This window comes from Malus sylvestris, chromosome 1 (genome assembly GCF_916048215.2).
Source record: "Malus sylvestris chromosome 1, drMalSylv7.2, whole genome shotgun sequence".
Taxonomy (NCBI): domain Eukaryota; kingdom Viridiplantae; phylum Streptophyta; class Magnoliopsida; order Rosales; family Rosaceae; genus Malus; species Malus sylvestris.
Genome location: NC_062260.1, coordinates 17,015,942 through 17,086,192, shown reverse-complemented (window position 1 = coordinate 17,086,192; position 70,251 = coordinate 17,015,942). Strand labels below are relative to the sequence as shown.

Here is a 70,251-nt window from a genome sequence, read left to right as displayed (position 1 = left end):
ACATTTTTAACATTACATGAATATATTTAGAAATAAAAAATATTTAATTATTGAAATAATTAATGATTTAATAATACCAAGAACCTTGATCAAAAATTAAAAATGAATAGGATTTTAATCAATTGAGTAGTAAAAGGAAGGATGAGAACCTAATTTTTCCTTCTTAAATATACCAATTTGTTATATGTAAAATGTACCCTTTTTTTCCATAAAATCTATTCAATTTTTTTCTAATCCATTTTTAAACTTATATGGGTACATTCTTTTTTCTTTGATTTTAAAATGTATCCATGTCAAGTTTAATCGAAGAAATTTACTAATGTTATTAAGCCTAATATCTTTATTTTTTTGTTGATTTTTAAAGAATGTACCCATGTTTTGATACAATAAATTTTTTGGTTAATTTTGATGAATGTACCCATGTACACACACACACACACACAATAGTATATTTATATTTTTAATATTTTTAATCCCACAAATTATGTTTTTTTTTTAATTTAAAATCTCATTTATATAAACAACTAAAATTTCTAATTTATAATTTTAAAAATATAGTAATGTACAAAGAAATAAATTATCACATTAATTTCAGGGACCTCGATCAAAAATAAAAAACCAACAAGGTTTCAATCAAAGAATATTCATAAATAAGGACCGCATTCAAAGTCTCCTTTTTTTTTTTTCAGGATTGAATTGTTTTTGTTATACTATATGTATTGCAATTGTAGCTGGTATGTTGCGAGTCAGTTCAGCTGGTTCCTTTATCATGAATTTTTTTTTTTAGTTGGGTGCCTCCTTGGGGGTATGTCTGATATGGACGTGGATTAAACTGCCTATTCCCTCAGACGGAGGCCGTTTTTCTGCCCTCCTACTTTCCGTGTTTTTCTGTTTTGTATGGTCATGGTTAAACCACGTCAACATTTTATATTTTTTTTTATAAAGATAATAAGATAATAAAAAAATAATAATATAAAATATTAACGTGACTTAACCGTAATTACACAAAAAGAAGGATATTGGAGGGCACGTGGAAGGGCAGAGAATCTGTCTCTTCCCCACCCCCCCCCCCCACCAACCAGAAAGCATGATCAACCCTATTCCTTTTGCCACGTGGACACTGTCTCACAACACCCAATTAAAAGAGCTTTTTGAAACTATTTGGACATAATCATGTAAGTATATGGTAATAATTTCTCTTAGGAATCAATAAAAGTTGTAGGGTGATTTATTCACACTTTTTTTTTTTTAACTTCTCACATTTTTTTTTTTATCTCTCACACACTTTCTGTTATTTTCTATAATTTGATCATCTAATTAATTCGATCTAAAGACAAAAAATTAGAAAGCGTGTGTAAAAAGTGAAAATGAATGTTTCACCCAATCTTTATAGTTAGACACTAACAAGACTATCCATTACACGAAAAGTTTGTTTGTGCTATTCTAATCAACAAGATATATAGTAATAGGCAAACATAAATTTAGCTTTAATGATTCTCATTCATAATCTAATAACATAAATTCGAAGTTGTTCGATAAATTTTACAATGGTATTGTTAAATGAAAGTTCTGTAGCATTAGACAAATAAAAAGTTATGATTAGGCATCGATCATAAACTATTTGCACAAGCTTTTCCATTTGTTCAGCTCTTACCTTATGATTGATAATCATATAACTCTTAGAACGATATATGCTACTTTTTTTTTAATGTGAATCTCTCTTTTTCATTGACAAAAGAAAACTAAACTCTTACGATTATAAGTAAAAATTGATAATTATTGTTGAAGCATGGGCGGTGGTTGGGATATAATGAAAGGCAAAGCTAAGCAAGGGTTATATGATATATGTTAGGCAACCTAATCTCCCTATTTTTTTTTTTTTTTTTTTTTTTGGAGAGTTGCTACCCGCAACCTAACTCATGATTGTCTGATGCTGTTTTGGAACTGATGGATAGACGGGGCTAGTCCAACAAACTTCTACTTTGCCATCATAAAGAAAGAAACAAAAAGGAAGTTTTTAATAGAAAGCATGTTTGATGGGGAGCACATATTTCCTATACCAACCAACACTGCCTTGAGCTTGGGGCATACATATTCTTATGAGAAATTTATTTTAAAAAGAGATAAGCTTGGCTTGATTCCTTCTCAAATTGCTTCATGTTCGACTCACAAAACTTCATTTTAATGGTTGGAATTGCTTATATTATAAAGCACTTTGTAGAGATCATCTCTATAAGAAAATTAATCAAAACTAAGATCATTTAATCAGTTAACTGTAACAAATAGATAGACAGTTCATAATGATTTTCCCGAAGTCGTCCATCTGTTTTTGTACAGTTTGATGACTAAATGATCTCATATTTTATTGGTTTTTAGTATAGGTGACCTTTAGAATGTGAATTATAACCGTTCCGCTCATAAATCCTGAGTTTCGTGAATCAATCACGAAATGAATTGAGGAGAAACATTGAGGAGGCAAGTTAATTCCAAAAACAAATTAAACAGTAATGTCAAAATTCACCTCAACATTGCTATCACACGAAGACATTGTGAATATATTGATCAACACAAAATAAAATAAAAAGGTACAATAAGTTAGGGTACATGGAAACATAAAATGAAATGGAAGAGGTAGAAAGGATGACCTCTACTCAAACCAACAAGGCAACAACGAAACTTAGATCTATAAGGTGAGAAATTCATTAAAGCAACTCTTAAAAGAAGTGAATGTTCAGTAGCCCTAAAAGATCATTGTAGATGCAAATTTCGTACGTAGTTGAATTGATGAAATTTCACCTACAAACAAGAAACACTATTAGCCTAATTGACGAACACCTAGAAAAGAAGGGAGGGTATCCGCCAAAGGGCCTCTAATGCCTGAGTCATAAAAGTGGTTCGAGAGAAATAAGAACTTGAGAGAGTTATGAGTAGTAAGTGGCAATTATCGTTTTTTCTTATTTAACTTGGCTATATATAACATAAACCCTAACAGGTGACAGGGTTGAGAGGTTGCAGGCCATACTAGGCAGATCTTAACGTTCTGCTGGTGATGGTGTAGACCATTCTTCGCAATTTTTCTAGTAAGTAGTCATGAAGGTTCATGCTGGTAAGAGCGAAGGTGTGCCAAACACTCAAAGATGAGACTCTGAATAGTCGATTTATTGCCACCATTTAGCCAAGTATGTCCCGATAACAAGAGATATCATGGGCCCGAAACACTCTTGATGCATTGATGACCCAAAAGTCCAATACTCATAAGACAAACGGGTGCCACGGTCTGCACACCCGGACCCAAAGTCAGTAGAAACCCCAAGAACAAAAGCTACAAATTAAAAAAAATAAAAAAATAAAAAAATGAAAGGGGATGAAAATAAAATTATTCTTATAAAAAAAACTCATAATTCTTTACAAGGCTAAAAAAATAAATTAATAAACTGCTAGCTTTGTATCTAATCTGATCTCATTCCGCCCACCTTTCTGATTGTTTAGTTCGTAAACCTGCATAAGCAATGAGGGGTGAGCTTCAGCAGGTCAGTATAGACATATCATTTACCACAATAAATTGACAATACTAAATTAAGTGTCATCTAATCATATATTTCAATCATGATCAATTAGAAACAATATGGTTCAATGATGATACATGAATATTCCCTCATTCCCACCTCTGTTCTCATTAATACATACTCTAAAACACATAGGCTTTACCGTGCTTTGGCCTCGAGTGTCTTGTTATATGAATTACCACCCATAACATATTCGTGCACCTATCATTGTTATCTCAAAAGACAATGTACATCTCTTGGTCGTCAAGCCATCCCTCACATAAAGATCGCCTTTACAGCCGATCAATTATGCTTACTAGAAAGCCTGGTCTCTGGGTTGGATCCAGTATTTCCAGTACACCAAACTATTCCAATTTCATCATGACACAAACCCATGTAACTCACACGACTTATGCCTCTCATTATTGCAATGCATGATATGAATTTCACCTGATATATGCATGCCATAATCAATAACCAATAAACATCCAACTGAAGCAATAATTAATACAATAACATCCAACCACGTTTATCAATCAATGAGACCAACAATTATATAGCACTTCGCGAAATTTAATAAAATTAATATTCCTAATGGTCTGCCCGAATTCCCTTAAACATTGCTCTGAATTACAAACACAAGAATCCCCTTTGAGCAACTCCTATTCACAAGAGTAAGATATCACTAAATGCATGACGTCAATTCTAATCCTAATTGAATTAGAATCACTAATTTAACACCACTCAATAAATAAGTCATTTGGTTTGATCTAAAATAACCTGGTCATTTTCCCTTGTAAGAAACCTCTTGAATATAAATAGCTTTAATTAGTAGACAAGTGAAGATATCCTTTTACAGTTGTATATAAGCTTTGTATAATATTTGATACCAACATGCTGCTTTCTTTGGGGTAAGGATGCTCTCTGGATCAATTTACTCCCGATCCTCCAGACCCTTGGGCTTTCTACTCGTCAACGCCGATTTTGTAACCTTCGTCCTCATGGCCAGCAGGCCTGTCTTCCTCTCGCTGCCACCGGCGATGACAGTGGCAGGGATCAGATCCGCCACCAGCAGGCCCGTCGTTATCCGTTTGTTCGGAGTGGAGCGGTGGTGGTGGTTTTCCTTTGAGTCGACTCGGATGCTTCGATGAATTCCCACTGTGTGAGACCTAAGAATTCTTCCCTTTTTTCAATTTTCAAGATTCTGACTGCATTATTTGTATCAAACGACCAAGATAACTTGGTCCACAGAACCCAGAGGAGACAGATTCGAAGAGGATCCTTACTCCTCTTTGAGATAGTTAAAACAATATATAAATATAATAGCTATACAAAATATATAATAAGGTGAACTGACAATTTAGTACATGAATTATCACCTCAGTGAAAATTAGGTCGTTAAACTATTTTTTTCAGAAAAATCAGTTATTAAATTATAAAAATTTGCCAATTACATCCCTAATATTATATTCGAAGCTACTATATTCAATTTTTCATCAATTTAAGTCATATTATTTGCAGGCAAGACACATTGGAGGGTAAATTGGTAGTTTTTCATAATGAAATAGTGTATAAAGTTAACTTTGGAGGGTAAATTGATAGTTTGTCATAAGAAATAGTGTAAGTTAAACTTCGGATGGTAAATTGGACGTTAGATTCGCAACCATATGAAGTGTTAAGGGCTTATAGGCAAGAAAATAACGGTATAACACTCTAAAGTATGTCAAGTGACTTAAATTGACGAAAAAATTGATAAAAGAGCTTTGAATATAATATTAGGAATGAAATTAGCAATTTTTAATGAATTTAGGAACTTATTTTACCAAAAAAATAATTCATAGACCTAATTTTCATTGAGGTGATAATTCATGGACTAAATCGACACTTCACCCTATACAATATATATAGTTTGAAAAACAGCTTGGCTTAGATCAAGCATATACATATATAAATAGGATGATCATTAAAAATTAATTCCATATTTTTATCAAATCAACATAATTTGGATACTATAAAATAGTTTGAGAAAATATCAAACTCTCATGTACTAGTTATCAAACCGTTTAAAATATAAGGTATGAGATTGCGGTTCAACTCATAGTTGAAATAGTTTTGTGTTATTTACTTTTAATAATATGTAATATAAGACCAAATAAAAAGTAAAAATACTACCGTATAAATCATTTCACCTAATTGGATCCCAATGATCAATTAATTAGAGTAGGAAATTAAATAAAAATAATTGACAAATTATCAATTGAAAAGATTAAGGGAACTTTAACGAAAAGCTCCCGATACTGTTCATTTTAACGAAAAACCATATTTTTACACTAAAATGTCAATCCTAGTACTATTCATTTTATCCTTTATTTTGTCATTTTCGTTAAAACTCAAAGTTTTCAAGCATTTTTCATTAGTTTTCCTAACATTAAATGGATAATAATACAAAGCTAAATGAAATTAATCGCGCCACTTAACATATAAGTATTTTTTTAAATAAAGGTCTTTCACACCGTCCGTCATGGAGGGCAGACAAATGTCACATTCTTTGAGCTGGTTTGTGGTCTGCTCATGATGCTAAGGGCAAAATTGTCATAGCGAGCATACAATCCACGTGTCATTATTCTATTTGATAAAGTTAGTTTATGTTTCCCACAAGCATAAGCAAAAATTGTAGTAACACGCGGAGGGCAAAAATTTCACCAATGAACCTTAACATGTTGAATTCCGAAGTTTGCTAAACAATCAATCATCTTATTATCTTTGCGATAGATATGAGACATTTGAATTTACATAAAAGATAGAATGGTGTAAGAGTTAGACCAATCAACGGATAAACATCAAACCACTTGACACGATCTATTAAAAAGTAAAATGCACTGTCAAAGCAATCACACAATCAAAAGAATGTAAACCCATCTCCAAAGCCATATTTACAACATGAATGATGCCTTAAGCCATGCCTTGGAGGCAGGGCCCAAATATGGTCCATGCTACCTACTACCAAAGATCCACATTTGATTATCTGACTGCATAGGGACTTTCTCTTTAATGATCCAACCAACCGAACCAAGTATAAACTTTTTGTTTATATATAGCCGTCTTTAAGATTTCAGAAGCTTTATACAAAATTTGAAAAATGATTCCTCCTTGAGATAGTTTTTTTTAGTTTTTATTTATTTTTATAAATAATGTATTGATATTAGAAAACAATCATTTAAATCAAAACAACTTTTAACACTCATTGAATGCTAGTCTACACATGTCATTAATTATAAGTAAAAAGAGTTACAAACATAACCTTCACTAAAATAATCAAAAGCAGTTCATTCTTAATTAAACAACCAAACATGAAAAACAAAAAAAGAACCAAAAACTCTAACTTTGAAGTTTCACTTGAACATATAATATTATTATATATATCGTTTTTTGGGTGTTATTACCAGCATGCAAAATATATCATTGTACTCCAAATTTCTATACTTAGAAAGGAAAAAAATTTACTCTTATAAGAGGTGCGCAAAGAGATTTTAAAGTACTAACAATTTTTTTTTTTTAATATAGAACTTATTACGTAATATTAGATGACAAAAATTTTGGGGGCCCTTCAAATTTGGGACTCTATGCGACCGCACCTTTCGCTTTCCTTCAATGCCCCCTCTGTATCACGCAAAGTAGAGATAACAACTTACGTAAAATAAGTTCACAATTATTATAATTTTTTAGTCCAATAATATAATGTTATGTAAAGATATTATTACATATAAAATTATATTATTGAATAGCAACGTCACGATCTATGTGAAGCTATTCTATATAAGTTCTTTCATCCAAAGATGCGATTAAGGAGCCGACGTCCACATTGGATTGTCTTTTCACATTACATTAGGAACGGGAAGAGATCCCATTCGGATCTCTCCTACCAAATTCTAAGGATCCGAAGATCCGGATTTTTCAAATTTGATCCAACGGTTACAATTATTATAACTTTTAGAATGACCCTCTGTTTGTAGCCGTTGAATCAAATTTCAAGGGTCCAAACCTCCGGATTCCTAGGATTTGGTTGGATAGATCCGGAGATGATCTCTTCCCATTAGGAACAAACCCAAAACCTACTCTACAATTTTCGCTGGTAAAGTCATATACCATAAGTCGTTGCAATAATGTTTGACATTTTTGCCTTGGGACATATTTGCTTCTGGACTCTTAGTTTTAGTGGTGTGATTTGAGTGGTAGCTCAATACGGGTTTAAAATTATTTGTGTTTTGTGCAAATTATTTCCAGATCAAGAAATTAGTCGTTGGATAATATGTACCCATCTAACACTCTTGCAATTAATTATTCTTGGTAATGAAACTGTATCACTTATGTTTAAAAAAAATAAAAAATAAAAAACTTGATATTTGTTAAGCTCTTATAACATTTGGGTTCAATAATCACATCATAGTAACTATAATCACAACGCCAATCGTAAATACTTATGTAGCTCAAGTGATAAAGTACTTACCTCGTCCAAGAGAACTTCCCCCCTTTACTTTTACACATTTTCGTTAGCTACCCAAAACAAAACAAATAAAATAAACATAAACACCAATGGCTTACAAACCCAAAAGAATAACGAGACCTCTGCATTTGCTTCTTGCAATTGGAATTTAACAAGAGCAAGCAGACAATTTCTTCATCTCACTAATTTCCAATTCCGAACCAGAAATAACATCAATTTTTTCCCCTTTAAGATCAACCCCATTGGATTTTATCTCATTGCCACATTCCAATGCCTTCTTAGACACCACACCATATATTTCCTCAAGAACCCTAAAGAATGCAGAGTCCACATTGTCACCACTGAAGGCTGATGTCTCTGAGAAGAACAGCCCCTGCTCCTCAGCAAATTCAACTGCATCTTCTGTCGGCACAGCCCTCTGGTCCCCCAGATCGGCCTTGTTCCCGATCAGCATGATCACGATCGAACTGTCAGAATGGGCCCGCAGCTCCTCAACCCATCTAGCTACATGATCGAAGGTCTGCCTCTTGGTGATATCGTACACCAGCATTGCCCCTAACGCACCTCTGTAGTATGCACTTGTAACCGCCCTATACCTACAAGGAAAAACAACAAATGCATCTTCAATTTTTCACAATTCTTGTCCAAATTTAATTTTACAAAAAAAAAAAAAAAAAAAAACCACGGATTTTATCCCACAGAACTTATATTTCTGTTGGGAATATTATTTTTTTCTGAAATTAAATCTATCAGTAAAATTTTGAATGTATTGTTGCAGTTCATTAATGGTGCAGCTGATACATAAATACAGCATCAGCATAAAAGGATTCTTTAATATTTATGCAGATCCCTTTGCTGACGTCTGTCATGCAGGGCAAAAACAGAGAGAAGAAGAACCTGTATTTCTGTAAACACTGGGTAATATTATTTGTCTATTTTTAGCATGTTTCTAAATTAACCTGGTCTCCTTCTTCATTTGAGTACCTCTGCATACACTAATTTTATTCGTCAAATTACGTGACAGTGTTTAATTATTTTTTAAAGTTGAATTTACTTTGTCCTATCGATTGTTAAAAGTAAAGTAATCACACATACCCTAAACCATGATTACTACGAATATGTAATTCAAGCTTCAAATACTTTATACCTTATGCATCTATTTAGTCGCATTGGAAGGAATTGAATCATAGGCCTATCTAAAACCTAACTAAATACTCCATCGGTCATCCTCCCTCACTACTTGAACTAAAAGATTTCGACTTTTTTGTGATAAAACCATTCACATGCTGTTATAGCAGGAAGTAAGTGGTTAAGTTAAGAACAATATCGATCGGTACTGGATCAATTAGTAGTGGACTGTTAAACCCTCTCTGAAATCTTTACAAATGGTTCTTAAGCCTCCATTACCATTTGAGTTCAAGGCATACATAAACACGAAAATTCATTCCTAGAGTTTGAAAAATAAAAGAAAACAAAAAGTAGGAGAGAATGATATAAACTAACCAACCTTTCTTGGCCAGCAGTATCCCAGATCTGAGCCTTGATGAGTTTTCCTTGAATGGTGAGAGTCCTGGTCTGGAACTCAACCCCAATTGTGGACTTGGAGTCAAAGCAGAACTCGTTCTTTGTAAACCTCGACAGAATCTGAGTCTTCCCAACTGCCGAGTCTCCAATCACCACCACCTTGAACACATAATCTATCTTTTCATGTCCATTCATAACACTCATCTCCCTCCTCACCCTCTCTCTCTCCGCACTCTCCGCCGCCGTCGCCTCCGCATCCACCCCATTCATTTCTTGGTTCATTTTCTTCTGAAAAATCGATCGGAGTTGAGAACTTGGCCTTTGGTTTAGTTTAGTTTAGGAAGTCAGTGGGAGTAAGTGAAAACAACAGAAAAAGGAAAGATCGAGAAAATAATGGTGCAGTCCTTGTCGGTCTTTTAAAAGCAGCAATAGTGGACGTACCCAGCTCCATTATTAAATCATATGGTATAATGGTCTGTGACATGCATAATTTGGGCTAATACTGTTACTCATTAGCGGTACAAGTTTGCTTTAGTAGGTTTTTAATTGGGATTTGTTTCCTATCAATTATACTGATCCAGTAAAGCAGCATATAAACTCTCTTCTTTGGACAAAACGACATTTTAAACGACTCTAACCTGTAGAATTTATACTTTTGAATTTGTTTATTCCATAATGTTGATGTTAATTTCTTACAAAAATAATAAAAAATAAGACTAACTAGTAACTTCACCTCGTCGGCTTAACCTTTCGGGAGTAATAATAACAGCTTGACAGGGTTTCATAATTATAAAAGTTGATTTCATCATGAAAACACAAAGCAACCAACTCATTTGAGGCCATGATGCAGTCTGTGTACTTACAAATCTTAGACATGTTAACGACTATTAATCTGTTTATTTATCTATTTTATTTTCAGGTTTTAACTACCCAAGTGGATTCAGATTTGGACATTGCTCGAGCAGAAATCGAGCGACTATATTTCTACATCTTCAATTACAAAAATAAAATTCGATGTATAGTGTTACTATATATTCACTACGAAGTATGAACCATTAGTTTGAAACATTATACTTATATGAACATGATCACACACACACACATATTATATATATATTGCGAAAATATAACGTATCAGACATCTAATAATATAACTTTTTTTTAAGGATATGTACTAATTGAATTATAGACAGAGACATTGACCAAATTAATATCCCATGGGGAGGTTGGGCAGTTAAGCCAACTCTACGTCTACAAAATAACTTGAGTTTAATGCACCATTCATAAATAAATGGGACACTTTGGATGCGGTCCCTAATTATCAATATTCTTTGACTAAAACCTTTGTGTTTTTTAGTTTTTTATTAAAGTCTCTGAGATTAATGTAATAACGTATTTCTATTTAAACTAAAAATAAAATTTGTAGTTATTTATATTAATGAGATTCTAAATAAAAACTCATAATTTATGGGATTAAAATATTAAAGATAAATTATACTCTCCAATATAGTATGTGTATACATGGGTACGTTCATAAAAAACTAACCAAAACATTATTGTACCAAAACATTGGTACATTTTTCAAAAAAAAAAAAAAAAAAAAAGATATTAGGCTTAATAATTATTAAGCATTTCTTCTATTAAACTTGACATGGATACATTCTTAAATCAACGAAATAGAATGTACACATATAAGTTAAAAAAATGGATTAGAGATGTTGATGCACAAAATCAATGAGGACTTTGGTACAACAGAAAGTTTTAAGTTTGCGACCTTCGCTAGATTGCTCCGGTCACTAGTATGGATAAGTATGTAAATGGATAGAGACAGGGAAGCAAACACAAGATGTACGTGGTTCAACCAGATTGGCTACGTCCACGGAATAGAGGAGTTCTCATTAATTGTGAAGGGTTTACACAAGTACATAGGTTCAAGCTCTCCTTTTGTGAATACTAGTGAATGATTTAGTACAAATGACATTCGGAAATATTATGAGAGAATGATCTCTATTTATAGAAGAGAGTTTCTAGTTTCATTCTGACATTGACATGTGTTGTGTTGTGATTGACTTCTGATGTTGACACGCGTCGCGCTATGATTGGCTTCTGATGTCAACACGTGTCACACTGTGATTGGCCTCCTGGTTGGAGGGAAACTCTTTGGGTCCTTGATGGTATAACGTTGACCGATGCTCAGCAGTTTCGGGATTGGTCAAGTATGGTACAAACAGTGCTCCCCTAAGTTCCCGAGTGAGGGAAGCTCCTCGGTTGGGGACTTGCAAGATCTAAGCCATTGAGTAATCACGAAACTTCTAAGTATCGAAGTGTGGTATCATTTTCACTTGCCTTATCTGTCTCATATGTAGATGTGGCATCTTCTCTGGAAGTACTTTTCCTCTATCCAGGGGTGGTATCTTTAACCGATAAAGATGCACAAGGTAATGTATCAATTTCACTTGAAGCTTACTTGTAGTTTCGGGCTTGGTCAAGTACGATACAAACCTTATAGTAGGAGTCTCCCAAGTCGTCGAGTTAGGAGATTTTCCGAATGAGGTAACAAACAAGGTAAGCAATCGGACTTCCAAGCAAGTAACCTAGATCGGAAGTTCGACTTCGGCTTCCGATTGATTGTTCTCCTTCTCTTTGTGTCGTAAACAGCAACAAGGATAAGGAGAAGCAAATGGAGAATAGATAATATGAGATACTTTTGCTTTTGAAAAAGTAACTTTCCACAGGCTTATTCTTAAACTAGGCTGGAGGGTTTTCTGGTTTCCTCCAGAGTATAAGGTCGACTCAAGAATTTTAGGGTCAAAACAAGTCCATCAAATCTAAAGTACGTTCGACCCTGATGATATGAGATACTTTTGTTGTTGACAAAGTAGTGAATGTATCGGCACGTGTTCTGTTACGCTTGTCTCCACATGCTTCCTTGTATCCTTCTCACTTGCCCTATCTGTTCCTCAGGCAGATGTGGTATCTTCTCTGGAAGCATAAGATGTTGAAGATGAGTACTTGAGAGCAATGCCAGGTAAGTAATCAGGCAAGGGGTTTCAGGCAGTCAGTTCCTTACTGGAAGCTTATTTCAAGTGCTGACTGATTGCTTTCTTTCTCTTTGTCTTGCAGGTAAGAATAAGGCCAAAGGAAAAGACAGGGAAAAAGCATGATATGGGATAGTCTTGCTTTTAACCCTGATGATATAAGATACTCTTAGGATACTCTTGTTTTTAACCTTGATGATATGAGATATTTTTACTCTGGTGTGGCTTGTTTGCAGAGGTATTATCGGAGGGAAAAGAAGCTGAGTATTTCAAGAGACTCTACTGAGAGTGCCCTCTCGGATGTGAAGAAAAGTTGAGTATTTTTTTTTATTTGCAGGTATGCCTGGCTGTGGAGGATGGAGGTCGACATATATAAGAGTCTCCCTAACAACAAGTAGTAGTGCTATTCCTTTACCCTTCTTGGTCATAGCAATGTAGTGGGAGCTGCAAGCTTCACGTGTTTTAACTTTGTCAGAGCACTTTGAAAAAGTGGTCTGTGGTATCTGAAAAGCTAATGTTGCGTGTAAAGATTGCAGATAAGCTTTATCCAAGGAAATCTGGCTATCGAAGTTCGGAGAGCGGTGCCTCTTCGATTTTTGAACAAGCAATCCTGTTGGGGATCTGGCTCTCGAGATTCAGAGAACGGTGCCTCTTCAATTTTTTAGAAAGCAATCATGTTAGGAGTCTGACTCTTGAGATTCGGATAACAGTGTCTCTTCGATTTTTGAGAAAGTAATCCTGTTGGGAGTCTGGCTCTCAAGATTTGGAGGGCGTTGCCTCTTCAATTTTTGAGCACGTAATCCTGTTGGGAGTTTGGCTCTCTAGATTCGGAGGGCGTTGCCTCTTCGATTTTTGAACATGTGATCCTGTTGGGAGTCTGGCTTTCAAGATTCGGAAAGTAGTGTCTCTTCGATTTTTGAGAAAGTAATCCTGTTGGGAGTCTGGCTCTCGAGATTCGGAGGGCGGTGCATCTTCGATTTTTAGCACATAATCCTGTTGGGAGTCTGGCTCTTGAGATTCGAAGAGCGGTGCCTCTTCGATTTTTGAGAAAGTAATCCTGTTAGGAGTCTGGCTCTCGAGATTCGGAGGGCGGTGCCTCTTCGATTTTTGAGCAAGCAATCTTGTTGGGAGTGTTTTCTCGAATGTGAGTAAAAGTTGGTCATTTTTGCCAATCTGCCTTGCCACGAAGCACAGAGGTTGACACACATTGAGACTTTCTAGTTATCAAGCAGTGGTGCTGTTCATTTACCCTTGTGGGTAATAGTAGGGTAGCTGGAACTTCAAAATTTATGTGTCTAAACTTTGTCAGAGATCTTTGGCAAAGTTATCTGTGGTACCTGAGGAGCTAATGTTGCGTGTGGAAAGTGGTGCCTTTTCGGAATCCGGAGAGTGGTGCTTCTTCGATTTTTGAACCAACGGCCATGTTGCCTTTTCTTTTATAAGGGCACTAATTGTGTGCAAGAAGTACATCCAGAGAGTTATTGCTTGTAGGAATTTTTCTCTTACTTCAGAGATTTATTGCACCTCATTTCTCCTTCATCATTTCTGAGAATGTCTGGCCCATCCGACTGTCGTTTTGACTTGAACTTTGGTGAAGAGGCAGCCATGCCTTCTCAAGACAACATATAACGCCCCTCCTTCTTATCCCATATTGGTCCTCTTACCGTTGGGGACCCTATGATAAAGAATGATATGACCACTATGGTGGTGGCCAGGAACCTTCTCATTCCGAAAGATAACAGACTACTTTCCAAACGGTCTGATGAGTTGGCTGTTAAGGATTCTTTGGCTCTCAGTGTTCAGTGTGCAGGTTCTGTGTCTAATATGGCCCAACGCCTATTTGCTCGAACCCACCAAGTTGAATCATTGGCGTCTGAAGTGATAAGTTTTAAACAGGAGATCAGAGGGCTCAAGCATGAGAATAAACAGTTGCATAGGCTCGTACATGACTATGCTACAAACATAAAGAGGAAGCTCAACCAGCTGTAGGAATCTGATGGTCAGATTTTACTTAATCATCAGAGGTTTATGAGTTTGTTCCAAAGACATTATTACCTTCGTCTTCTGGGGCTGTACCGCGTAATGAAGTTCTAAATGATCAACCTTCGGTGCCTCATCCTTCTGGGGTTCTGCCTAGTACTGAGGCTCCAAATAATCACCCTCTGGTGCCTCTTCTTTCTGGGGCTCTGCTAATTGCTGAGACTTCTCCAGAGCAACCTTTATGAAAGATCCCTTTTGTTTGTTTATTTTGATTCATGTATATGTACATATTTGTAATTTATCGGAGATATCAATAAACAAGCTTTGCTTCATTTCAACGTATTGTGTTAAATACACCAAGACCTACTTCACTAAGTTCTTTGAATTTTTCCTTTTGTTGAAGCTTGTATGTTGAAGTTTTGTGAGTGAAGCATATAGGTTGAGGTAGTGCTCCCTTAATTTCCCGAGTGAGAAAAACTTCTCGTTTGGAGACATGAAAAATCCAAGTCACTGAGTGGTCGTGAGACTTCCGAGTATCAAGGTGCAGTAGCATATGGTAGGAGTCCCCTAAGTCTCCAGTCGAGGGAGTTGACGAATGAGGTTTTTCATTTCTAAGTGGTAGCCCAAAACTCCTTCTTCATATATATTTGTTATGAAAGTTGTTAGGCCCAAAGAAGAGGAGGCCTAGGCAATTTTTTTTTTGAATTTTTTTTTTCGAATTTTTGAATTTCCAAATATATATATATATATATATTTTTAAAGCTTTGTAGGTGAAGCTTTATTGGGTACCATGAATTGATTTTGCTTCACACTATCTTAGTTAAGATAGTGTGAAGCTTTTCTGGTGAAGCTTTTGTGAGTGAAGCTTTTGTGGTGGGTGAGGCTTTTGTGGTAAGGGAAGTTTTTGTGGATGAAGCTTTTGTTGGTGAAGCTTTGTTGGTGAAGCTTTTATGGGTGAAGCTTTTATGGGTGAAGCTTTTGTGGTGGGTGAAGCTTTTATGAGTGAAGCTTTTGTTGGTGAAACTTCTATGGGTGAAGCTTTTGTAGGTGAAGCTTTTGTTGGTGAAGCTTTTATGGGTGAAGCTTTTGTAGGTGAAGCTTTTGTAGGTGAAGCTTTTGTTGGTGAAGCTTTTATGGGTGAAGCTTTTGTAGGTGAAGCTATTGTGGGTAAAGCTTTTGTAGGTGAAGCTTTGTTGGTGAAGCTTTTATGGGTGAAGCTTTTGTAGGTGAAGCTATTGTGAGTGAAGATATTGTGAGTGAAGTTTTTGTAGGTGAAGCTTTTGTAGGTGAAGCTTTGGAGTTGAAACTTTGTAGGTGAATCTTTTATGGGTGAAGCTTTTGTAGGTAAAGCTTTTGTTGGTGAAGCTTTTATGGGTGAAGCTTTTGTAGGTAAAGCTATTGTGGGCGAAATTTTTGTAGGTGAATATTTTGTTAGTGAAGCTTTTGTAGGTGAAGCTATTGTGGGTGAAGCTTTGGAGTTGAAGCTTTGTAGGTGAAGCTTTGAAGTTGAAGCTTTTGTTGGGTACCATGAATTGATTTTGCTTCACACTATCTTGATCAAGATAGTGTGAAGCTTTTGAGAATTTGTAGTTGTCCTCCATTGATGAAACTTTTGTTGGTGAAGCTATTGTGATGATGCTTTGTTGGGTACCACGAATTGATTTTGCTTCACACTATCTTGATCAAGATAGTGTGAAGCTTTTGAGAATTTATAGTTGTCCTCCATTGATAAAGCTTTTGTTGGTGAAGCTTTGGAGTTAAAACTTTTGTTGGGTACCATGAATTTATTTTGCTTCACACTATCTTGATCAAGATACTGTGAAGCTTTTAAGAATTTGTAGTTGTCCTCCATTGATGAAGTTTTTGTTGGTGAAGTTTTTGTGGTGAAGCTTTGTTGGGTACCACAAATTGATTTTGCTTCACACTATCTTGATCAAGATAGTGTGAAGCTTTTGAGAATTTGTAGTTGTCCTTCATTGATGAAGCTTTGTTGAATTTCCTTTTTTTTTTTTTTTGGGAAACTAGAAATTTGAAAATGTGGGAGAGACAACATATACAAATTTTGCTTCCACACTGTTGAGCAAGAGATTGTGATGCAAGCCACACCTTGTAGTAGTCGAAGGTTTGGATGAACCATATAAATTGAATTTGCTTCGAACAATCTTGAATTTGCTTCAAAGGTTTGAGAATTGTAGTTGCCCTCCATTGATGAAGTTTTTTTTGTCACAATAAATTGGTTTTGCTTCACACTGTCTTGATCAAGAGTGTGTGAAGCTTTTGAGAATTGTGGTTGAACTCCTTTGATGAAGCTTTTGTTGGCACCATAAATTGGTTTTGCTTCACACTGTCTTGATCAAGAGTGTGTGAAGCTTTTGAGAATTGTGGTTGCCCTCCATTGATGAAGCTCTTGTTGGCACCATAAATTGGTTTTGCTTCACACTGTCTTGATCAAGAGTGTATAAAGCTTTTGAAAATTGTGGTTGAACTCATTTGATGAAGCTTTTGTTGGCACCATAAATTGGTTTTGCTTCACACAGTCTTGATCAAGAGTGTGTGAAGTTTTTGAGAATTGTGGTTACCCTCCATTGATGAAGCTCTTGTTGGCACCATAAATTGGTTTTGCTTCAAACTGTCTTGATCAAGATTGTGTGAAACTTTTGAGAATTGTGGTTGAACTCCTTTGATGAAGCTCTTGTTGGCACCATAAATTGGTTTTGTTTCACACTGTCTTGATCAAGAATGTGTGAAGCTTTTTACGAGTTATAGTGTTTGCATTGTTACAAAGGGGAACTGTCTAAAGCATATGCAAGAGGGCTAAATAGTTTGATCTTCGTATGCCATGCACTAAAGTTGTTGTTGGCTTGCAATAAGACTTTGTTGGTGACTATAACTCTTGTTAGGCATAAGTGCTCCCCTAGTTGAGTTGTCAAGCTTGAAGGTTTTTTATTATTTGTGAATGCTAGGAGTTCACATGTACAAGTTGTATCACTCATCTTCTGGTAGGTGGAATGAATGGTAAGTTGCTTTCATCACTTGGTTGGTGGTACGAAGGTGAGTTCCTTCATCACCTTTCATCACATTTCATCACCTGGTTGGTGGCACGAGGATGAGTTCCTTCTTTACCTGCTTGGTGGCATGAATGACAAGTTGCCAAATGATATTAGAGTACGGGTTGTACATTTCATCACATGGTTGGTGGCATGAGTGGCAAGTTGCCAAATGATATTAGAGTACTGTTTGTACATTTCATCACCTGGTTGGTGGCATGAAGGAGAGTACGGGTTGTACATTTCATCGCCTAGTTTGTGGCATGAGGATGAGTTCCTTCTTCACCTGGTTGGTGGCATGAGTGGCAAGTTGCCAAATGATATTAGAGTACGGGTTGTACATTTCATCACCTGGTTGGTGGCATGAAGGAGAGTATAGGTTGTACATTTCATTACCTGATTAATGGCACGAAGATGAGTTCCTTCTTCACCTGGTTGGTGGCATAAGTGGCAAGTTGCCAAATGATATTAGAGTAAGGGTTGTACATTTCATCATCTGGTTGGTGGCATAAAGGAGAGTACGGGTTGTACATTTCATCACCTGGTTGGTAGCATGAAGATGAGTTTCTTCTTCACCTGGTTGGTGGCATGAGTGGCAAGTTGCCAAATGATATTAGAGTATGGGTTGTACATTTCATCACCTGGTTGGTGGCATGAAGATGAGTTCCTTCTTCACCTAGTTGGTGGCCTGAGTGACAAGTTGCCAAATGATATTAGAGTACAGGTAGTACATTTCATCACCTGGTTAGTGGCATGAATGAGAGTACGGGTTGTACATTTCATCACCTGGTTGGTGAGAATAAGGGTAAGGTGTCGAGGCACATTGTAGCAAGTGTCGAAGACACAAAGTATGTTGAACTCTTTCGAAGCACAGTTGGCTTATGTATGGATGTGTTGGAATGTATGATGTTTATGTTTGAATGTGTTGGAATGTATGATGTTTATGTATGAATGTGTTGGAATGTATAATGTTTATGTTAATTGATATGAGTGATGCTTATGAATGTTTTGCTATGCATGAAGGGATCCATGCTTTTGATATGTGAACCATGTTGGTTGTAACACTTAGTATCACATGCTTTGTGTCAAAGTACGCATGTTGAAGCTCTGAGTTGGAGTATAAGGGTAGGTCAGCATAGACCAAGTGTTCCAGTACCTAGTCGTCCACTTTAAAAGAGTGAGGCTTGGCCCCATAGTCATAATAGTCGACGGTACATTCACCCTTGGTTGTCTTGATACGAACTTTTATCCCTTTTGTTGTAATGGGCTTGCTGAGAGTAAAAATCATTCCTCTTACCAAGAGACAGATACGTTTGGTGACTTAGCGAGTAGCTAAATAAGGCATGAGATGATGCAATGGGTGTCTGAATGGCCAATATCTCCTCACTTGGTAGAACTTGACTTCCATTTCCCATTTGTTGCTGGGTTAACCATATGAGGGTTCCCTTGGTATGTCCTTGCTTCGGCGAAAGCTTGGTTGTAAGCCTGTACCGTCATCTCAGAGTAAGTCTTCCAAATGTTGGCATTGATCATGTACTTGAAGAAACAATCACGTAGGCCTGCCGTTAAGGCCTTAAGGACGGTCTTGTCATCTGCCTCAGCGCAGCGAGAATACTCATGGCTGAAACGACTGGCATACTCTCGTAGTGACTCGTCCAGCTTCTGGCGAATAGTGTACAAGTTATTTACAAAATGCAAGTGATCGGTCTGGAAGATGTGTTGAGAGAGAAACAGTTTCCTCAATTCCTCAAATGAGTCTACTATCTCAGGTGAAAGACGGCAATACCAGTTTAGAGCTCCGCTAGAGGGGGTGGAGGGGAAGAGAAGGCATCGTTCTTCGTCGGTGTGCATCCGATATGCCATGGTGGACTTAAAGAGGTTAAGGTATTCAATTGAGTCCTCCCTTCCAGTATAGAGTTGTAAACCAAGCTTTTGTTTTGTCTTCGCTTGAAAGGAGGTGTCGATGATACTTCTTGTGAAAAGGCCAGGCCTGGGTTGGTTCCAGTCAGGTATCTCGGCCTGACGTTCGGCCTTCAACTTGTTTACTTCCTCAATGAGCTGTAGGACAAGGGGGTCCTGAGTGGAGTCATGTACCACTGGAATTTTCTTTCGTAAGTCTCCATCGCCTCTTGGATGTAGGAAAGTTTGAGCAAGGGTGTGTGGTTTTTTCTTGGACTCGCCGTACTGACTTCTAGGGCGAGTCTGTCGGAATACCTCAGAGTCCCTCGTACCTTCATGTTCCTTTAGGACCTGTCGTTTCTTCCCTAGATTGGCAGCTGGCCTAAGTCGTGGGAGGGGACCGAGTCTTTCAGAAACCCTTGGGTCATTGATCTTCGAGCATATGTGAAGGGGATTCTCTCGACATTGCTTTAGGAAGTCTCGGCAGTCACGATAAACGGCTTTTGATCATTCCAACCCTTCTGCAAGGAGGTGTCTTCTTCCACTTCTTCTACTTCGGGTCGAAGCATCTGGGTTGAGAGAAGTCTCATGTTGATCAATGTTTTGATGATTAGCTCGCTCCTTATCAGGGATACTCATGTCAAATGGAGGTGACCCTCCATGTTGGGGGGCACCCAGATAATGGTTGATGTCCACATGGGCAACGAGCTCGTGTGTTTGAGTACTCTTAGTTTCGTGGAGCGCCTCAAAGAGCTTCTCATACTGCTCCTGGAGGACCCAATTCTTCATTGATATCTTGTTGTTCTGAGCTTCTAGCTCATCGACTTTAGCTTGAAGAGCAACCCTCTTTCCTTTCTTCTTTCGTTGCTTCGCATTAGGTGCAAGAGGGGTGTCATTTTGTGTGCTGTGGCTTCCTTCGCTCCCCATGTTGGAGAGGGATGCCTGGTCAAAATAGAGTGTACGAATGGTGGAAACCAGTTTGACAAAGCTGAAGAGAGTGGGAATAAGTGTCGTTCCCACATACGGCACCAAATGTTGATGCACAAAATCAGTGAAGACTTTGGTACAACAGAAAGTGAGTTTGTGACCTTTGCTAGATTGCTCCGGTCACTAGTGTGGATAAGTATGTAAATGGATAGAAACAGGGAAGCAAACACAAGATGTACGTGGTTCACCCAGATTGGCTATGTCCACGGAGTAGAGGAGTTCTCATTAATTGTGAAAGGTTTACACAAGTACATAGGTTCAGCTCACCTTTTGTGAGTACTAGTGAATGATTTAGTACAAATGACATTCAGAAATATTGTGAGAGAATGATCTCTATTTATAGAAGAGAGTTTCTAGTTTCATTTTGACATTGACACGTGTCGTGTTGTGATTGGCTTCTGATGTTGACACATGTCGCGCTATGATTGGCTTCTGATGTCAACACGTGTCGCGCTGTGATTGGTCTCCTGGTTGGAGGGAAACTCTTATGGGTCCTTGACGGTATAACGTTGACCGGTGCTCAGTAGTTTCGGGATTAGTCAAGTATGGTACAAACAAGAGAAAAGATTGAATGAATTTTATATGAAAAATGGATACATTTTATATTAAAAAAAGGTACATTTTTCATATAACAAATTGGTATATTTAAGAATGGGTACCTATCATTCTTTTATAAAAATTTAATGGGTACAAACTTATTCTGATTTTATTTTTTATATTTTGGAAATGTTTGAATTGATATTAATAGGAGTTTAATAAGGGTGTGAGTATTAAAACTCTAAATCAATTCCTAATTTTTATTATAAAAATTATGTAACTAACATATAATTCATTAATATATTAATGCTAAGGACTTTGATCAAAATCTAAAAACTAATAAGGTCTTAGTCAATGAACATTAGAAACTAAGGACCGGATACTAATTTTTCCTAAATAAATATCTCATCACCAAAATCTCACTAAATTATTCTATGTACTTCTTAATAGAGCGAAAACATATAAGTTATTTAATTTATACCCAAAACTTTTTTTATGGTATCAGAGCATGTTGTTCCACGTGTGAATCTCAACGGCCACATGCACTCCACGTCATCCTGTTTGTGTTGTTCATTTGAAAATTCGTCACACGTGAAAAGGCGTTGAAAATAAATCTCACATTAATAGGAGGATGTACCTTACATGGATTGATAAGTATAAAATTTTCTAACTTGTCGCATACAAACTTAAAACAACACTGTATAAACTATACTGTATTGTCATTTGTCATATACTTTTATTCTCACATTTCATATTTGTGACCTATTGAAATTCCAACATATGAAATCTTCTTTATCCTTTTCTGTCTGCACAGCACTACTGTACAGTGAGTGACCTTAATTTGTGATGTTTGCACCGACAAAATGTTTGGTGCACCTACATTTTGTAAGAAATAATAATGATGACATTGAAGGGAAATTTTTTTTTTTAGGAATGAGAAATGTTAAGGGTGCTCTTTAAAAGTGAGATTATCTTCATATTTTTAATATAATATTTTATAATTTTAATTTATAATTTAACATTAAATTATATAGTGACAGAAAACACACGAAAAATCTCATTTTTAATAAAATTCCCCTTACTATTTATTGTGAGAAATAATGAGAGTGATCAAATATTCTCTCAAATCAATTTAATTTTTAGTTTTTCAAAACCCCATACCACATATGTAGACGTCGGTTTCTAGCTTGGTAAAAAAGGGACCTTGAGTGGTTTATTCTTAACTGGACTACATTCACTTTGTTTGTAGTTGTATTTGATTATATGAGGGGTGTATACTCTTTTACATACAAAGCTTTTAGGCTTAGGAGCATTTTACAAGAAGAATCAAGAACTGGAGAGAGATGGAGAGAGTGATTCTATGACGAGCTTCTCTCTCCTTGTTGTTCGTTGTAGTAAATAAGACAATGAGGTCAACTCAAATCGGCGATGATATGACTAGTAATGATAAATATGACAGTTAAAGGTTAGTAATAAAACATAAATTGCGACCATATTACCATTTTCTATTGATTTTTATTATAATTTATAAGTGGTGTTTGGCACAAAAATATAAAAATTAAAGCGTTTATACACTTATAATGCTTAAATGGAGAAGCACTAATCCAATGCTTCCTTCTAAAGTGTTTTCTATTGCATTTTAAGAAAACACTAGAATTCTACATAATTTGTTGTGCTTATAACAAAACGTCTATATATTAAAAGCGCTTACGAACATAATCGCTTTTTACAAAAGCATGTCCCAAACCCAAAAGGACACATCGATAGATGGTGGGAAAAATGATTTATGAGCTGGGCTATGTTTAATGGCCCGGTGTGTCCAATTCAAACCTATCTGTAGTGGGCTTTTCGGCTAGAAATTTGGAGTGGACTGGCCGACATTTTTCTTAACATAACTCCTGGTTATTACTCTTGCAACGTTTACATTTCCAAGTGAATTTTGAATCACAAATAAAATTCAGACCAAAAAAAAGGGAGCTGCTTTCATAGATATTACCCAATATTCATTTACTGACATTTATCCTCATCATCTCCTTCTCCTCCATGGATACCTTCTCAAGCTCTGTGTCAACCCTCAATGTCTCCACTATCCATTCCACCACATCGTCTCGCGAGCTCCACCACTTCAATCCTCAAAGTCCCAGAAAAACTCACAAACTCCCTCCGCAACCACAGCCGCCCAACCTCCTCCACAGCCTCCACTCCACCACCACCAAACCCAGCAGCTTCATCTCCACCAAGACCCCATCTTTTCTTCAAAAGCCTCCCCCTTTATCTTCCACCCCTTCGTTCTCCAACCCCATCCGCCTCTCCTCTCCGCCGTCTCCGAACCTCCACAGAAACCCGGCAGCTGGGTACGCGGCGGCTCTCCTGGACATATCCCAATGCTACAGTTCTGTTCATTTGGTGGAGCAGGACATCCGGAGGTTCTTAAAATTGCTCCACAACCGGCAGGTGGAAGCTGTTTTGGCCAATCCCTTAGTGGGTTTGGAAGAGAAGGGACAGGTGGTGAAGTTGGTGGCCGAGAAAGGCGGATTCAGCAAGCATTTGGTGGGCTTGGTGAAGATGTTGGTGGGGAAGAAGAAGGTGGGGATTGTGAGGGAAGTTTTGGAGGAGTTTCAGAGGATTTACAGTGACTTGTGTGGGGCTGTGAAGGTGAAGAAGGTGAGGAATTCCTTTGCTGTATGATTTCTGTAAGAAATGTAAAGATTGCAAATGCTGCAAAAACGACTGTTTGTAGTTTTTTTTATATTTTAATTTGAATGCAGAAATCCCAATTCGGGATTTCCATGGTTGCTGCTGAAACGATCATCATCTTCTACTGCCTCAATCTCTCTCTTTGTTGATGATTCTCTTCTTCGACACCATAGCAGGTAATAAAGCTCTATAGCAAATGGCAACATAAGGCACCCAAAAACCATGCTCAACCTAATTCTCAATCCACTGAAACATATCATCTTAATTTTCTCTGGACCCATGCTTAATCGGTTGCATACAAAACTAAGTCATTTCTCAAACGATATAAAACTTTTACATGAAAGATAAAAAGAAGTGCGAAAATCACTTCATGTATTTGTGTCAATAACAGTTGCTGACACCAAATGGCTTTTTGAGGACAAACAACAAGAATAACGATCATCCTCTTCGCGAGAATGTCAAGAATCCTTCAATCATATACGTTTATCGTACATCGTGCTGTTAGTTTTCGTCAAGTGCTATTTATGTTTAATTTTAAATAATTTCTGACCGCACGATATATACGATGAACGGATATGATTGGAGGATCTCTGGGATCCTTACAACAAGAATCCGAAGAGGATCCTCATTCAAAATACAAAAGTATTAAACACGAATCCGAAGAGGATCCTCATTCAAAATACAAAAGTATTAAACACGACAGTTGATCGTATCTGATTTGCATAATAGGATGATCCCATTCGGATCCTCTTTGTGGGGATCTCAGGAATCACTTCATCGTGTCTGTTCATCGGTCATACTTGGGCTATAATTCATTTTTAATTTTTTTATTTAAAGTTGAACACAACCGGTACCTGACGAAAACTAATCGCACGATGTACGATGAATAAACACGATGAAGTAATCCATGAGATCCTCACAAAGATCCTCATCCCTAATTTGCTACCTAGTCAACTCAATTCATGATAAAAACTAAATGAATGGGGCAGATAAATGAACTGTCTGAACTCAATCGGAAGAATGCCTTGAAAATTGAAATCCCATGTTCTTGACTTAACAGTTGGAGAAATTCTTTGTTTCGAACACTTGCACCACGCTAGTCATCCGATTAACAGAAATGCCATTTGTGTGATCTCACCCGATCTTGCATTTTTTTCTACCTCTTGAATTTGTTGCTGTATTAGTCATTTGATTAACAAAAACACTATTTGTGTGGTCTCACCCTATCTCGGGTTTTTTTTTTCTACCTCTTAAATTTGTTGCTTAATACAAACGTCCACACACAAATTCACTTCCAAATAGTTAGATCATCTCCAAACAAATGATCAAGAGGGTCGAAAAACGTTCAAAAATCGTCTCCAACTGAGGGTTAGGTCAGAGGGCTCGTGGGCCCCACGAAATTTAAAAGGGCCAAAGGGCTGGCCTAATCCAGCCAGCTAGCCAGCCTCATGCTGACCAAAAATCTCGCCAATCCTGTCGGATATAATCGACAAGAATATATCTGTCGGTTATATCTGACAGGAATTCTAAGCCAAATTTCAAATGCAATGGCTAGCTAACGTCAGCTAGCCGTTAGTTACCATTGGATTTTTTTTTTGGGCCAATTTTTTTTTTTAATTCTTAAAAATTCTCTTTTTTTTTCCTATAAATACCTAAGCCATTCATTCACCATTCTTCACAAAATTTTCACCATTTCAATTCTCATATTTTCTTACCTCTTTCAAAAATATTTTCTTCAATTCTTTCAATAATTTTTAAATGGCCTTATCTGCAATGAAAGGTAGGGTTTGGACCCGAAAAGAAGATGAAGCTATTTGCAGGGCTTAGAGATGGGTGTCGGAAGATAGTGTGAGGGGGAGTTCTCAAACAAGTGAAGGTGTTTGGACTCGTGTGTCCAAAAATACTTAGATTTCTATGAAGGCACCACTCCACTGAATATCCGAAACCATGAGAGTTGTTCTTCAAGATGGAAGAAACATCTTCACCCAAGTTTGAACAAATGATATCAAGCATTGTTAGCAGCCGTAAGTAGACATGAAAGCAGCGCTAATTACTACAACAAAGTAAGTGTTTTCACAATTTATTTTAAATATTTAATTATATTACATTTAATTTCATGAATTACTTTCCTTTAATTTTTGTAAATACATTTAATTATATTACATTTATTTTCATAAATTAATTTCCTTGAATTTTTGTAATTATATTTTCTAGGTACGCCAAGCGGAGGAATTGTATATGGAGGGTAGCTTGAAACCCTTTCAGTTTCACGGTTGTTCGGAAATTTCTTAAGATTGGGTGTTATTTGAAGATCACCTCAACATAGAGTAGCTCATACATTGGTGTTCAGAACTGCATCCTCAGCTGCAAATATGGATGAAGATGGATCTCCTACCATTCAACAAATAAGGGTAGAAAATCCCTCTTTGGGTGAAGGTTCCATACCTAGGGCTATGAGACAAAACAAGGCCCGAAGGTTGAAGGAAAATGGTAAGGCAAATGATGATTACGCCGCTCAACAGGAAGTGGTAGCCTCATTGCAATTAATGGCGGAGCAAAATGTCATTGCCGTGGAAGAAAGGAACCGTAGGCATGAAGAACGGGCCAAACAAATACAAGAAGAGATGGATGATAATAATATGGAAAAGAACACTTCAAATTACACTACAATGAGTAAGCCCTATTTTGATAAGAAAAAAAAAAGATATTATAACCCGGCGGCAATTGTTTACCTCTGATTATACTCCTACAATGGCGGATGATGAAGATAATGTTGATTATGGATATTAAATTTAAGTTGTTGTAGTTTTAAATTTAAGTTAATATTGTTTTTAAATTTAATTTGTAGTTTTTAAATATAAATTGTTGTTGCTTTCAAATTTAGTTGTTATAGTTTTTAAATTTAAATAATAAATTATGTGTGGCCCTATGGCCTTCGGTTGGAGACAATTTTTTTGTGATAGGGCTAAAACGAGCCCTATAGCCCTTTGGTTATCGGTTGGAGATGGAGGCAAATATGATCATCTATTGTTCATTAAAATATTAATATCTTGGAGGACTAGAGGACTAAAACGAGCCATTTGACCCTCGTTCGGTTGGAGATGGTCTTACACCATAAGTTTGCAGGAGGGTGTTCACAAAAAAACAGATTGTTTTCTAAATGTTAAAAATACAAGATGTGCTTTTGGTACTTTGCTGAGTGTTTGGCTGCCAACATAAGTGCGTTTAGGACCAGAAAATCATTGCCAACATAAGTGCTTTTAGGACCAGAATATCATAATTACAAGACATTCCAAGCTCCATAATTCTTTATCGATTAAACATTGTTAAGTAAAATTCCACAAATGTGAAAAATGTGGGATAATGGAGATCAAAATTTCTCTTGTTTTTGTGGAAAAAGAAAAGAAACAAAGTAATTGACTATTGAGACGGAAATGGGCCCCGCAACCAATACGTGTTTAAGAACTTCATACTTTTCAAAGACGGATGATGGCTCATGGCAATGCCTATGTTATTGACTTTTCCAATCTTGAATTAATTTTCTTCTTTTTTTTTCCATATGTTTTTTTAGGGCTAATTACATTTTCCATCCGTCCCGTCAGATTTAAAAAGATTTTCAAAATTTAATTCTTTCGCATTAAAGTTTTGAAATTGTATCAATTTACAATTTTTGTTCTTTTGAATATATAATCTCTATCAATTTACATTTTAATATTTTATGGTGTAAAATGAGAAAATATGCAAATAACCCAGAATTCCAAAGACCCCATTTAGCTTCTTACACATTTATTTATTTATTTTTAGTCATCAAATTGAATTAATTAAACGTAAAAAAACTTAATAAGTGTGTAAGAGAAGCTAAAAATGATGAATTACCACATGATTGCTTAGTGGTTGAGAACGAATTACAAGCCCGTATTTTACAAAGCACGTCCTGAATTAGATTCCTGGAAGCGGTGAATCACAGGATGATGGTCGGGGAAGGCTAAAATGTTTTTTCGGCCTCCGAAAAGAATGGACTGCAATGACAAAACCACTAGCTAATTTTTTATTTTTTTTCAGAAAAAAAAAGGCAGAAAAGGATGTCGTTTAAACTTCAATTTTGATTATATTTTCTTTGGGTCCACAGTTTTGATGCTACTTCAGTCAACGATTGCTGAAGCTGCCTTGCCGAGCTGAATGTGAAAACTCCATAAGGATCAAAGCAAAAGACCCAGAAAGAAAAGATGATTTCTTTTTTTAATTTTCCCACTTTATCTTTTGCTGCTATAAAAATTTACCTCAGAAATTAAGGAACGGGTCTTTTGTGTTTTTTTCAATCAGGCCCTTCAAAGAAAGAGTCAAGAGTGGGGGAAAGTGGGAGTCTTCAGTCTCCCCACAAGCTTAAAAGACGACTTATTTCTCAGATTACAACTTTCCAAATTACCCAAAAGAGATAAAAAGAGAAAGGAAATCCCTTTTATTCCTCTACTTTTGAAATATTCTGTGTATTTTTGACAGGGTTTCTTGGGTGCGTATCCCTGGAAAATTGTGGGGAGAAGAGTGATGGTGCTGTGAGTTTTGGTGGGCATGAGCTTTTTCTCAGGTATGTCTCTTGAACTTTGTCTTCTTCAATCAGTGAAGACTTTTGTGTTGACTAAATGGGGTCTTTGGAATTCTGGGTTATTTGCATATTTGATGTTTAATGGGGGTCCTTCTGGATTGCAATTTGAGCCCAAAATTGAAGAGAGAAGGTGGAAAAGGAAGCATTATTAATTTCAGATTTTTGAATTAGGACCAGAATTTACTAGTATTTGTGCTTTCTAATTCTCTGTGTTGCAAATGCATGATATTTGTCGCTAGGGTATGCCAGAAGTAATTGTTTTCGGGTTCGCTAGTCGTTTCTTCTGGGATTGTAGTGTCTAGGATAGTTCTGTTAATTCCGTTGTTGAGCGAAATAGGAAAAGAAGAACTAGTTTCGGTAAATTACAAAATTTTCAAGATTTTTTTAATGAAACAAGGGACCTATACTTCATTAGAGCCAATAAAGATTTATAAACGAGCTTACCGTCCGTCATTTAATTGTTGATAAACTAACCAAAACGACCTTTCTTTTGTTCGCTGAGGAAACGGAAGGGGTAGTGAAGAAACTGGCAGTTCTAGTGTTACTTCATGTTGTTTTGATTTCTGAAAAATGGGTAATTGAAGACTAGTGAGTAGATTCGGGACATTGAGCAGAAGCGGAACCCTCAATGTGTCGAATTAAAGAGAATACAAGACTTAATTCTCAGCAACCAAACAGAAAATTTATAAGCAGTTTTCAGTTTCGTGTGATTTTTATTTGGTGCTCTTAATGCAGAGTTGGTCCATATGTATATGAGGGAATACATTCAAGTGTAATCATTCTAGTGTAGCATTACTAAAACTAAGAAAATACTGTGATATTTCAGATTGAAAGGTATATAGAGAAAAATGGAAGGTAAAGCAGGCATGAAAACTATTTCGGATCAGAAGCTCGAGGTTGTTGTCCTGCAAGGCTTCTGCTTTTTTTGTCAGTTGTGCAATCAAATGGAAATTGAGGATCTCACTTCCTAGTGTTGGTGAGTTTCAAAATGTTGGCTGTAGACTTGGTTTCAAATGCTGCATCTGCTCCGGCTTCAGAAATCATTTCTCAAATAGTGGAGGCCATTTTAGAAATTTCAGCTGCTGCCGGGGATGTCCTTGTTAAGAAGGAAACGTTTAAAGAGCTTTCAACTTATCTGGAAAGGATAGTCCCCATCTTAAAGGAGTTGAACAAGAAAGCTGTTCTTCATTCTGAGAGCTTAAGCAATGTTATGGCCATTCTTAACCGAGAAATCAGAGGTGCAAAGCAACTGACACTTGAGTGCAGGAAGAGAAACAAAGTGTATCTCTTAATGCATTGCCGAACAATAGTTAAGCGCCTAGGAGACACTATGAAAGAGATCAGTCGGGCTTTAGGTCTTCTTCCCCTGACTTCACTAGATCTTTCATCTGGCATAGTTGAAGAAATTGAAAAGCTTTGTGATAATATGCAGCGAGCTGAGTTCAGGGCAGCAATAGCAGAAGAAGAGATTTTGGACAAAATTGAGTCTGGAATCCAGGAGAGAAACGTTGATCGTGCTTATGCAAATAACTTGGTGGTTCTCATAGCAGGGGCAATCGGAATCTCAACTGAGAGGTCAGTCTTCAAGAAGGAATTAGAGGAATTCAGGAATGAGATAGAAAATGCTCGGCTGAGGAAAGACCAGGCTGAAGCTATACAGATGGAACAGATAATTGCTTTATTAGAAGGGGCTGATGCAGCTTCATCTTCTAAGGAGAAAGAAATGAAATATATGATTAAGCGGAATTCTTTAGGGTCTCAACCATTGGAACCACTTCAATCATTTTGTTGTCCAATCACCAGGGATGTTATGATAGACCCTGTGGAAACTTCTTCTGGACAGACATTTGAGAGAAGTGCTATAGAGAAGTGGTTTGCTGATGGGAACAAATCATGCCCCATGACCATGACTTCTTTGGACAGATCAATTTTGCGGCCCAATAAAACTCTCCGACAATCCATAGAAGAATGGAAGGATAGAAATACGATGATTATGATTGGTTCCTTGAAATCAAAACTCCAATCTGAAGAAGAAGAAGAAGTGCTTGATTGCCTGGGTGATTTACTAGATCTCTGTAAACAAAGAGAATTGCATAAGGAATGGATCATACTGGAGAACTACATACCTATTCTCATTCAACTTCTTGCTGTTAAAACTCCTGAGATAAGGAACAATGCTCTTCTCATCCTTTGCATTTTGGTGAAGGATAGTGATGATGCGAAGGTAATACTTTGTTTACTGTAACTACATCGTGTACTCTTCTCTCTCTCTCTCTCCCCCTCTCTCTCTGCTGTGATATTCTTTTGATGAACAATGTTGTTCTTCATTTTCCTACACATTTGATTTTCTTAAATCCTTCCTGTATGGCTAACTTTGAAAATATTGTTGCAGGAAAGAATTGCCATAGTTGATAATGGCATTGAATCTATTGTTCGTTCACTTGGGCGCCGTGTTGAGGAAAGGAAGTTAGCAGTTGCATTACTTTTGGAGTTATCAAAAAGTAATTTGATAAGAGAATGCATTGGGAAGGTTCAAGGCTGCATACTCCTATTAGTTACCATGTCCAACAGTGATGATAATCGGGCAGCCAGAGATGCACAAGAGCTACTGGAGAATCTGTCATTCTCTGATGAGAATGTTATACAGATGGCGAAGGCAAACTATTTTAAACATTTGCTGCAGCGTCTCACTACAGGTTCTCTTATATTCTTTCATCTTGATTTCTCATAAATGCCTTATACAGGACCTTTTCTTTGTTTTCTGGTTGTACACTCATAAAGACTGTAAAATACCAAAATAGATATTTTGAAGCTAAAGTTGCAACCTTTAGTCAACCTACAATTACGAGGTTCAATTTTCAATTTTTTATTTTTTATTTTTTGCAACCTTTAGTAATATATCTAACTGGTACCTTCTGATTTTTCATATTGTTTGTAGTCACAAGTTTAGCAATTTAAATTTTATCAGTACAATTTATTCTTTTGCAATCTGTTTTTTCACCAAATCCAATTGAATTCCATTAGTTTACATTTTTGCATACTTGGATATGATTATGTAAAATTCAATTTATACATTAATATGTCTTTTAGTTTAGTTTATGAAAGCTTAAACGTGTTCTATCTATTGTATGTTTATACTTAAGATAGCCTTAGGTATGCAATGGATTTTCAGTTTGTATTTGGCACATTTTATGTGTCTTAAGGGTTCATCTATTGAGTAAAGAAAGTTATTTGCTATAACTTTTGTATTTCTTTTATTCAGGACCGGAGGATGTAAAAACAGTCATGGCATCAAATTTGGCGGAGATGGAGTTGACCGACCACAATAAAGAATCTTTGGTTGAAGGAGGAGTAATGAGTCCGCTTCTTTACATGGTCTCACATGGTGACATTCCAATTAAAATGGTGGCTGTTAGAGCTCTTAGAAACCTCTCAAGCTTACCTAAAAATGGTCTACAGATGATTCGAGAAGGTGCAGAACGCCCATTACTTGACCTTCTTTTCAATCTTCGTCCGTCATCATCAAGTTTGCGTGAATATATAGCAGCCACGATTATGCAACTCTCCATGTCAATGGCGTCTCAAGAATCCAACCAGACACCCGTTTCATTTTTGGAATCAGATGAAGATATTGTCAAGCTTTTCTCTTTGATTAGCTTGATGGGGCCTAATGTACAGCAAAGCATCATTCGGACCTTCCACACCTTATGTCAATCCCCCTCTGCTACAAGTATCAAGAGCAAGTTGATGCAGGTGTGCATCTTATTTTACAAGAGATTTTAATTTCAATAAAAATTGCTTTCCTGCACACACAAATCTACTATTAGAATATTAACAGGATTTAGAGGTTCGAATATAAATGTGGCTAGTCTCATAAGAACTTGGGAGGTAGGCGAAGGTTCAAAGGGATATCAACTGAAATTATATGAAGTGAAGCTTCAACTGACAGGCCTTTTTCTTTCCTTCTAAGAAAATGCAATGGGATTTATTATGTTTTGCAATTAGTAGTCATCTTCACTCAACTTTCCTCCATTACCCTCTTGCGCTAACAACTGGGGTAGTGCATGCACAATTTGGATTTGTGATGCACATCCAAATTCCCATACAAATAATTTATGCAAAAAGAAATAGAAATTAATTGAAGCTTTATTAAGAGAAGGTTGTATTTATAGAATTTATTGATATATTTTGAGTTATCGTCTCCTTTATGGATATACCATGTTCTTCTGGGTTGATTGAAATGTGAAGTTAGAAAATGTTAAATCAGAGGTAGCCTTTCATTGAATTTCAGAGTTTAATTCCCAGTTCTTTTTCTACAGTTTATCTCATAACCTGATATAATAACATCTTTACCAGATGCTAACTTGATTTAATCTGCTTCTGCTGGACAAGCGTTGTATAAGATTTCACTGATTTTGTTACTTTTACAGTCCTCGGTTTTACAAGTATTGGTTCAGTTGTGCGAGAATGATGACCTAAACCTACGAGCAAATGCTGTAAAGCTGTTCTCTTGCTTAGTAGAACGCGGCAGTGAAGTCACCACTATCCTGGAGCATGTGAATCAGAAGTGCATTGAGACTATATTCAAGATCATCAAAACTTCTGATGACGAAGAAGAGATTGCTTCTGCAATGGGCATTATCTCTAACATTCCGGAAAACCCCGAGATCACACAGTGGCTTATGGATGATGGGGCACTACCTGTCATACTCAATTTTCTCCAGAATGGTTCCCATAGAAATCAGTTGATAGAGAATGCGGTCGGAGCCATTTGTCGTTTCACTGCTCCAACAAACTTGGAATGGCAAAAGAGTGCAGCTGAAGCTGGCATTATCCCATTGTTCGTACAATTGCTGGAGTCTGGAACCTCATTGACAAAGGAACGTGCAGCCATATCTCTTTCTCTATTTTCAAAGAGTTCACCACAGTTGAGCAGGTCTTCACCTAACCGCAAAGGATTCTGCTGCTTCTCGGCCCCACCAGAAACCAGATGCCCTGTTCATGGTGGAATCTGTGGCATTGTTTCATCATTTTGCCTTGTGGAGGCTGGTGCAGTGGGCCCACTGGTTAGGATTCTTGGGGAACCTGATCCTGGAGCTTGTGAGGCTTCTTTAGATGCACTATTAACTTTAATCGAAGGTGAGAGACTGCAGATGGGTAGTAAGGTGCTCACAGATGCGAATGCCATCCCACCTATAATAAAATTTCTTGTTCAACCATACCCTAGTTTGCAAGAGAAGGCCTTAAATGCTCTAGAAAGAATGTTCCGGCTGCTGGAGTTTAAACAGAAGTTTGGAGGCTCCGCTCAGATGCCTTTAGTCGACATAACTCAGCGTGGAAGCGGTAGTGTAAAATCTATGGCAGCCAGAATACTTGCTCACTTGAACGTGCTTCACGATCAGTCTTCTTATTTCTGAAGGAGCTTCATAGATTCAGCTACGAGTCATTGATTTGAAGGTCAAGCATAAACTCACCCTTGTGCTTAAACTTTGCAACGATTACTAAACACGGGGACTGGCCATGTAAAGCTAGACAAGAGAGAGCCCTTCATATTTTTATAAGAAGGTGCAGCATGGTTCTCTGTCCAGTATGCCCATCATCTGGTTTTTGGCGACATGGGATCGGAGGGACGCAATTGAATTTGTCTTGACACGGAGTAGCAGCTTCGAGACTGAAACTGACAATTTAAATTGTGCTGCTCTTACATAGAAATGAGGTGTCGCAGGAACTTGGTTTCCGCTTGTATATTTGAAGCTTGATTTGTACGTTGGTGTAAGGAGAAGAGATCATTGCAAAGCCACCAGTGGTAGCCTGGTAAGGAAAGCTGAGATCATTTTTCGACCAAAATTAAATTCTTTTTCTACTATAGGATGTGGATTCTTTGTGCATACATAGGAAACGTTCAAAAAATTCACGATAAATTTTTCGAGTAAGTTGTGTCGTTTATATCCTTTCATATGAATCATATTCTCTTTTAATTCAAACTTCCAGTTCTATTTTCATTAAGCAATGAATTTGTTTTCCTACTGATCATAACCTTAGATTGTATCATGCTGTCTTCTCTTTCTTTCTTCTCAATTTTCTCCTCCCTATTAACTTAAGAACCTCATCGACGAGTATCACCGGTGCGGAGATCAAAATTATGAGGAGCCACTCGTTCGGACTCAATGGAACAACACTGAACACGTCTGTGAGAAACGGACATGGCAACCAGAAGCAGCTCCGAGTTGGTTTCTTCATTATATGAATGTCAGCTGGGTTAAAACCGAGAGCTGTTGCGGGGGGGTCCATCGGTAGCCAGATTTACTCACAGAAGCTGCACAGGTATCATGCATTCGGGTATTCCCAACTCAGCAGTCAGTTATGGATATGACCTCTCCGACATTTGAAGATATCATGTACCTGCAAATGGACGGTGAAATAGGGAGGATGATGAACAAAGAGATGTACCGGATAAAAGCTTTCCTGATAGTGTAAATGGCCCGGCCTTCTGCGACAGCGGAAGCATTAGTACTGAGATTATCATCTGCCAAAACCATATCCGAAGCTTCTTCCGCAACCTGAGGTATGTAGCATGAAGGCTTAGAGTCATACGGCAAGGCCCAAAGTTGATAGCGGCTTATATATGCTCCACTCCCGTCACCAATGTTTCATGTGGGCAACAATGGCTGCCCCGTGCGCCTAGGCCCGCCTCGTTTTGTCTGCCTTTTTTTTCTTTTTTTTTTTTTGTATGTGCGTGCGCGCTGGGCTCCCCTCATTTTGCATGCACGGAACACGCCACATTTTGTGTGCCAGAAGCCTGGCTAGTTTTATGACAGAAGCTCGTCTCGTTTTTGTGAGCGGAGTCTGCCTCATTTTTCGTGCACCGAGATTGTCTCGTTTAGCGTGACAGAAGCTCGTCTCGTTTTTGTGAGTGGAGCCTGCCTCATTTTTAGTGCGCCCAGATTTGCTTTGTTTTGCATGCGTGGAGTTCGTCTCATTTTGCATGTCGCATTTTTCGTGCATCGAGCCTTCCTCGTTTTGCGTGCACAAAGCCAACCTCGTTTTTCGAGCACCTGAGTTCACCTCATTCTGTGTGCGGAGTCCGTCTCGTTTTACATGTTTTTTATGCACCAAGCCAACCTTGTTTTACGAGCCTGAAGCTTGCCTCGTTTTATGTGCATTCGAGTTTGCCTCATTTTGCATGCACGAAGACTACCTCGTTTTACGTGCACAAAGATTGCATCTTTTTGCACCCACTAAGCAGGGCGTTAGAGAAATATTTTACGTGTGAGTTAACGAAAATGTTGCCAGACCTTTGGATGTGATCCTAATGTTTATTAGGTCCCTAAACTAATTTTGTATTGATTTTTAAAATTCAAAATAGAAAAAATAATAAAAATTAGTAGTGGGGTCCCAAAGAGATTTGTAGGTGTAAAAAATCTTGGGAATGTCCTAAATTAATTGTATTAAAGGTGTGATGCAACTAGAATGACTCAAATTTTCAATTATATTGAATCTTGTAAAAGTCCTTAAAATTCATTAGAAAACATGGATAACTCATAGTTGTTGTGAATTTTTTTTTTCAATTTTTAGTTTTAGGAAATATTTTGCATATGAGTTAACGAAAATGTTGCAAAACCTTTGGATGTAAGCCTACCGTTTATTAGGTCACAGAAGTATTTTTTATTGATTTTTAAAGTTGAACAAATAGAAAAATAATATAAACTAATAGCGAGGCCCCCAAAGCGATTTGTAGATGTCGAAAATCTTTGGAACGTCCTAAATTAATTTTACAAAACATGTGGTGAGACTAGAATAACTCAAAATTTGGCTTATAATGAATCTTATAAAATTCTCAAAACTGCTTGTTAAAAAAAATCGAAATTTTTAGTTTTAAGTAATATTTTGCGTGGGAATTAATGAAAATTCTGCAAGACCCTTGGATTTGATTTTATCCTTTATTAGATCCCAAAACTATTTTTCATTGATTTTTATAAGTTGAAAACTAGAAAAAAATATAATGAAAACTAATAGCGGAGCCCCCAAAGAGATTTGTAGCTGTCCAAAATCTTGGGAATGTCCTAAATTAATTTTAGGAACCATGTGGTACAAGTAGAATGACTCTAACTTTGGCTTATAACGAATGTTGTAAAAGTTCTCAAAATCAATAGAAAACTGTGGGAACTCACAGTTTATGTGAAAAAAATTGAAATTTTTAGATGTAGGAAATATTTTGCGTCGGAGTTAAGGAAAATATTGCAAGACCTTTGGATGTGATCTTACTGTTTATTAAGTTCCGAAGTAGTGATAAAAAATATTCTGATATTTGTCTAGAATCTTATGGAATCGAGTTGATGAAAGTGAAATTCATTCTCAACGTAAATCTAATATATCCAAGTAATTACGAGTATTCTTCTTTAAAAAAAAAAAAAAGTGATTTCGTGCATTTGATCATGAGTACAAAATCCTGTGTTTCATTTTCACATACTCTAATATTTATTTCTCTTTAATGATTTATATACGGTTTATAGCCGATTTAGTTTGTCCAGCATATCAATCTTATAAGTCAAAAGGCTAACGTTTGGGATAGGGGTCCAAAGGGTAGAGTTACTGCTGAACCACCAAAAGTAATTTGTGTGGCATTTGCGCTAGAAAATTTCGTGTAACTAAAGACGTCACATGACAAATATCTATAGAACCATTGGTGCAACAAACGACAAACATACATGTGTATTAGTTGCAAAAAGAGAATCTCTCCATTTGCATGTGATGGAAGAACTGCTCAGAATGCAACGAAGCTTCCTCTGAGTGACCGAGTCATGTCCCTCAAATGGGGGACCGATTGCGTTTTCGTGATAGAAAACCAAATCAAGTGTTGCAACTCATACGCATAGCATTTCGACTTTCCAAAAACTGAACTAAATATTAACCAAATCCAAACATTTCTCCATACGGGGGGATAAATTACAGATGCGAGAAGGGTCAAGACAATGTGTTCCAGCAGAAACCTAGCCACATTCTTAATTATTTCCAACCCTAGAGAGCACAACTTGAACGCGATAACGACAGCAAATTTTGGAATCCAAATACCTATCATAACCATAAACTAAGCACTATCACAATACGTTTCATCCTCTACAAATGTACCTAAAAGCTATATAGCAAACCCACCGAAGATAACGATGAGCTCACTACTGCATCAGATGACTTCAAGTTCTTGATCTTCGGATAGGCGAGCGACTGCAAACAGTAAATGATAAATCACAAACTGAAATGGTATAACATCAACCTCACAAGCAATTGAAATCTCTATATATAGTAAACTGAACAGCGTAGTATAAAAGCATACCTGCGGTATCTGCCATATTCAGGACTCTCATTCCTTCCATATTCAGGACTCCTGCGCCTGTCATACACTGGACCGTTGTACCTGTCATAAACTGGGCTGCGGGGACGACCGTAATCAGGACTGGGGCGCCTACGATAACCAGGACTTGGCGATCTCCCATAAGGACTATCACCACGCCTACCATAACTGCCCCTTCTAGGAGGGCTATCGCGATATCGATCACCTCGCTCGACATCACCTCTCTCACTATCATCTCTCAGGGCGTACTCCACAGAGACAACCCTGTCTAGGATCTTGCTGCAAGAATGATATAATTTTGCCTCACTTTCTCAGCGTTTTAGTCAAAAGAGTTAACCAAGTAAGAAATTACTAACCTCAAATGTGTAGCCTGAAGAGCTTTGGTAGCTTCTTCCTGTGTGTCAAACTGCACAAATGCAAAGTTCCGACGAATTCTGACATGAAGCACCTTCCCATAAGGCTCAAAGTGTCTTTCAATATCACGAACCTTGGTGTGAACAGGATCAAAGTTGATAACAAACAAAGTTTTAGTGGGCCTCTGGTTTGCCAGCGATTTAGACCCATCATGATGGCGACCACGTTCACCCTAATAATTAAATTGTTAATATGTTAAGAGGTTAAGAACTTAAGAGTCAAGACCCAGAATATATACTACAAAAACTACAATGCATGACTTGTGAGACGACAGAAAAAAAAAATCCACAATGAGAGTTTCTAAACAGAAAAGCTATCGTACCTTAGCCCATTCCACAGACAGCCTGCGCCTGTCATAACCAAATGGCCTATTATCAAGGTGATGGATAGCTTCTTCAGCATCCCGCTCATCCTCAAAATAGACAAAGGCAAAACCTGAAACAGAGAGGAAAAAATCAGAAACAGAAAAGAACAAAGGTAGCATCTGCATACAACCTTTCCCCCTGCCATACATCAGCCTCATATATATTTCCCCTGCCACAAACTAAAGTAAATACAACAACACCTGCATTTACGTGAGGGGCTTGATGAACATAAGACGGTAGAGGCGTTGCATGAAGAACTAAATCATGATGGTAGCATACTAAAGGTTTTAATCCAAAGTTTCAAGTCTGAATCATTGGTAAGCATGTTTCGCCATTCAGAGAGCACAAGTTCAGTAATGGAAGGCATGGCATGACAGAATCAAAGATCCCCTATTATCATTTGGAGAGCACGAGTGCAGTAATGGAAGGCATGGCATGCAGAATCAAAGATCCCCTATTATCAGTGATTGAAGGCATGGCCAGATTTCATTTAATCCCCTATGAACAGTGGTGGACTTGTGGTAGGCATGGCAAAATAAATGATCCGACAATGACAATTCTTGTGAAATGGCAACGTTATGCGATGAAGTGGGTGAGTAACGGATGATCGAGTGAAGAAAATGCAGAATGTTGCTATCTGTGAATGGAGTGTAGAGAAGCAGGCAACCAGGACGGTTTCCTTAATTAAAAATTTGGCATGATGTTGGCTAGCCCAGATAGAAGCTCAGATCAATTTCCATTAGTAGACAAGTTCCTGCGCCAAAAGAAACACTTAAAAACCTGGTCCAAAGAAATTGCAAACTTGCGGTTGCCACTTCCTTTCCTCCCGGAAAAGAGGCAAAGTAGTCACACATCCATAACCAACAAGCTCGAGTTCTACACCGAACCCGTTCTTTATCAAAACAAATGATTAAATATACACATGCCAGGTAGATGGAGCACTGGCAACTAAACTTAGCCTTAGCCCCCGAAACCAACAGACACAGCTGAACATTCTAGGGTGCTGATTCTATGAATCAGAGAATGAAAAAAAGGGTAAAGAAAACAACGAAAGGTGGCAAGCAAATGCAGGATCAAATTAAACCAAACACACCCGTAAAACCACGACACCAGAAGTTCATTTCGTAAATTTTCATTCACATATCAGACTCTTCAATGATCCACAACCAGCAGACACACAATCCTAAACGACAAAATCACGAACTCGACAAATACCAAGATAATCATCTGAATTATAGTGGGCAATTAAACAAATCAACCCCAACAGAAAAGATTGAAGCTTTGACATAAATCCTTAAATTCTGCATTAAAAACAAATCAACATAAATCCTTAAATTCTGCATTAAAAACAAATCAAAACCAATCAATGATGTCGTACCAGACTTCATATCGACACGCTCGATCCTCCCGTATTTAGAGAACAACCGATCCAGCTCCGATTGCCGAGTTTCGTACTCGAAGTTGCCGACGAAAACTGGCCTCATTGTTGCTATTTTCCTGCAAATTGCACCCAAAAAAAAAAACCCTGAAAATTTCCCAAATAATACAGGTACTGATAAGAACACGGAACAGTTATTTGCTGGTTAAGAAAAACTAAGGATCGATTAGGTTAAATTTTAAAGAAGCAAAATACCTGAAAAGGCGAAAACAGAGAGAAGCAAACCCTAGGAATTGCAGAGGAAAAATTGGGGAAAGAGAGGGTAAGGTTGGGCCTTTTATATTCCTATCTGGCCGAGGACCAGGCGTTTACTCGCATACGGACCGTCCGATTATCCGACTTTTGTGATGTGTTAATTGGGCTGCTGGTTTATAAAAAAATAATAATAATACTTGGGCTACTGAAGTTTTATTTGCGGCCTGCTGAGGTTTGATTTGGGCTACTAACCAAATAAATAAGGTTATTGAATTAAAACTTCATAGGGTTTTAGCGTTGTTTTTCAAATGTGAGTGAGTTTTGTAAAAACACGATCAAACTTCAGTATATGACTCAATCCTATTGAACTCAAGCTTTTTGATTACTAGGTGAGTTTAATTCCTATATTATAGAGAGCGTCAACAATAATGTTAGCTTTGTATATTTAAATACCGTTACTTAACCAAAATAACAAAGTGTTGGTTTTTCACTTCCATTATGCTCCATTTAGTTCAAATTTTACTTCTTTCTCTTGGTTTTTTCTTTCTTTCTATACAAGCGAAATTGGACGAGGGGAATTGAGCTCAGGACCTGAGTGCGGGATGAATGTTCTTGATTAATTGAGCTGCGAGTAACTTGCAAGTCTTTTCGTTGTTGGGATTTGTAGATAATTTAATTTTATGGCCCAAGTTCACATTTTTAGTTCAAGTATGCTTAATAGAATTTAATTTTTTTTTTCTATCTTTTTTGTTGTTTTGTGATCATTGGCAGATGTTACCGTGGTGTTTGTAAGTTTTTAACTGCTTTGGTCTTGTTTTTTCTGTTTTTTTTTTCCCTTCTTTTTAATGTTAACTTGTGTCATTAATTTACTCCAGTTTCAGTTTCTATTCCCTTAATTTGTTTGCAGACCAGTCCTCCCTCCCTCTATCTCTCTCTAAACTATTCCTCTGTGGTACTTCAGTTATCAACAGAAAATTGGCTAAAATGATCTGAAATTAAGTTTCAGTCTTTTAACTGATCGAAATTATATAGCGACAATATATTAATCGACAAAATGATCAAATATCGACGACATATTAAAAATCGTATCATTTCAGCAATCGAGATTTAAAAAAAAATCATTTTGACCAATTTTTTCATAACAAGAGCCTCCACAATTATTCTACAACATCAAAGTTGATCAGATGACTTGTTGGATTCTTGATCAAGTGCTTTTTCAAGCCATGTCTCAGCATCTTCCATAATCCCAGGACTAAGCCTCACCATCAGTATACAAAACTCAGTCTCACTGAGCGCACCATCTCCATCAAGATCTCCTTCCCTAACCATACCTTCAGCATCCTCCTTGCTCATCCCCTCCATCCCGAGAAGCGCCGAATTCTTCTTCAGGCTCTCCGAAGTGATCAAACCCCGCTCGGGGTCCGCCAGAAGCCGGAAACCTCCACATAGTTCGGACACGAAAGTCTCCACGTCCAGCTTCTCTGCCATGACTGGCAGCAAGTCTTGGTATTCAGTTGCTGCTGCGGACTTCCTTGTGGTGGTGCCATTGTTTTCCATGGTTTGTATTTCTAATGTGGTTATAGCTAGTGGAAAATGTGATGCAACAACAAATAGCAGTAGGACTTTGTAGAACTGTCAAGATTGAAAGCATATATAATGCTTTAGCTTAATGCCTTTTATAAGCAATGGAAAGTCTCTTTGCTTTTTACGTAGCAGTTAAAATCAACATATCATTTTGTGTGTGGAATTTAGTGATATGGCGGATTCCTAGGCTATGAGTTCAGCCCCTATTAATAAAAATTGGAAGAAAAAAAAATTCAGGTGTAACCGTAATATTGTCATATAATGTTGCTAATTCACTTGTTATAATATAGACAATAAGTGTATCATATTTTAAAATATTAAAGAACTGTTAGTTTGTAACACAACCCGACAATGTAAGAGTCATACAGAAGAACGTTTGCAACCTATGATGTTGAAAGTAGATCAAATGGACGGTTGATTCAACAAGTAACAAGACATGTGAACGGCCTAAAACTATTTGAAATTCCGAAGTCAATTGTGGTGCAACATCTTGATATCCATTGTGATCATCTCATCTTGATTTCTATTTTTATTTTTTATTTTTTGAGGTCTATACTTTTTTTCCTCGAATTTTCTAGGAAGGTTCTTTGTGGTGGGGGAAGAGGGACCTTCGTGGCTTAAAACGTAATCTTCAAAAATAGTCGTGAGCCATTTTTTTATTTTTTATTTTGGTGCAATTGTCCGTGAGCTTTGGCTTGCTTCTATGAAGCTTCCTTTACTCTCTTGTAAATTTGATTGGTTTTGGATTCTTCTACTTTGATCTGTCAATAACAAATATCTGCCGTCCAATTATTTATTTCTTTTGATCTTCTCACTAGCGAAAGTCAACAGAGAGAATAAAGTAAAGGGTACCCGACCTCAGAGCATTAAGCACAACCCCATAGGTCGGTAAGAGTGACAAAGGAGGAACGGTAGGAGGTGAACAAGTGTTTTTTTATATTCGAAGTATAGGGAACGGGATCCCCTTCGGATTCATATATACTGAGTTTGCTGAGCAGGTGATCCATACCGTTGAAATTTGATCAAAAGATTACAATTATTATAACTTTTAGAGGCTCCCTGTTTGTAGTCATTTGATCAAATTTCAACGGTCCGGATCGCCTGTTCGGCAAGCTCAGTTTTATTGGATCCGGAAAGGATCCGGTTCCAAAGTATAGTGCGAAAGTCGAACTCTAAATACCAATGTAAAATATAAAGTGTTCAATCGTTAAAGTTAGGAAATAGATCATCTCCGGATTCATTCCTTCTAATCCACCAAGTTCGGGGATCCGAACCATTGAAATTTGATTCAACCGCTACAAACAAGACCCCATTTTAAAAATTATAATAACTTTAGTCATTTGATTAAATTTCAATGGTCCGAATCTCCGAACTTGATGTATTATGAGGAAGGATCTTTCCATGAACTTTGTTATTATATGTATTTTATTAGGCTTTAATGAAAATAAAGCCCGACCATACATAAGCTTGATCTTGTTTAAAGAATGTAGTGAGCAAAGCAAATCAAAAGCTAATATTTATAGGGGCGTATTCAATTGGAATCGTGAAGGGACTTTAATTATTTTAATGAATTTAGGGTATTCAATTAGAGTTTTAAGTTATTATTTGAAATTCAAGGTGTATTCAATCAAAATTTTAAAATAGTTTATTAAAATCTTTAAAAATCTGAATGTATTCAATTAAGATTTTAAAAAGTTTGTAACATTCCAATTGTATTCAAGTAGAATTTGATTTTAAAGAATTTGAAAAAGTTGTGAAATTTGAGATATTTCAAAGTGTATTTTAAGTATCCACAAATCTCACATCTACAAATCAATTAAACTCCTTAAAAATCCATGGATTATAAATTCATTGAAATCTCTCAAATTCCTAATTGAATGCACCTTAGTTAGTTTACAAACAACCCGGTCGAGCTTGAAAAATTTATTCGAGCCGAGCTTGAGCTTGCAGTTATCAGTTTTTTCCGAGCTTGAGCACGAATAACATTATTTGAGCTGAGCTTACGTACTGTGATAATTTGTTTGGCTTGACTCATTTACACCCCTACAAAAAAATCAAAACCAAAAACCATTATAAGTTGTTTTCACTTTCAAGATTTTGTTTTTATTCAGTCTCTTCATTTCTTTTTCCCTTTCCCACCACCATTTTTCATTCCTCATTTCACTCCATAGTTTTCTATATCTCAAATATAAAAATAAAAACTATAAACTAAAAATAAAATGATTATCAAACTAACTCTGAAGTTATTAAAGATGTTCATAATAAAGTGAGAATTGATTACTTGATTAGAAGACACTCCAATAGACAAACTACTCAGTTAATAGACATTTTGAATTTAACATCAATCCATAAGTAACACCATCTCCTTTAATTTCATATACCTAAAGGGTGGGGGAAAGTTAATAAGAATGGACAAAGGCTAAGTCACCATCTTCTCGTCCCCATCAAGAACCAAAGCACCTAGCACCACCCCTTTGATTGGGAGTCAATAAGATGAACTTCCTAATTTTCTTCTTGTCAACTTCTCATGGATCAAGTCCATATCAATGTCAAATTCTCCAACTCTCAAATGGTTTGTTTGTACGTAATACCTAACTTGAATCGAAAGCTAACATATTATATTGTCAGACTCTGAATAAAATCTTTTCACATTGATACAATCATTAAAACGAACTTATGACTCTGACTCAGAATCTGAAAGATTGAAACATTATATGCCGAACCGTCTGACAAAAGGATACCACCATCCAAATGGACAATCAAGAGTTTCTTTGTACACGATGATTAGAACTTATGAACAATCAATCAAAACGAATTCCACATCGCAAACTGAGTATCTATGCTACCAATTGATCTTAACAATCTTAAATTTTTCAAGAACAAATTTTCCTTCTTTGTACTTCTGCAATTCCTCATAAGCTTTGACATATTTCCAGCCTAACACCTCCCCACAATCACAGCAATGTACATCAGCAACCGTGTGGAGGCCTGTGATCAGATGCCGATCCTCCTTAGGCCCTACAACCACGTTCACTGCATGGGAGAACAGAAAGCCCCTGCCACGGCTTGCCTAACATAACAAAGCAAAGCATATCATATATATGACACAATGATCTTCAAATATTTGCAAACTACTCCATATATATATATGGTGTTTAAATTATATGAGATAACTCCTAACCTAATCTAGCCAATTCGTAACTTATTTCCCCACCCACCCTCATCACTTGGTCTAACCCAGAAGGCTTATCCAACTATTAGGACTTGCCTACAATTTGGTTATCATTGTGGTGGTATCTCAAGACAGACATGCATTTTAACTTGCATGGTAGTGTGTAATTGGTTTAAGATACTGTCGCAATGATCCATGTTGTAGGTAAGTTTCTCTCTTTGAACCGTGCATTTATTTAGAATTCACTAATCCACGAGATGCATTTAACTAATAATTCATCTACTCATTGGTAGCCTGAAAACATTGACATTATAGAAACCCAAATATCTTTTCTCTGTAACAAACTTTGGTTAACATAACGTAGTAGAATATTTCTGACAAATAAACATTTCTACAACAGAAATCCATGATCTGTGGACTCAAATGTAAAACTCCAGACCAAATTTTCAATGCAATGACTGAATGACACACTATCCAATCTGATGCAATAACCTAATAGCCACAACAGTTGCCATAAACTGCATAAGAGTATAGAGGTATGGAGGAGAAAGCACATGCGTTTGGATCACCTGAAATGCTTTAGAGACAATATCATCATGACAGCAAACATGGGTCTGGCACTTGTAGCAGCCATACAGCCTTGGCCCAGATAAATCACCCATTGATTGGAGGATTAATTTGCTTAATACCAGCGAATTAAAGTTTAACTGCAGCAAGAAAGTCACAAAACAGAAAGAAATTAAAGTCAAATCTAATTAAGCTTGATATTAACCATCAAGAAGGCTGATCATCTTGATCTGCATGCAACAGAAAATTAAGCAATCACCCAATTGAACAAAACCATTGAAGCCCAGGCATCAATTATTGAGATGATAAATAATATAAAACTATCAAATGAGGAGATATTGCATAAACAAATGGGGATGATTAAGACAGGATTCTAATTAAGTAAGCTTTTAAGATGTGTTGTGTCCCAATCCACCCCTAATTAAAAGGAAGAATCTGGAAGAAATAATTCATATCAGTAAAGCATTGTTGCTTCTTACCTGCCTGTCCACTGCCCATCCACCAAAAGACTAATTCATTTTTCTCCTCCAAACAATATTATTTGAGAGAGAGAGAGAGAGAGAGAGAGGGGGGGGGGGGGGGTTTGATTAGTACCTTGGTCAAAGGTGAGGTAGGGTTTTGGGGTTTTGACTTTTGAGCGATCAAGTCACGATTATTCTCATGAGACACGCCAAGTGGATTGGATTAAACAAAGATTTTTTTAATTTTAATTTTTATAAAATTATTTAACATTTTATTAATGCTTTTTAAAATCTTAAATAATTTTTATTTGTTTGATCTACTCGGCACAATATCGTTGGTGGTATGGTTTCACATGTGTCACATTATAAAATTAACAGACAATTTAACAGAATCAGAAGGTAGGGACCAAATTGTTGTGCAATGGCCAAATTTAACAATCACGTTGATCGACTTTTAAATTGAATGACTAAAATGATGAATTTGATCAATTTCAGAGACCATTTATAATAAAAATAATTAAAATTATTCAATGATATGATAAAGATTTTAACAATTTTCTTATATAATGAACAAAAATTATGTTAAAATCCAATATATGAAAATAATAGCATTAAAAAATAGAAAAATCCAGAATGAATAAAATCATCATATTAGCTTATAAGGGTAGATTTGTAAGGAGCCCTTGATACGTTACCCCTTTCCCTTTGCTGCGCGCCTTCGTACCAAATCGCTCTCCCGCTCCCGTATTTACCTTACACTGCCACTCTCTCTCAGTCTTACAGAGCAACACCCGCAAAACCCCAATTCCCCTCTCTCGCTTGCAAAGTCGGATTCTTTAAGCTTCTCCCTCAACTGTACGTCTCCAAATCCTAATCTCACTATTTCTCGTATGGTAATTTGTAATATTTCGTTTAATTTAATTTTTATTTTCCTAGGGTTTTGAGCCCTGAAATTGGGTTTTCTCTCTATCTGATTCGGTGGGTCTTTTACACATTGTCGTTGGGTGATTGAGCTGCTTCTCCTTTTCCCAATTTTGATTTTGTTTGGATTTTTGATGAAAAGTGGGTACCTTTTGATTTTTGTTTGATTTTTGTTATTCTTAATTCAAAATAACGTAATGGTAATTACTGTTTAATTGTGTTTTTAGTTTTCTGTATGTTAATGTGATTTGTTGATGGTAGTTTATAAGCACACACAATGTAATGACATCTCGAAATCGAAAATAATTTCAGAGAAAGGGGGAGATTTGTGGTTAGAGGCTTTAGGAAATGGAGTTCTGCCCAGGTTGTGGTAACATGCTGCAGTATGAACTGCCGAATATGCACGATGCGAGATTCTTCTGTCCAACTTGTCCCTATGTAGCATACGTTGATAGGAAGGTACAGCTGAAGATATACATCTTTTTTGGTCATCTGAATTATATCCTAAGTTCTCTTTCTTGCCTTTTGAAGGGTATGCGTAATGTGATAGCTGGTTTTCGTATTGCGCTTGCAGGTGAAGATTAAAAGAAGGCAGCATCTAGTTAAAAAAGAGATACAGCCCATCTTTACCCTGGACGACTACAAGAATGCGCCCAAAACTGAAGGTTTGTTTCATTTTTCCCGCCCAAGGGGTTTCATATTTTTCTCTTTCTTTTGGTTCTAGTAATTATCAAAGTAGGAATATTTGTTACAAGTAGTGAGAAACATACTCTATTCGTTTCGTTTCTTGATTCACAGTTGAGTACTATTAATGAGGTTGCAGTACTGCAGTGTACTCGTAGTATGCTCATTCTTTTTCTAGCGTTTTACTTTGTTCTTCTGTGGTCTATAAATCCTGCCATTTGTTTACGTTTCTTGGTGCCTCTCTGGAATTCACTGCGTGGTCTCAAAGCTATGTCAACCTTGTGAAATGATGCCATTGGTTGAATGGGGTTTGGTATTTTTGCTAGAATAGAATAATTGCGTATATATCAGACACCGGATAGGATTTGTCTGTAAACTTATTGGTTAGGCTACCTAATTTTCCTTTGTTGTTTTTCTTGTTCACGTTGTCCTGTTTCCTTAAGCACTTGAGGGGGATTGTTGAGGTCTTAGCTTCTGAATTGGGTGGAGCACCCAGTTCTCCAGGTTATGCTTTCACTAGAAAGCGAAGGTGAGTGAGGTTTTGTTACGGTTAGCTGTGAGGTTTTGATTGGACAAGGTTCATCATCAGAGGGAGTTCATACTCTATAGAGGTATCCGTGAGACTGAGATTCTTGTCTCATGAAAGGCTTAGTTATCTTAGTACTCATTAAAATACTTTTTCCTCATCTTGAGTGCCCCGTTTTATGTTCTGAACAAAGTTATTGGTCGGGTTTATAACTGGTATGGAAGGTTATAAGCATTCATGACTAAAGAGCTAAAGGTTACAATCTCTGATCCAGTTTGGAAACTAATGGGACGTATCTTTTGTGCCTTGGTGTTGAGGGGAAGTTGTTAGAATGCTGCACATGTTTCTTCATCAATTTAAATGAAAGTCGACTTTTGACTTTGTGTCAGGTTATGTCTCTTAACCTGATTGGTGATGACTGGAGAGAAATCCTAGATTTAGAAGCTGATGTTTCTATAAAAACGAAATAACCGTGATTGAGGACACAAATGATGAGAGATATTGACGAGAGATACAATAGCAAAATCAGTCATTCCATAATCTTCTAAAAGGTTTGAGCTAGCACAATTAGTGGATGTCAAACACAGTTGTAGGTGTGGGAATTGATGTCAAAATTTGTTTTGTGTGTGACAATTGATTCAGCGAAAATATTCTTTGTTAAATTAGTTTACTGGATTTAGGTTTAGGTTATCGTGAACTTTGCATGGTAAAGCTAAACATTTTTTCTCTAACTGGAATGAGGTACTGTTCTTGGCTGTACTACACATCTGCTTTAGTTGTCTTTTGTCATGATGTTTGTATCAATCTGGATTGAATCATTGAACTTTATGATAAGTGTCGAACATAAATTACATACGCCCAAGTAAAATTTGGATGTCGAAGCATAAGACACTGTTATTCTTGACTTCATTTTGTTGTTCTCCAGTTGATGCTAATGGCCTGTAAAATATTGTTGTACAATTGCAAATATCTCATGAGGTGAGGTCTGACTTCCTTTTGTTCTCTCTTTTCTTCTCTTCTCTGGCAGAACCGTGCCCAAGATGCGGGTTTCCTGAGGCGGCTTACAGGACACAGCAAACACGATCTGCCGATGAACCAGAAACAAGATTCTACAGGTGTATGAACAACAATTGCGGACACACATGGGTTGATTACACTTAGTCTGAGAATTTTGTGTTCTTTGAGTTGCTGATCCCTTTTAATTGCTCCATTTTTGAGTTTTGGCCAACTGTGGCGTGATATTGTGAACTGCTTCAACGCATGGAAATAATACTTAAATGTTCATTCGTACATTCTTCTGTTTTATCTTTTGCTGCAACGACCATTCGTTCATCAATTTTATCAAAGCATTCAATGACTTAATGTGCAGCCGAGTTTGCAAGCTCGTACCTGCGTAATCAAGAAGGTCGAGCTGACAAACCCGAAGCATTATGTTTTCGGTTCTGATTATCGATCTGCAAAAATGAAGTTGAGCATGCATTAACAAATCCGGTATACCATTCATACTCAACAAACAAAAGTAACAGGATATCAGCACAAAATTTAGTTCCGAGAAGGTTCAGTATTAGTGAACAGCCACTTTCTTTTTATCCATCCATCTCTTTCTGGTCGTTTCCAATGCTTTCTCCCTCATCCTTGAAAGTTCCTGGAACCACCGCTGGTACTGTGCCTCAATCGTTTCGAGTTCCAACTTTAAATCGGCATCCAGATCATTATCTGCCAAAGATAGTGAAGAACAGCTGCTTGTCAAGCTTATATCTTTCGATAAATCATGTTCATGCAATGGAAATTCCAAGTTCTTTATGATTCCATTCACTGGGAAGCCTCCTCCATTGCTAGAGTAATCGCTCTGCAACTTGCTGTCAACTAAATATGAATACCTCAGCTCGAGTTCAGAAGTATTGCAATTGACAGATTCAACTGCTTGGTCGTTTTTGGTGGAACCATCATCAACCATTACCTCAGAGTGAACCGATACTTTTGAATGTTCAACGGCAAAATCAGCAAAGCTTGGATAAGAGGTAATGCCACCGTTAAAATTGATTGTATCAGGTTTATCACAGGAGCTACCATCTTGCTCTACCATCGAACCAGCAGGAGCACCGGATAGCACTGAACCCCACAGGCTTGACAACGAGGGTTTTCCATTTCTATAGACTGGGGATCTGCCACAAAGACTCGTTGGTCCACTTGAGGAATAATCAATTGAGGGCTTCCAACCGGGTAGAAGTTTCATTATCAAGTAGTCAATAAACTCAGCAATGAAGGCCACATCGTGATTTGTTAATTCCAGTTGTTCAACCATCTCGCTCGCCACAGACACTGCTGTATCACTAGCAATGTAAAAGAGAAAATGTATATTCCTTGCCTTACCTGTAAGATACAGAAAAGTCATGCTATTACATTCCTGACAGGAATAACAATACTAAACATAAATTTGGATATCCACTCTCCCAGTTTGCTTACTCACCACATGCATCAGCTATACGCAAGGTTAATGATACTGAATCGTCATCATTTTTTATCCCACTTAACCTGAACTCGTTGTTCTTATGTGCCCTTTGAAATTCCAGAACCTGTGGACTCCCATTGTTGCTTTCTGCACATGTGCTTATAGATAGCTGCTTGTAGTCAGTATCTATGTCCATGGAAAGAGGCCCGGACTTTGGTAAATTTGTCGCTTTCAGACTCTGGTTAGGTAACTGGAAGGGATCGCGGATTGGTTCCTTTGGATTGTCAACTTGAAGGAATGCATCTTTGAGCAGCTCTTTCGCCGAAAGCCTCTCAGATGCTGGAACCAGACATTTCTCAATAAACCTTTTGATTTGGGGGTCATTCACCTTACCAAGGGCAGCAGGTTTAACGCCCTGCAAAGGAACATACAAGAAATAAGATTCCTGAGTGGTTCTACTTTATACAGCCAGCAGAAGAAATGATGATAGTTCTGATGACTCCTCAACTTACAGAGGTAACCTTCTTAAATATTTGAGCAGGACTTTTGCATTCACAATATGGATACTCAAAGGTAACCATCTCTAACATGCACATTCCGAAGGAGTATACATCAACAAGTTCATTATATTCCTCCTCATAGAGCTCTGGAGCCATAAATTCGGGAGTCCCTGACATAAAAAAAGGAACAGTTTCAGTACTTGTTTAGACGGTTTAATCAAGAGAGAACATCTGGTTTCATAGATTTCTTACCAATCACACTGCGAGCAGTAGGCTGCTGCATAACAGTTGCCAATCCAAGGTCTCCGATTTTAACTTCTCCAAGATTTCCATTAATGAAAATATTATCACATTTTAAGTCTCTATGAATGATAGGGGGGTTATGACTGTGGAGAAAGACTAAACCTCCGAGAATCTGCCTTGCCCAGTTCCTTATGGCCTTCATATCAACATTCTTATGCTTCTTACGATATCTATAACCAAAAGATGCGCAATTAGTTTGATTTCATATAATGTAGTCAAGCAATCCAAAGACAATGAGAAGGAATCAATAGAACATACCGCCTTAGGCTTCCAGATGTGAAGAGCTCCGTAATCATGTTAATCGTATTTTTCTGATCATCCACCCATGAATTATAGAACTTAATAATATTGTCATGTTTCACCGATTTCAGCAGATGGACTTCAGAATACAATTTCTCCAAATCTTCTGGCGATCGCAAGACAGCATCAATCTTCACTTGGTTCCATGCCACTTCTATTCCATCAACTTCATCAAATGCCTTGTAGCTGCAAAAAATATGAGGTACCCAAAATTTAAAAAAATAAAATAAAATTCTTGAATTTAATCAAATTTCTTCCTAAAAGTAACGAAATCCGGAAAACAAGAAGGAAGAGAGAAAAAACTGAAGAGAAAAGGTCTCAGAACCATACACAGTCTTGAAGGCACCCTTACCCAAGATTTCATTGTACTGTTACCAAGAAAATAAGAAAAAAAAAAGAATTAAAGGAGAATTATATGACTAAATGAAAGGGGAAACACAATCTTCTCATATCTAACAAACAATAACAATTCATTTGTTTCCTATAAAATTGGCTCGAAAACAAGCTGCTCAATCTGATGAAGAATCTTGCAATCACAGATACAATCTGATACCAGTTCATTTGAAACAACAAAACTAATTATTCAACCAAACAAAAGCAACAAATTTACAAAATGTACAATCTATTCAACATAAATTAAACCTTTGTATCAAAATGTGACCACTTACTACACGAATTTCAACGTATCGAAATCATATGAAGATATCGAAAACAAACAAGAACTAAAATTGCAGCTTGAACACAATCATTCTTCCACATTCCATTAGCATTTCCAATCCAAATTGCAAGTGCAAGTTGTGATATTTACCCGAACATATCGATTGCTTGGGTCCTTCTCTATAAAATCAGCCTCTTCATCAGGGAGCTTCACCACCGGCAACTTCCCATTGCTTGCTGGCGATACCAATCGGACCCCTGAATTCATTTCCTGCCAAGAACCAAACAACTACCAGAAAGATAAGGACTTTTTTTTATTTTTTATTTTTTTATATATATAATTTTTTTTTCTCTTAATATATAATTTAGTGGTCAAAATTTTTAATTAGAAAAATGTATTTTTCTCTCGTTCAGCTGAAGAGAGCAATCGCCGTTGATCGGGCCAAAAAAACGACGACGCAACAGCAGCTCATAGAAAGCTTCGGAGGCGATGCAGAAGGAATCGAATGCCGATTGGAAGCGGAATCGGCATTCGATGGCGGCGGACGGAGGCAATGAACCGGCTGAGTTCAAAACCCCAAGTTCCATGCAATGCGATTTTTTCATTCTCTACGCGAATCCCGTCGCGACCCACTTCGCGAAAGCCATCCTGAAGCGAACCCAAGTGGCGGAGAGGGGGTCAGAATCGGCGGTGGAGATCGGGCATTGGGATTGACCAGACGGAGGAGACCAAAGTGGCGGTGAGAAATTCGACCGTTTGGGTGGGGTGTTGAGAGATGGGGGACCGCAAAATCTGAACCGAGGAAAAATGGGAGAAGATGGTGGGAAGAAAATGGGGTTGGAATTTGAGAGAGAGAGAGAGAGAGCGCGGACGTGCGAAATTCAAGCTCAAGCACACACACTTGACACTTGTGTGGTTTTTATTTTTGCATTTTATTTCTTTTATTTTAGAAAAAAAAAAAACTGATTGCATTTTTTTTAAACAAACGAGATGTCAAAATTGCTACGAAGACATACAACAGTAAAAAATGCAGCAAACTTTCTCCAACCGAGCTTTTAATTTCTTACGTGGCGCTGAGTCAATTGAATGCAAAGCCTTTTGCTGTCAAATTTGACAGCAGTAAATGTCAAATTTATTAAATGTTTATTAATAGATTAATATAATATTTGATAAATATTGTTGTGTTTGTCGAAAAAGGATATTCTTCATATCCCTTCCACCTAATCCTCCATATCAAACAATTCGGGTCCTTGAAATTTGATCAAACGGCTAAAGTTATTTTTAGCTTTTAGCCGTTGAATTAAATTTCAAGGACCTGGAATGTTTGATGAGGAGGATTAGGTGGAAGGGATCCAAAGATGATCCATTTCCCTGTTTGTCAAGTATGTGATTGTTTTGCCTCAATCATTGGGCCCCACAAAAAGATAAAAAACATGTATTAAATGACATTATTATTTAACATATGGGATGAAACAAAATATTTTACAAAATGTCAAATTCAACATAAGCCATCAAATATCATTTTGATGTTTAAAACTTGACACCTCATTTGAAGATACTTTAAATCTCACAATCGGTTAGCAATAATGTGATTCAAATTCACTTTTGACGTGAATCCAATTTAAAACCTCACACTCATAAGTGAAGAGAAATTGATCATAAAACTGATTGCATTTTTGTGCCATTAGTTTCACTTTGTTTCTTGATCCCATCAAATATAGATTTCAATAAGAGAAAACATATAAATTGAACAAAACAATCAAAATGGTTTTGTGGTGTAGTTGGTTATCACGTTCGTCTAACACACTGAAAGTCTCCAGTTCGAACCCGGACGAAGCCAATTGTTTGTTTTCTGAAACTCATCCAACATTTTTACTTCGTATAATTATGTTCTGCTTCTTATATTCATTTTTTTTTCTCCTATATAATTATGATTTCTTATATCGTTTTTGCTTCTTGGTTTCACTGCAGATGACTTGTCGTTCTTACATTTTGGATCATCTTAGTCGAGCTGCCTCGGGACTAGTCGATCGAAGACACCAATGTTCTATTCCAGCAGACACTCTATATATCTGACATTGCAGCATCCGCTGTTCTTCCTTCTAGCAAAATTGCACCTGCTGTCTCGATCGGGGAAGATTCTCTTATATATGATTCAACTATTCCAAGTGGAATGCAAGTTGGTTCTCTATCCGTAGTTGTTGGTATTAATGTTCCAGAAGTAAATAGTAGTGCTGCAGAAAATTCATTTAGGTTCATACTTCCGGATCGCCATTGTCTTTGGGAGATTCCTCTACTCGGACGCACGGCCTTCACAATAACCCCAAAGTTTCACCCCCCTAGGATGAAACTTTTTGTGGGAAACCTTGGAGGAAGGTCTTGGAAGATTCAGGAATCCACGAAAATGATATATGGATCTTAACAAGTACTCATGGAAAGTGTTTATGGAATGCAAAAATATTCCCTTTTCTTTCTTACTTTGAGATGCTAAATTTGGCATCATGGTTGATGGGCTTGGGCGATCAAAATTCTGAACATCTCTATGAGGCTCCCACTGATATATGTACTTCATCCCATAAGAACAAAGATTTTGATGCCTCTGCGAATCATTCATTCCATCCCAGAATGGTGAAGGTTGAATTCCCAGTTCGTGTGGATTTTGTTGGGGGTTGGAGTGACACTCCTCCATGGACCTTGGAGCATGCCGATTGCGTTCTGAACATGGCAATAAGTTTGGAAGGTTCTCTTCCAATTGGCACCAACATAGAGAAGGCAAAATCAACTGGTGTCTTTGTTAGTGATGATGATGGGAATGAGTTACACATTGAAGACCTAACCTCAATTGCTACTCCATTTGATGACAACGATCCATTTCACCTTGTCAAATCTGCACTGCTTGTGACTGGCATTATTCATGAAAACATTCTTGCATCCAAGGGTCTACAGATCAGGACATGGGCCCGTGTACCTCGTGGCAATGGCTTAGGGACTTCTAGCATCTTAACAGCTGTAGTTGTGAAATGACTCATCCAAATTACCGATGGAGATGAAAGTAATGAAAATGTTGCAAGACTTGTTCTTGTATTAAATGTACTTTAAGTTTTCCTGGAATTCCATTGCGACTACAAGTCGTCCCACTCTTGGCTTCTCCCCCGTTAATTTTAGAGTTGCAGCAACACTTGCTTGTGCTTTTTACTGGTCAAGCACGCCTTTCCTTTTCCAGTTTGGATATGCATTCTAAGACTCTTCTTGCATGATTGCATTATACAATCATATTGTCAATCGTGAAAAGCATAGAAGTGTCACGCCCCGATCCGCAAATAAAGACTATCCACGAGATAGGGTGTGAGCCATATCTTAGTTATAGAAATAAATTCTATAACCAAGATATGGTGGAAAATAAAATAAAATTATAACAATTACACCATTCATCAACAAAATCTTACATAAAAATTTATTGAATACGCAGGGGAATAACTAGTGCACTATAACAAATCTTACATAATAAAAACTTGAGTTTACCACATATAATCTATTGAATAAGCAGCGGAAATAAAATATTAGTATACAAAATTAATTCATAACAAAACTACCAACTAAAAATAATAATTGATGAGTAGCTCTTGCAAATACATAAAATGTATGCAATGAGATGCATGAATGTACTCACTCCCTTCTACTTCCGTCAACACATATCTAAGGTACCCAAGCCTGCACGTCCCGTACCATGCTTATACCACTTGGCTCCGGATACGTTGGAGTACGAGTTAACTCCCTTTCATCCCTTAAACCCAATTTTGTAATTAAACTCTCAATTTCCACTTTATTATACATGCACTTTCCTCGATGCCCAATTGTATATTCAAGCCCTTCACCCTACGCCTGACATATACAAGATTTCATTATTTTATAGTCAACCAATTTGTATACTCAACCCCTGCACCCTACGCTTGACATATACACGATTCATTATTATTCAAGGCAAACTTCAGCCCTTGAATATCCTCACAACTTAAACACTTTACACAAGTGAGCACTTGACACAACACAACTCTTTTTCTAGCTTTGCAATGCATATGTATATGTCATGTTCACATAGATATCAATACTCACATTTTATCTAACAAGCCTGCAAGCTTCAACATAAAACAAATTGATTAGTAACAAGGGTAATATAATCATAATATTAACAAAATAATAATCTATGATCCATCATATAAAATGTTGCTCGTTGACCACTCCATATATATTTGTTCATCGTCTCGTCCATCTTGGTTGGGCAACTTGTTTTTATTAGAAAAGAATAGACATCCATGTTAGAGAAAATAATTGTTAGAGTGAAATATATATCTCAAAAGCCACAAGGCATGGAATCATGTTTCTAGCATTTCCCTTTCCAAACATCATCTTTTATTTTTATTTTAGTCCACCACTTCTACTTCTTATTTAATATAGCTGAAACTATCAGCTGTTCGAATTGGGATATAAGTCAGCACATACATTAGATTGTCGTGGTTTTTGGATATGTTATAGAGGAGATGATAAGGAACAACTTTTCTTAAGAAAGTGTTTCAATCGGAGCTACGAAAAATGGGGTTTTGGTACTCATAACATGACTGTCCAGTTTTCTGCGGGATTAGAGACTGAGTTGGTATTTTAAACATATTGGAAGATCGCACCGTTGGAATTTCCTGAAATTTTGATATATCATGGTAGAGACAGATGAACAACTCTCATGAAGAAAGTACTATAATATAATCTATGGGTATTGGTGTTTTGGTCTATTAAATAGGCTGGACGAATTTCTAGTTTTTTGATATCTTTCTTTTGATAGATGAAAATGATGGTAGTTTGATGGAGTGATTTGTTGGATAAGGTCTCATGTATTTTCTGGGATTTGTCTCACACTTTTTGTACATCATTCTCAAGGGAAAATAAATGGATATTTTTGATGGTTTGGTGGGAATGTTCTTATGGCAATGATCTCCAAAATATAAATGTATAAACAACACACGATTTAAGTGGTTCACCAATTTGGCTACGTCCACTAGGGTTGTGTTTGTATTTGTATTTCACTAGGTAATGAGAATTTATGAATACATGACAATGGCTAAGAAGCCTTAACAAAATATGAAGAAAAAAACAATGATATGAGAAGGACAATTGTTGCTCCCCTTTTCTTTCTTCTCTCCGTGCTCTCTCCTCCTCCTTTAAATAATGAGTGTTTGTGTTCCTTCCTTTGAATTCCCTCTCTTTGAAGTTCTATATTTATAGATTGACCTTATTTTGCTTCTTTTCTTTATGATTCATGGCACATGTGTTCCAATAGCAACTCACCAAATTTAGTTCCATGATATGTGTTCCAATACCAAGTCACCAAGTGTTATTCTCATCATTAACAATGAAATGTGGTCCAATAGACAAACAACAAATGTTAAGCAAAACCTTAGCTCTAATATGTGTTCCAATATAAACACACCAAATGTTAAGGTAATCATTGATGATTGTATGTGTTCAAATGGCAAAGAGACATGTGTGAAGTTAATCAATATTATGCAAGGTGAATACAAGCATCCAATGCCACATTCATCTCTAAGGAATATGAATCCCACCACTTCAAACTTTGGAGGGATGAATCATCACCAAACATTTAACTCTTAGATTCCTAATGAATACAAACTTGCCAACCCACTCTTAAGTAGACTTCCACCTTCACATTTAGAGTGGTGAGTAATCACCAAATCATTAACTCCTAATGTTACAAACTCTCCACCTCATCTTTGAGAGAAAATAACAAAACCAAACTAATCATTTAGTCCAACCTCAAACTCTTGGGCCTTTGTGAGGAAAATCAAATCAAACTCATTTAATCTCCCTCCTCCATTCAAACTAAAAATATCTCTAATTACATATGAACATGAAATACTACTAACTAGGTTTTGAAATAATTTGTAGGAAAAAAGGATTTTACATTGAAACTATTTTACTTACTGAGAATAGGTTCTTGCATAAAAATAAATCAAATAAAATCTTTACGTAAAAATAATTACCCAACATACACCCATATATATATATATATATATAACTTTTTTTTATTTTTAAATACGGGGTATTACAAGAAGTTTTCTCCGTTGCTCGTTAAGGTGAAAATTTAGAGTCTTGTTCTACACACGCACACTTTAGTTACTGGACCTTAATTTGATATTGCTTTATTCCTTGTGTCCAATCTCACGTCGCTCTCACTTTTCCATTGAAAACATGTCTGTATTCTCATGTATTTGAAAGGATGTAAATGTGATTTGGTGCATGTTCGACTTGCGCACCAAGTCTTGCAAAAGGTGGTAATCCGTTACCTCTACAGCCAAAGGGACAACCTTCTGTTGGAATTTAACTCCATATACTTAACTGAAATACCTAATCACTAACATAAATCATTAGAGTGATTACCTGAAGAAAATATGGTTAGTTGCTCCAGGAATCATTTCACAGACCAAGCATACTAGATTATGATTTGAAATTAGATAAGAAAGACTTACCTGGTGCAGGTTGTGGTTACTGTTAACACATAAGAATTCTTTTACTCACTCAAGACATTATGTTCCAATGGTGATATAACCCTGATTACAGAACCTGTTGTTTATGAGCAGAGAACTCCTATATATAAAGAAACAATGATAGCCAACTTCCATCTATTGTGGGGTGTTGGTTATCCCACTATATCAAATTCAACTGTAATGGGTTAGTGGAAGACAAATTTACATCCCACTTAAAGGGTTAGTGGAAAATAGGTGCATCCCCAACAAATGGTTAGTGGAAAACAAATGCATCTCCAACATTCTGAATGTGTTTCCATAACTATAAGACGTTAGTTTTTCATGTATCAAACTCTTATTGAAGTTGTATTATCCACATGTAATTTCACCTTTATCATAAGTAGTTGAGTCCACATAGGATTCTTTCATTCTCCCACATGAACGCTAACTAGTTGTCGTTTCGAAATTTCATGTACTACATAACTTCATTCTTTAATGATCACTTGAGTTTTACACAACTAACATCTTATACACATTGACCAGTAATCATTTGGAGTTCGAATCTCAGGAAATAATACATACAATAATGTTGCATTCACCCTGAAACCACAATCCACAAATTCATACCGTATAATGCTAATGAAGACATACATTTATACACATTCTAAGCATGATTCTTGTTGCATACCCCCCGGTTTACCTTTATTGATTGAAAGTGGTTTGCTATCTTCAATCACTGCATTTCTTTTCCATTTTCATTTCTTACTCCCACATTTCAGAAGACTCCAAGGAATCATGCACTCCCATCTTCCTTCATAGACAAATCTTTCATGTCCATCATTCATGCATGTTTATGTTCCATCTTTGGGCAAGAAACATAAACAACCACTATATGATATGTAACCTTATTCAAATCTTTCATGCCCATAATTCATGCATGTTTATGTTCCACCTTTGGGCAAGAAACATAAACAACCACTATTTGATATGTAACCTTATTGTATAACAACCATGTAAAAGAAAACAACCAAGATTTCAAGTCTTTGGACAAGAAAACAGTCAACTTAATTCTCCTAAAAATGTTATACCCTGAAAACATCTTAAACCATTCATACATTTCTTACATGAAACAACATCAAAGTATGATACAATCATATTCGATCATTTATCAAACTCCAATGAGTTTGCCTAATGCTTCCAACGAAGCCTTAATTCTGCTTTATGTAGATAAACTAGTTATTCAGTGAATAACCATAACATGCAATTTTATGTAACACCTTTGCACAAGTGACATAAAATATCAATTATGCAATCTTAATCATGCATCCTTATTTTCATAGCCATTTCACAAAAAATTCAAGTTACAACTCAAATCATGTCTTGGACAATGGAACAAAGTTGGCTTAAAACTTTTATAAAATACTATATACTGTATCACAGTTCAAGCCATTCACTATTTCTCTCTTTTGAAAGATTGGTCTCATCCTCTCATGCAATGAATTGTCACTCACAAAATTCAATTATGAATCCCTTGAACAAAATTTCCTAATAATTCCCACTTTGGTGAAGAATTATTCAAACATTTGTTCAAAGTATAGAGATTATTAGTGTTGATATCCTACATAAAACTTTAGTTTCAATAATCTTACATATATATATATATTTTTTTTTTTTAATTTTTTTTTTTAATTTTGTACTAATAACCTTTTTACCTTGCTTTAACATACACACACAACATTGAGTTCAAACTGAGTTAATAAACAAAGCCACATCAAGAAGATAATCTAATAAAGGCATCACTTACTTCCTAAATGGTTTCGGCACAAGCATGCAATATAGTCTCTTCCACCAGCCTATATGTTGCCAAACGGAGAATAACACACATACCAAAATTTCCATAAAATCCTACTTTAGTGAAGATTCAATAAACATTTGTCCAATGGTTAAAATAGTATGATTATTTGTCTAGTAAGACATGTTGCAGCCTTGACATCATTCTTGTGGGAGTTTGATTCCTTTTTCTCTTTGCCTTTTTATGTCCTCTCTGCTTCTCTTGAAATTTCACCGAAAGGAAAGCTCCAACAATTCTTGAATAAGACTCACCAAGAAAGCATTAAAATGAACAATTATAATTAAAAAATAATTATAATCTAAACCAAAGAGGCTTTTAACTAGAAAACCATTAAAGCCATGTATATTAGTCCACCAAGCTTGTGCTATTCGTGATATCATAGGCAACCCAGCAATCTTTTAGACCAATATCCTCACATTTTAAAAAAAAATTATTTTATTTTATTTTAGCCTGAGAACTAACATATTAATTCTTTCTACATTATTATAAGAGACATCAAAAATTCATTTGCATTCTCAATTTCATTCTTTAAACACAAATATATCCTAGTCTTCAAAAGAAGCCATAATCCACTTTATTTTGCAAGCTTTTGCACGTAGATAAATATTAGTGCTCAATTTCTATTATTTTGTAAGTTTCGTATGTAGAAAATCCTTGTAGCTTTCTGCTTAAACCTTTTTGCCAAACTTCTACTAAATAACAAAGCTAGCTATATAACTATTATGCCCATCCCAACTTTACATACTTTTATTTTCAAGTAACAATACATGAGTATCATGTCAGGTTTATTGTATAGACGTGGCTCCCTTTTTTAGAAACGACACATGCATGAGTGCAATAAAAGGCTGCTTAATACAGATGCAATTGAAAAGTTGCATTTCAGGCATTAGATGAGTTGTTGATACATATGAATTGTGGAAGCAACCAAGATTAAACAGTGATATCTTGTCTAGATAAAGTTTGCATGCATACCACTAATAACGCATATAACATGAACTCCTCCACCACTTCCCTTTTAAGCTAAACGGTTCCGAGGTATGTCTAGTTTGTACTTGGCCACATCATTTATTTTATATTAGAACATGACACCAAAAAAATGGATACCAAAGCATGACAACATACTAATAAAGGAATCAAGAAGCAGAGAGAGAAACCTGCAATTGGAACAATGGTGGTGATCCAGGGGTACATTTACCACCCCAGCTTTCGGGGACCAGATTGAAGTCAGTGAAGTGAGGCTTTCCCTTGAGCGTGACAGATTTAACGTTCGGGAACCGCCTGATCACCATCCCAGGGCTGACGGTGTAGAAGTTCCTTTTGAAAATCCGTCGTATGCACCATCTCATATTACGACTTGTGCACTATCGAGAACACGTGCTCCAGCACCTCCTCGGAAAACGAATTCACCGTTTTTGACATAGTAGTTCTGCGCCGACGTTAGCCTTCTGTCATGTTACCTTCAGGTTCTCGAGTTGGAAACTCGTGCTGGGCCTCTCCCTCGGGCTCACTCGGGCTCCATCGCCAGCACATGCTGGACCATCTCCCTTGGGCTATCTAACCCTGTTCCAAAGCCAGTCTACCGGGCAATAGCCCACGGTGGAACAGCTCTTAGGTGAGTGTTGTCTTTGTTCATAATTTAAAATGAGTACCTGTGTTCTCAGCCATATATTACATATGCAAATGCCTATCATAAAATCAATATGATCAGTAAGAACGTCATATTCTCTTGAACAACAACGTGAAAACAGAAAACAGTTATAGTCTAGAAAATTAGTACAGTACACTAAACTAATCTAAGTGAGTTTTCTTCTTCAGAGCCAAAATGACAATGACAGGTAAGCGTCCATCTAGTGCGGTGTTTTCTTTTCCTTATATATATTATTACATTTATTTGTTCCTTTAAGGAATTTAATTGCACCAGGGTTAGTGTAAATATTGCCCTTTTTTTTTTGTCTTACAAACTTTCATAACACAAAAAAAATTGCAGTAAAGACGAGACAGTTTCTCGAAACAGACATAGAACATAGGAAGGACTTCAATATTTTCCATTGTTTGCGAAAAGAAGTTGTAGAGATTGCTCAATCATCCCATCATAATCCGTAAGACACCACAAAACATATATCCTACATATATTAGTAGTGATAAATCTCAGGGTTGAGGTTGAAGAAGAGTTTTTTTGGGAGAAAAATTGAGGTCTTGTTACAAGTTTATGCATATTGGTTGCTACATGAATATCAAATAGATATCAAGAAACTGATTTCAGATACCGATCATCATTTGTGAAACTGAAGCAACCTTGACTACTAATTCTAGAATGACAAATACGCAATGCTTACAGTGGTCTAATCTCCAAACCATATATTTATTTTCCTGCAGTGAATAAAACTTTGGCAGCAGCATATGGCATTAGAACAATTTATCATGCTATAGAAAAACCGCAGCAATCATCATATGAATTTTATACATGCTTAAAGCATTAGGATTTCTTATCATAATAAATAAATAGTACATGTTCATAACCAAGGTATTCACTAAAGAAGACATGGAAACATTAAAATCGTTCAAACGCATGCTTATATCATACCTTTAGGTAAAACTATAAGTAGCCATTCATTCTTTATTGTACACCCACCATTACAGGATCTTTTCATGCAATTATATCAAGTATATGGCCTGATCAATATGATTTTACACACTGATCAATACTTTAACAATTCATACATTCTTTCTTTGGACAAGAATGTTAACATTCAATAAGTTTTCATCACCAATTACATCAAGAAAATTTTAAAAGAACATGAGATGTATGATTTCACAACAACATAGTACGAGAAACACAAATAGGATTAGGAGCAGTTAAGCCTGCTATGATACCAAATGTTAGAATTTAACTCCATATACTTAATTGAAATACCTAATCACTAACATGAATCATTAGAATGATACATGAAGAAAACATGGTTAGTTGCTCCAGTAATCCTTTCACAGACCAAGCATACTAGATCACGATTTGAAATTAGATAAGAAAGACCTACCTGGTGTAGGATGTGGTTACTGTTAACACATAAGAATTCTTCTACTCACTCAAGAACTTATGTTCCAATGGTGATAGAACTTTGATTACAGAACCTATTCTTTGTGAGCAGAGAACTCCTATATATAAAGAAACAATGACTGCCAACTCCCATCTATCGTGGGGCGTTGGTTATCCCACTGTATCAAATTCAGCTGTAATGGGTTAGTGAAGGATAAAGTTACATCCCACACAAAGGGTTAATGAAAAACAGATGCATCCCCAACAAAGGGTTAGTGGAAAATAGATGCATCCCCAACATTCTGAATGTGTTTCCATAACCATAAGATGTTATTTCTCCACGTATCAAACTCTTATTGAAGTTGTACTATCCACATGTAATTTCACCTTTATCACAAGTAGTTAAGTCCACATAGGATTCCTACACCTTCTTGTATCTCGCATCAAGTGCCTTGCTGAACTGGCCAAGATATGGAGAGAAACTCTGATGAATTGTGACATAGATGACCTTGGGGAGATAATGCTAGAGGCTTGGAGGCTATATCAAGAACTTGACCCTAACTGCAGTGACGAGTTTATGGATCAACTCTTCAGATTCGCTCACCTGTATTGCACCGGCTACAAGCTTATGGGTGCCGGGGGCGGAGGCTTTGCCTTGTTGCTTGCCAGGGATGCTAAGTAGGCAAAGGAACTAAGGCATTTGCTGGAACAAGATTCAAATTTTGACGTCAAAGTATACAACTAGAACATCTTCTTAGATAATTAATTAGGAGGTGTGTTATAATGCTTTAGATTGGTTCTTTAATGTATACTATGATACCAAACTGACACAACCCGACCCAGAGTGTCCACTTAGACATCCGAATTGCAATGTGTTGGCCGACATCAAGAAGGTAACGAAGCCATAAAATGTAGTGATGTGGAAAATGTGAATAAATTAAAACCTAAAAGTGCCTAATTTAGAATGCGTAAGTGAGCGGGGATTGAACTCATATCACACAAGTGATGTCGGGGCATAGATAAAATGCAATAAAAGAAGAGTAATGACATTTATACCGAAATGAGAAGTCTCCTACATAGCAGCTTTTTCCAACAATCCTCGTAGTCATGAAACCTCTGCCACTAAAATCCTGGAGAGGTGAGTGGGCCTGAAAATAAAATTTTGTAAAACCTTTTGGAAAAGTGTAACCCCTCGCTGTACCGGATTATTGTCTTCCTCTACAACACATGCTAAAAAGTCTTCACAACTTTTCTCGATAAATGTTTCGCCTTTACAACAGGGATTAATTTGTGCTTCAGTTTCTGATGTTTGCCAGTGGGGCTAACATAGGGATGACAGGTTGTCGAGAAATGACTACTTTCGGTCCATGCTCCACCAAAGGAATAATAATAATGTAGTTGATCCATCTCTTAGATTACGTGGAATTCCACGATATCCAACAAAATAAGATTAACTGGCATTGTCACATTGGTAATGGAAACGGTGTAATCACTGCACTCACATTGGCATAACAGACTTGCCTTATGGCATTGGAATTGTTGAGATGTACCCGACTAAGGTAAAGTGTGATTGAAGTATTTGAATAAACCAGGGTAAGATGACTGACTAGTGGTTTAGGTCGTTGACATGACTACGAGTTTGTTGTTCTACTATATGGCTTGTTTCTAAGTTTCTATGATTATGGTTCCGTTGGCTTTAATTGTCTTGATAAATGTGTATGTCAGTGGTGCCGCTACCTAATGTTTCTATGGTATTTTAGTAATGTCTACCTCCATGGAATAGTGAACCGGTGTCCTGACAATGGTATGATATCCATATATCGCACTGCACTTTCAATATAAAGATATCATACCGCCTGAATACTGGTTCATAACTCCCAGATACATGATAATCTTGTTCTGGTGACAATTAGCGTCACCTAGGCTGGTTACTACCTGAGGGATGGTCGGAAGGGTAAGTAAGATTTTCGAGGAAGACTGCTCATGTGGGATGATTTTGTCGCTTTTGGGAACACTGACTACTACTTTCGGTATGTAATTATTGAAACTAGTGTTTGTGAAACTACCCTAAGCTCTAGAATGGGAATTGTGGTTAACTTTCCCTTAGAATGGGATTTGTCGAAATTCGATCTTCCTCCTGCAGATTCGGAATCATAACTACTATGTTTGAAAGATTGACGTTGTCGGGGACTAAATGTGACTATCCCCCAGATGTTTTTCCGTTAACTGCAACCACATCAACACTAACATAGTCACTCGAGACATTTTCGGGAACATCAAGGTGAAGCAAAACCTCGAGGAAAATTTGGAAGGTGGCACAAAAAAATCAGGATTACCAAGGATAAGAGTGCTTGTGATTTCCTAACAAAGAAAGGTGGTACCAATGGTTGTTCGTACATAAAGTCCACAGTCAAATTCTTTCATATCCATCCGGATATAAGGAGTGACTGTAACAACTCGAACGATTTCTTTCTTCCATCACCGCCATCAATACCACAGTCTGCAGCTTGCAATACCGGCAACCAAATGCTGTCTCGATAAACAAGTAATGGAACTATGAGAGTGCAAAATTATCATTTTGCCCCTCATTGGGAAAAGTGCATACATCGTGCGATTTACACCTCATACATAAAACGTACTACCTAGAAAGACGTGAAAATGAACAAAGAGTAATAAGAACTCAGATGTACACGCTTGAAATCCGCGTAGGATTTCCACTTAGCCGATCAGCGGCGTTTTGAAATTTTCTAGCGTTAGGGAATAAAATAAAAATAAATGTGGGACAGGATTCTACCAATTGGTCTAGAGGGTGTTCTCGTGGACCAACAGAAGATTGACACCCAAGTAAATTGGTTGATAATCACCGAAACATCATCATAGTCTCCACTTCACATGGTTCCAACTGTCGGAAGGCATAAACGGTCAACCTACCATGCCGCAAAGCACGCAGCTAGATCATTCTGTGAAGTATCTTCGTAAATTTCGAAATTAATAGAGTAATACTAGGTAGACCAAATTTTTTAAACCAAATTTGTAAACTAAATGATGTGATTGTAGATTATTTAATTATTAATTAAGTGTCTATTAACGTGCTTATTTCTTATTGGTGACACAACGTTTGGTTTCCCTAGCATTACTCTAATTAATATTATTTAAAATTAATCACAACAAGTGGCCCAGTGGTAAGAGCATGGACTGTGGCTCCCCAATAACCAAAAAAATTGGGAGGTTCCGAGTTCGGTGATCCGAACTAGTGAGTCTGCTTGATTATAGCCACGAGCAGGGTGAAATTCCTCATAGCCTTTTCGGGCCAAGAAGAGGGGAGTTTGCTTGACTGTGGCCACGGGCAGGATGAACTTCTCCATAGACTTTGCAAGCTAGGAAGACATGGATAACTATGACTTGCCACAAATTATCCTTCTTTTTGAAAAAAATAAATATATTAATTTAAAATTACGTACAATAATTACTGGATATACGTTTCAGGTGGTTTATTAGTTTGAAAATAATTCACATTTGTATTTGCATGGAAATAAATAAAATAAATTCATACTTAAAAATCGTAATATCAAAATGCATTTAATCCTTTTAAATACATTGTATTTTCTTTTTAATTTAAGGTTATCAAGTGGCAAAAGAGAAAAGGAAAAAAAGGGGAAATTATGGGAAAAGAGAGAACAAAAGAAAGCCAAGTGGCAAAATCAAATCATGAACATGAAACACGCACAACGTGGAACCGTGGCAAAGAATCCAAAGCGTTCGACATTCTTTGCTTTTTTCCCGTAAATTGCGTTGGAACAAAATAAAAACACGAGAAACTATTGAGTTTGACCGTTACGAGATTAAATGCTTTGTTTTTATTTTGTGTGTGTTGTTTTGTGGTCTTTATCATTAAACGACATATGTTTAGTTTATGATAACAAAGTTAAGAAAGATTAAGTTTATTAACACGTGTCAATCAATGATAAACGTGTCATCAATAATAAAAGTCAAAGAAAAACCACATATAAAATGAATATAGAAGATTTGAATTCGACGATTACATTATGATAAGATAATGGAAATTCAACTTAAATAACTATAAATATATATAGGAAAGTGATTTTTACACGTAAGTGGAGCCACAATAACATGTAACAGTGTGACTGTCACACCCAAAAATAAAATAAAAAAATCACCAAACTATAAGAATTTGATTGTTGATAGGTGACACAAGAAAAAGGGAATGACAAGAACAAAATTATGAAGTGGAGCCACCACAAAGTCCTTTTTTTATTCTATTGCAATTTCCACTTGTGCGTTTCTCTAAAGATCCAAAAGACCCAACTCCTAACACACAAATACTAAGAGAAGGAAATAAAAGGGGGTCATCATCCTCCATCTCAAATTCCCAAGTGATCATTTATCACAATAGTGGAAAAGTACTGAGTATTTGCATGATGGTATGAGTTTGAATTATGTCGATGGTTAATTTAATATCTAATTTAACAAAATTTATCATTTGACAAAAAAAAATAATCTTTCATCTCAAATTCATCATCAAAGTTGGTCATGATTATTGATGACCTAGAAAATTAAAATCCAAAAATGTGTTATATTGATGTTGTATAAATTTTAAGAAAATTGGTAAAAAGGTCGTTTAATCGCTGCTTTGGTGAGCCAATCCTTTTGGGAAATTTGGAAAAGTAACCATGTTTTAGATCCCATATAGAATTATAACCATTATTTTAGTTTTATGATAATTCTAACCAAAACTTGATGTAAAAGTACTAATATACTCTTAATGACAAAAAAATCCCCATTGCTCTTAACCATGAAAAAACAACAATTAATTGGAAATTTTGAAAAAATAACCAAATTTTAGATCTCATATAGAATTATAACCACTATTTTAATTTTATGATAATTATAACCAAAACTTGATGTAAAAGTATTAATATACCCTTAATACTAGGGTTTCTCGTAACAACCACAACACAACCTTTAAACTACCTTAAAATGTTGAGGATTACTGCATATTGATGCCACTGAATTAACTTTCTCTTTAATTAGCAAGACAACCTATGAGAATGTTCTTCAGAAGGTACTAATTCCATAGCTAATTATTATTTTTGTAATTAGATACTTCAATTTAGTGTTTCACTGACTAAATTGCATACATTCCAACATATTTTTTCCAGTGGATGAAGAAAGAATACGAAATTGCATATGAAAAGTGAATAGTGAAAACAAAAAAGTGATGAAGATTAATTTCTCATTTTAGGATAGTTTAAAGGTTTGTTTTGGTTGTTGTGAGTGTAGACATTGAAATTTCGGTAAATAAATGTTGACCGATAAATCAAAGTTTCAGCGCTCATGTATTACATAAATTTTACACGTAGCGTGTGTCTAAACAAAAAATCAAGAATCATCGGAAAAGTCATCAAACAGGACACGTGTCAACACCTGGCAGAAACGACTTATTTCATCTGGAATATTATATTCAAAATTAGGCCTTGGAAAATTCTATAAATAGAAGCCAATTTCATTCATTTGGGGGAGGAATTGATATTACACCTTGAAGCTTTGAAGCTCTAAAACTCCGAAGCTCTCAAGCATCCAGATTCCCGAAGAATCAAGAAAGCCTTCTTCGTTCTTCGTTCTTCGTCCTTCGTTCATCGTTCATCCAAGATCAAGCCCCGACGGCCATTGGATCAACAATCATCCACCTTCAAGATCAAGCCCCAACGACCCTTGAAGAAAGCCTTCTTCGTTCTTCGTTCATCATCTGTTCTTCCAAGATCAAGCCCCAACGGCCCTTTGGATCAACAATCATCCACCAATTCAAGATCAAGCCCCGACGGCCCTTGAAGAAAGTGTTCTTCGTTCATCGTTCTTCCAAGATCAAGCCCCGACGACCCTTAGATCAACAAACCACCATTCTTTCAAGATCAAGCCCCGACGGCCCTTGAAGAAATTGTTCATCGTTCATCATCCGTTCATCCTAAGATCAAGCCCCAACGGCCCTTTGGATCAACAAACGTCGACAAATCCATACATCCAATCATTGTTCTTCAAGATCAAGCCCAAAAGCCCTTGAAGATCCGTTCATCACCGTTATTCAAGATCAAGCCTCAACGGCCCTTGAAGAAATGCTCATCCTCAAGATCAAGCCCACGGCCCTTGAAGAACGTTCATCCTTAGATCAAGCCCAACGACCCTTTGGATCAATCGCACATCCATAAATCAACACCTTACGGAGATCGAATCAGAGGATCAAATTTAAGAGAGATTGTAACCCAAAATCATCAAATACAAATATTTGTTTGTGCACGTTGTTCTTGTCTCTTTCGTTTCGGGAATTTTTCGTGTTCACAAATTGGCACGCCCAGTGGGACCATCTCTACCTCTCATCTCTTTCTCCGTTCAAGAAATTCAAGCACACTTCCAAAATCAATGGCATCAAGCAAAAGACAAGCTGTTCTCACAAAGGGAAGAAGCTTGAGCACTTCTGCCATGAACGAAGCATCCATTGGCGCCATAACCGCTCCTCAACATGCCACTTCAAAGTTGGTGCCACTAAAGGAGCAAGGGGAGCATCAA

The 70,251-nt window shown here is 36.7% G+C and overlaps 8 protein-coding genes and 1 pseudogene across 14 annotated transcripts; 4 read left to right on the top strand and 5 right to left on the bottom strand.

The window, feature by feature from the left end:
- Positions 1–7,928: 7,928 nt before the first annotated feature.
- LOC126603945 (ras-related protein RABA3-like) lies at positions 7,929–9,958 on the bottom strand. Its single transcript, XM_050271008.1, has 2 exons — positions 9,557–9,958; positions 7,929–8,645 (listed from the first exon to the last, which is right to left on the bottom strand). Exons 1-2 carry the CDS (start codon positions 9,853–9,855, stop codon positions 8,198–8,200), a joined length of 747 nt encoding a protein of 248 aa, XP_050126965.1. The 5' UTR covers positions 9,856–9,958; the 3' UTR covers positions 7,929–8,197.
- Positions 9,959–22,993: 13,035 nt separating this feature from the next.
- LOC126633807 (uncharacterized) lies at positions 22,994–23,866 on the top strand. Its single transcript, XM_050304362.1, has one exon. The coding sequence runs from the start codon at positions 23,105–23,107 to the stop codon at positions 23,747–23,749; it is 645 nt and encodes a 214-aa protein (XP_050160319.1). The 5' UTR covers positions 22,994–23,104; the 3' UTR covers positions 23,750–23,866.
- A 4,046-nt stretch (positions 23,867–27,912) lies between these two features.
- On the top strand, positions 27,913–35,215 carry LOC126625345 (U-box domain-containing protein 43-like). 2 transcript variants are annotated; one of them, XR_007624405.1, is made up of 6 exons: positions 27,913–28,343; positions 29,188–30,585; positions 30,754–31,057; positions 31,624–32,114; positions 32,792–34,175; positions 34,464–35,215. XR_007624405.1 is itself a non-coding variant. In XM_050294445.1 (5 exons), exons 2-5 carry the CDS (start codon positions 29,350–29,352, stop codon positions 33,776–33,778), a joined length of 3,018 nt encoding a protein of 1,005 aa, XP_050150402.1. In that variant the 5' UTR covers positions 27,913–28,343; positions 29,188–29,349; the 3' UTR covers positions 33,779–34,363. The 2 variants fall into 2 exon arrangements, 1 of the variants encoding a protein (XP_050150402.1); XM_050294445.1 differs by lacking the exon at positions 34,464–35,215 and having other exon boundaries at positions 32,792–34,363.
- Positions 35,216–37,239: 2,024 nt separating this feature from the next.
- Positions 37,240–40,216, bottom strand: LOC126623398 (serine/arginine-rich splicing factor RS31). Its single transcript, XM_050292288.1, has 6 exons — positions 40,123–40,216; positions 39,868–39,986; positions 38,447–38,559; positions 38,067–38,296; positions 37,693–37,989; positions 37,240–37,583 (listed from the first exon to the last, which is right to left on the bottom strand). Exons 2-6 carry the CDS (start codon positions 39,971–39,973, stop codon positions 37,553–37,555), a joined length of 777 nt encoding a protein of 258 aa, XP_050148245.1. The 5' UTR covers positions 39,974–39,986; positions 40,123–40,216; the 3' UTR covers positions 37,240–37,552.
- Positions 40,217–41,196: 980 nt separating this feature from the next.
- Positions 41,197–41,792, bottom strand: LOC126623835 (calcium-binding protein KIC-like). Its single transcript, XM_050292825.1, has one exon. It carries the CDS (start codon positions 41,677–41,679, stop codon positions 41,293–41,295), a length of 387 nt encoding a protein of 128 aa, XP_050148782.1. The 5' UTR covers positions 41,680–41,792; the 3' UTR covers positions 41,197–41,292.
- A 2,577-nt stretch (positions 41,793–44,369) lies between these two features.
- On the bottom strand, positions 44,370–45,952 carry LOC126623991 (protein yippee-like At4g27745). Of its 2 annotated transcripts, none has more exons than XM_050292989.1 (3): positions 45,925–45,952; positions 45,448–45,585; positions 44,370–44,776 (listed from the first exon to the last, which is right to left on the bottom strand). In XM_050292989.1, the coding sequence occupies exons 2-3, from the start codon at positions 45,538–45,540 to the stop codon at positions 44,549–44,551; spliced, it is 321 nt and encodes a 106-aa protein (XP_050148946.1). In that variant the 5' UTR covers positions 45,541–45,585; positions 45,925–45,952; the 3' UTR covers positions 44,370–44,548. The 2 variants fall into 2 exon arrangements, with proteins under 2 accessions (XP_050148946.1, XP_050148940.1); XM_050292983.1 differs by lacking the exon at positions 45,925–45,952 and adding an exon at positions 45,705–45,871.
- A 633-nt stretch (positions 45,953–46,585) lies between these two features.
- Positions 46,586–49,329, top strand: LOC126624004 (uncharacterized). 4 transcript variants are annotated; one of them, XM_050293021.1, is made up of 5 exons: positions 46,586–46,761; positions 46,843–46,884; positions 47,140–47,286; positions 47,402–47,492; positions 49,065–49,329. In XM_050293021.1, exons 3-5 carry the CDS (start codon positions 47,176–47,178, stop codon positions 49,196–49,198), a joined length of 336 nt encoding a protein of 111 aa, XP_050148978.1. In that variant the 5' UTR covers positions 46,586–46,761; positions 46,843–46,884; positions 47,140–47,175; the 3' UTR covers positions 49,199–49,329. The 4 variants fall into 4 exon arrangements, with proteins under 4 accessions (XP_050148978.1, XP_050148966.1, XP_050148973.1 ...); XM_050293009.1 differs by having other exon boundaries at positions 46,843–46,968; XM_050293016.1 differs by lacking the exon at positions 46,843–46,884 and having other exon boundaries at positions 46,586–46,799.
- LOC126623986 (serine/threonine-protein kinase WNK8-like) lies at positions 49,218–53,143 on the bottom strand. 2 transcript variants are annotated; one of them, XM_050292977.1, is made up of 9 exons: positions 52,401–53,143; positions 51,923–51,960; positions 51,551–51,778; positions 51,242–51,462; positions 51,002–51,159; positions 50,508–50,904; positions 49,621–50,410; positions 49,427–49,491; positions 49,218–49,349 (listed from the first exon to the last, which is right to left on the bottom strand). In XM_050292977.1, exons 1-9 carry the CDS (start codon positions 52,515–52,517, stop codon positions 49,291–49,293), a joined length of 2,073 nt encoding a protein of 690 aa, XP_050148934.1. In that variant the 5' UTR covers positions 52,518–53,143; the 3' UTR covers positions 49,218–49,290. The 2 variants fall into 2 exon arrangements, with proteins under 2 accessions (XP_050148934.1, XP_050148938.1); XM_050292981.1 differs by lacking the exon at positions 51,923–51,960.
- Positions 52,740–64,435, top strand: LOC126614048 (bifunctional fucokinase/fucose pyrophosphorylase-like; annotated as a pseudogene).
- Positions 64,436–70,251: the final 5,816 nt, after the last annotated feature.

Bases quoted from the DNA above. Each gene is read 5' to 3' on its own strand.
- LOC126603945 (XM_050271008.1), bottom strand. From the start codon at position 9,855: ATGAACCAAGAAATGAATGGGGTGGATGCGGAGGCGACGGCGGCGGAG. The intron at 8,646-9,556 runs GTTGGTTAGTTT...TTTTCCTTGTAG, and splicing joins GATACTGCTGGCCAAGAAAG to GTATAGGGCGGTTACAAGTG.
- LOC126633807 (XM_050304362.1), top strand. From the start codon at position 23,105: ATGGATACCTTCTCAAGCTCTGTGTCAACCCTCAATGTCTCCACTATC.
- LOC126625345 (XM_050294445.1), top strand. From the start codon at position 29,350: ATGTTGGCTGTAGACTTGGTTTCAAATGCTGCATCTGCTCCGGCTTCA. The intron at 31,058-31,623 runs GTTCTCTTATAT...TCTTTTATTCAG, and splicing joins GCTGCAGCGTCTCACTACAG to GACCGGAGGATGTAAAAACA. The intron at 32,115-32,791 runs GTGTGCATCTTA...TTACTTTTACAG, and splicing joins TCAAGAGCAAGTTGATGCAG to TCCTCGGTTTTACAAGTATT.
- LOC126623398 (XM_050292288.1), bottom strand. From the start codon at position 39,973: ATGAGGCCAGTTTTCGTCGGCAACTTCGAGTACGAAACTCGGCAATCG. The intron at 38,297-38,446 runs GTACGATAGCTT...TTTAATTATTAG, and splicing joins TGTCTGTGGAATGGGCTAAG to GGTGAACGTGGTCGCCATCA. The intron at 37,990-38,066 runs GTTAGTAATTTC...TCATTCTTGCAG, and splicing joins CTTCAGGCTACACATTTGAG to CAAGATCCTAGACAGGGTTG.
- LOC126623835 (XM_050292825.1), bottom strand. From the start codon at position 41,679: ATGGAAAACAATGGCACCACCACAAGGAAGTCCGCAGCAGCAACTGAA.
- LOC126623991 (XM_050292983.1), bottom strand. The intron at 44,777-45,447 runs GTGATCCAAACG...TTGTTATGTTAG, and splicing joins TTGTCTCTAAAGCATTTCAG to GCAAGCCGTGGCAGGGGCTT.
- LOC126624004 (XM_050293021.1), top strand. From the start codon at position 47,176: ATGGAGTTCTGCCCAGGTTGTGGTAACATGCTGCAGTATGAACTGCCG. The intron at 47,287-47,401 runs GTACAGCTGAAG...TTGCGCTTGCAG, and splicing joins TAGCATACGTTGATAGGAAG to GTGAAGATTAAAAGAAGGCA. The intron at 47,493-49,064 runs GTTTGTTTCATT...CTTCTCTGGCAG, and splicing joins GAATGCGCCCAAAACTGAAG to AACCGTGCCCAAGATGCGGG.
- LOC126623986 (XM_050292977.1), bottom strand. From the start codon at position 52,517: ATGAATTCAGGGGTCCGATTGGTATCGCCAGCAAGCAATGGGAAGTTG. The intron at 51,961-52,400 runs GTAAATATCACA...TCTTGGTAACAG, and splicing joins CAAGCAATCGATATGTTCGG to TACAATGAAATCTTGGGTAA. The intron at 51,463-51,550 runs GTATGTTCTATT...TTTTGGTTATAG, and splicing joins ACATCTGGAAGCCTAAGGCG to ATATCGTAAGAAGCATAAGA.